Below are 72,089 nucleotides of genomic sequence, written 5' to 3' on the forward strand. Positions count from 1 at the left end.
AAGGGACAAGCCCAAAAGGCATCCTTTAAATCTATCACACTAAACCATCTGTAATCATGAGGGATCTTACTTAATAACGTGTAGGGGTTTGGCACCACTGGGTGCCTGATCTGTACTATTCGATTTAATGTTCTCAAATCCTGCACTAATCGATAAGTTCCATCAGATTTCCACACTGGTAGAATTGGGGTATTATAAGGAGACATACATGGCTCCAACAAACCATCTCTAATCAGTCCCTCAATTACTGGCTGCAGTCCCCGTTTACCTTCTATGGAAATAGGATATTGTCGTTCACAGACAACGTCCCCTTTCTGTTTTAAATTTATTGTAAGGGGAGGGATCTGTAGTTTTCCACGATTCCCTTCTCTAGCCCATACTATAGGGTCTATCTCTCTCTCTGCATCCTCTGTCAACATTGCCAGTTGTACAACTAATTCTTCTTCCTGAATTCCAATCTCCAGTCCTAAAAGGATAATTAAATCTCTCCCCAGTAAGTTACTTCCTATATCAGGGATATACAGCAGTTCCCCTGTGATCCTATCCTTAGGACCTTCTATCATCATAGGTTCAAATAGTGGAACAGTAAATCCTTCCCCTTTCACCCCCGAAACAGTAATTGACCGTGTAAACATTTCTACTTTCTTTGGTTTTAAAATTCAGCGATGACCGTGCTGCCCCGTATCTACTAGGGAGATTACCTCCTCCCTACACGGTCCCACCATCAAGTTTATCAAGGGTTCCTGGTGAGCCCCTGAGGGCAGGAACCCCTGACACCCCTATTCTTCAACAAAATTCATAAGTGGAATTGCCTTTTCTTCCCTTCGTAGATCAGGACACTCCCGCTTAAAATGCCCTATCTTTCCACAATAATAGCATCCTGCCTGTGGAGACTTCCATCTCTGCCCCTGTCGCTCAAACCCTCTATCAAATGTTCCCCCTTGTCCTCTCCCTCTTTACAAACACTTTCTGTGCCTCTCTCAACAATTCATCTAATGGTTTTTCACTCCATCCTTCTATCTTCTGTATCTTTCTCTGTATGTCTGGCCATGCTCTTGTCACAAAATGTACTTTCAAAAGACCCTGTGCCACTGGGTCCTCAGGGTTCATTCCAGAGTATTTCCGCATTGAGTCCCTTAATCTTTGCAAGAAAGCTGAGGGAGTCTCTAATTTCAAAGGCTTTAATCAAATTCTGTGACTTCGGAACTGCCTCCCTTATTCCTTTTAGAATCAGGTCTTTCAATTCCCTCATTTCTTCTCTATGCTCCGGGTTTTGGTTTTCCCACTGGGGGTCTCTGAGGGGAAACTTCATCTCTCCCTGTCCAGCATCCCCATCTCCAATCGGGTGTTCCCTGTCCCATATTTTAATGGCAGTTCCTCGTACAAGTCCCCTTTCCTCCCCAGTAAATAATATATTCAAAATAGACATTAATTCAGCCCAGGTATACAGACTGGGCCCCAAAAATTGAACAATTTGTTCAGACAACCCCACCGGATCCTCAACCAGGACCTCCATTTCCTTTTTAAATGTTCTGACCTCCCCACTGGTGAGGGGGGCACTTACAAACCCAATCTCTTTGTCCCCTATGGGTACCTCCCAAAGGGGATAAGTCGTTACGTTTTTCCCCTTTTTCTTTTTTTTAAAGAAATATTGCAATATTTCTAGCTCCCCATAACTTCAAACACCAATTCATCAATTCATGCTTGACTAACCTTCAAAGCCTGTTCCTCACGTATAAATATATTTATATATATTTACGTTCATTTCTTCAGTATTTAATAGTCAAAATGCAAAATGCATACAGTTCCCAATTTTGCAATTCACTGTAATTACCCAGTTTTAGTCCTTTAATTTAGATCCAGAATTAGTTTCCTTAAATAGTCCTGACCAATCATTGCTCAATTACAATACTATAAGTCGTAAAATAATCAGAACTTGCCTTAAAAGAATTTGTCTACTCAAGTTTTTTTAAAAAAAAAACTTCTAATGCATGAACAATGGCTGAATCCAAGGTCACAGATATTAACCATAGAATTTTGCTTTTACTACAATCTAATGTTGAACTGAAACTTCAACTGTCCTCCATAAATCGCTTTTATGTAAAGATAAAAGAGATTAGTTAGAAACTGATAGTAAGGCAGTCATGATCTGTAAAAAGAACAGGAGTTATCATTCCTTTTTTTTTTCTTCATAATCACAATAGAATCCTTAACCTTAAAAGAAATCATGTTAAATTTCCATAACAAAAATCAGATTCAAAACAGTCCTGGAACTCAAGCTCCAGGGAATAAAACACAAACATTCAATCACCAACAAACAAATGTTCACTCAAACCAAATCACAAAGGGTTAAACTTCCTACCAGCTGTACAGCTCTTTTCATTCTCTCTCTCTCTCTCGCACATTGACATATAAACTCAGATATTCACAAACCCAGTCTTCGTCCGATCTGTACTTTGGCCAGAAGACAGCGGGACGAAGAATGGAGTCCTTAGTCCATACAAAGCAACAATATTTAATCATCTTTCTCCCTTGCACAAGTATTATTTTGCCAATTTCCACAACATCCTGCCCAAAGGACTTTCCGGAGGAATGTTGTAAGGGACCCCGCCTCCATTTCCATTGTCTTTTCCTTACTTTGTTTCCCCGGAGGCTTTTTTCTTACCCAAAGCGCAAGCCATATTGAGTTCCTTCGTTAGTCCCTTATTAACTACTAAAACTCAATCCCGGCCACCAAGGCAATACTTAAAAGTCAATTTTCTTACCTTGGTCTGTGCACAGAGTTGCCTGGCCCCTTTTGTCACCGTATTTTCTATCGAGCTCCTATCACTGTCTGATTCAGATGTCTCTCTTATAGGATTCACATCAGTCACCCAAGGGAGCAGACCAAACCGGGACACGAGACCGCTCCTCAATGGGGAACGGGACGCGTCTTCCCAGTGTCCAAGGCCAGCCACTCCCCCCGGTGATGGAAGAAAATCCCGGACACGAGCCCCCAATTGTGAGAAACAAAAGCTCACTCACTTTAATAATTTCAGTCCGAGACAAATATCTGAATCCGCCATTTATTTATACACCTATAGGTGGGTGCCCTGTCTCATTACCAGGTAAGGTAATGACAAAATGCACACCAAATCCAACAAACTCTCGAAATTTATACAGTTTGAATCCCCATATTTTTCCTTATTCCATTGTTTGTTCCCTGCTTCGCTTACGTCACTCATTTCCTTAAGAATTATCCCACAACTTCTGTTTATCCTGTTTTGTCCGTGACAAACTCTTATCTCTGACTCCCATAAGGGTGTTTGACGTCAGTCTATTATAGATTATTGATTAGGCATATCTTTTCTTCTATCAGCATCTATTTCCATCCAGAGGCCACTTTGACCTCTTTGATTAGGGTTTGTTCCTGTGTCCCCGTGTAAGGGGGAAACAGATGCTTTCCTGTTTGCCCATATATCCACCATTGTTCTGTATTCACATCTCATGCTTTCTTTTTGCTGAATATGTATTTTCTCATTCCCATTCTGTATCAGAATTTATACTTGCAGAAATAACATTAATTCATTTATATCCCACACTGGGTGATATCCTCAGTGCTTGGGAGCCTCCTGTGAAGCGCTTCTGTGATCTTTCCTTCTGCATTTGTAGTGGTTCGAATCTGCTGCTTCCGGTGTCAGTTCCAGCTGTCCGTTGCAGTGGTTGGTATATTGGGTCCAAGTCGATGTGTTTATTAACTGACAACCGGAAGCGGCAGGTTCAAACCACTACAAATGCCAGAGGAAAGAACACAGAAGCGCTTCTCAGGAGGCTCCCAAGCACTGAGGATGTCACCTAGACAGGGGACGAAACGTCTGCAACACAAATTCCCAGCTCGGCGAACAGAACCACAACATTGGCAGGATTTACAACTTCATAATCTGACTCATGTAACTATTACAAATGCACTTTATGTAACCATCAAGTCCTAAAGCGGGACTTGAACCTTTCCACCCATAATCCAAAGATGTGCCGTGGGTTGGTACCTGGGACTTCGATGTTGTGGCTATTACGGATTGGCTGTTGCAGGTCCCAGGGTTTAAATGTTTTAGTACGGTCAGAGGTGGGGGTAAAAGAGGGGGAGGTGTGGCATTGCTTGTCAAAGATAGTATTACAGCTGTGGAAAGGACGATGGATGAAGACTCGCCATCTGAGGTAGTTTGGGCTGAGGTTAGGAATAGGAAAGGTGAGCTCACCCTGTTAGGAGTTTTTACAGGCCTCCTAATAGTCCTAGAAACGTAGAAGAAAGGATTGCGAGGATGATTCAAGAGAAGAGTGAAAGTAATAGGGTGGTTGTTATGGGGGACTTTAACTTTCCTGATATTGATTGGGAAAGCTATAGCTCAAGTTCGTTAGATGGGTCAGTGTTTGTCAATTGTGTGCAGGAGGGTTTCCTGACACAATATGTAGATAGGCCAACAAGAGGTGAGGCCATACTGGATTTGGTTCTGGGTAATGAACCAGGCCAGGTGTTAGAATTAGAGGTAGGTGAGCACTTTGGGGACAGTGACCACAATTCGGTGACTTTTACTCTCGTGATGGAGAGGGATAAGTGTGCACTACAGGACAAGAGTTATAGCTGGGGGCAGGGAAATTAAGATGCGGTGAGGCATGACTTAGGATGTGTGGCTTGGAAAAGTAAGCTTCAAGGCAAGGGCGTAATTGATATGTGGAGCTTGTTCAAGGAGCAACTATTGAGTGTCCTTGATAAGTATGTACCCGTCAGGCAGGGATGAAAGGGTCGTGTGAGGGAGCCGTGGTTTAATAAGGAATTGGAATCCCTTGTTAAATGGAAGAGGGCGGCCTATGTAAAGATGAGGCGTGAAGGTTCAATTGGGGCGATTGAGAGTTATAAGGTAGCCAGGAAGGACCTGAAGAGAGAGCTAAGAGCAGCAAGGAGGGGACATGAAAGGTCCTTAGTTGGTAGGATTAGGGAAAACCCTAAGGCTTTCTATAGGTATGTCAGGAATAAAAGAATGACTAGAGTAGGAATAGGTCCAGTCAAGGATAGTAGTGGGAAGTTGCGTGTGGAGGCTGAAGAGATTGGGGAGACACTGAATGAATACTTTTCGTCAGTATTCAATCAGGAACAGGACATTGTTGTCGATGTGAATACTGAGTCACAATTAAGTAGAATGGATGGCTTTGAGTTATGTAGAAAAGAGGTGTTGGAAATTCTGGAAAGGGTGAAAATAGATAAGCCCCCTGGGCCTGATGGCATTTATCCTAGGATTCTCTGGGAAGCAAGGGAGGAGATTGCAGAGCCATTAGTCTTGATTTTTATGTCCTCGTTGTCTACAGGAGTAGTGCCAGAAGATTGGAGGCTAGCAAATGTGGTTCCCTTGTTCAATAAGGGGAGTAGGGATAACCCTAGTAACTATAGGCCGGTGAGTCTCACTTCTGTTGTGGGCAAAATCTTAGAGAGAATTGTAAGGGATAGGATTTATGAACATCTGGATAGGAATAATGTGATCAAGGATAGTCAGCATGGTTTTGTGAAGGGCAGGTCGTGCCTCACAAACCTTATTGAATTCTTTGAGAAGGTGACTAAGGAGGTGGACGAGGGGAAAGCGGTAGATGTGGTGTATATGGATTTTAGTAAGGCGTTTGATAAGTAGACTACTGCAAAAAATACGGATGTATGGCATTGAGGGTGAGTTGGAGGTTTGGATTAGGAGTTGGCTGGCTGGAAGAAGACAGAGGGTAGTAGTTGATGGCAAAGGTTCATCTTGGAGTGCCGTCACTAGCGGTGTTCCGCAAGGATCTGTTTTGGGACCATTGCTGTTTGTCATTTTTATAAATGACCTGGAGGAGGGGTTAGAAGGTTGGGTGAGCAAGTTTGCGGATGATACGAAAGTCGGAGGAGTTGTAGACAGTGAGGAAGGATGTGGCAGGTTACAGCGGGATATAGATAAGCTGCAGAACTAGGCAGAAAGGTGGCAAATGGAGTTCAATATAGCTAAGTGTGAGGTGATTCACTTTGGTAAGAGTAACAAAAAGATGGGGTACTGGGCTAATGGTCGGATACTTGGTAGTGTGGCTGAGCAGAGGGATCTTGGTGTCCATGTACACAGATCTTTGAAAGTTGCCACCCAGGTAAATAGTGCGGTGAAGAAGGCATATGGCGTACTGGCTTTTATTGGTAGAGGAATTGAGTTCCGGATTACTGAGGTCATGTTGCAGTTGTATAAGACTCTGGTGCGGCCGCATCTGGAGTATTGTGTGCAGTTTTGGTCGCCATACTATAGGAAGGATGTGGAGGCACTGGAACGGGTGCAGAGGAGGTTTACCAGGATGTTGCCTGGTATGGTAGGAAGATCGTATGAGGAAAGGCTGAGGCACTTGGGGTTGTTTTCACTGGAGAAAAGAAGGTTTAGGGGTGACTTGATAGAGGTGTACAAGATCATTAGGGGTTTAGATAGGGTCGACAGTGAGAATCTTTTTCCACGTATGGAGTCAGCTATTACGAGGGGGCATAGCTTTAAATTAAGGGGGGGTAGGTATACGACAGATGTTAGGGGTAGGTTCTTTACTCAGCGAGTCGTGAGTTCATGGAATGCCCTGCCAGTAGCAGTGGTGGACTCTCCCTCATTATGGGCATTTAAACGGGCATTGGATAGGCATATGGATGATAGTGGGCTAGTGTAGGTTAGGTGGGCTTGGATCGGCGCAACATCGAGGGCCGAAGAGCCTGTACTGTGCTGTATTCTTCTACGTTCTATGTTCTATGTGCAGGTCAGGTGAATTGGCCACGCTAAATTGCCCATAGTGTTAGTTGCATTAGTCGGGTAAATATATGGTAGGGTAATAGGTCTGAGTGGGTTACTCGTCAGAGGGTCGGTGTGGACTTGTTGGGCCGAAGGGCCTGTTTCCATACCGTAGGGAATCTGATCTAATTTAAAACCGCTGAGCTAGAGACAAGGACACTTCTAATATTCTGCAAGACTTTCATGTTAACTTGTTTGAGCACCATTACTAAATTTGCAAATTAAAATGGTAGAGCTACAAGACAGCATTTTGCATTGTTAGTTACTTCTCTCATGGCTTTAGAAAGCCAATATTCTCATAAGCTAGTTTTGTATGACTGCATATCTAGTGTTGACAAATTGATTTGTTTCAAGAGGGTTCATCAGGATGCAAAATGAGAGTACTGACTACAGTTGCAAAGTCAGCACATCAACAAAATAGCTGTAAGCAAGTGATTAGCCCCTTGATATTTAAAATATTTGCTGGACTGCACGTTCTTGAAGAATAAATGGATTAACAAAATTACAAGATTAAACTGGTCCATTATTCGATATTTATTTGGGAATGGATCTATTTTTTTCCTGGTTGCTTGTAGTTATGTCTGGAACATTAATTTTACCTTCTGACAACTCCGGGACACGCTCAGAACCCCAAAAACCACTATCTTAGTGAATAATTGTAGATGATATATATAATCTTATATACTAATCTTGCTTTTGCTTTGTATAAAAATATGAACACAATATTAACAAATTAGACATTAGGAAATTGAAGGGAGACTTGATCAAAGTTTTCAAGATATTAACAGGAACAGGTTAGGTGGATTAGGAGAAACACTTTTCACAATTTGGGTAAGAGGAGGAATGAGCTAAAAATGTAGCCCAGACCTTTGGTGAAATTAGAAAAATGTATTCAAAGAATGTTAGAAGTTTTGAATTCTAAAATGGCAAATGATGTTCAAACATTTGTTAATTTTAATATTTAATTTGATTTTTGTATTCACCAAAGGTACTGTCCTAAGGAATATTGGACCAAGGAGGACCAAGTGGAGCTAGGATGTAGGTCAGCTGAGGGGCTAAAATGCCAACACATTTTCCTATGTTTCAATAACACAACATTGACTTACCTATATTTTTAAATTTAAACTTTGATTTAACCCCTCCTGTGTGAGCAATGTCTCTGTCTGTGCTGCTGCCATACAACACCTAGGTCCAATATTGGGTAGTGGTAGATTAGGTAACATCAAAATTATATAAGTCTGGGCCCTGCCACAAGTGTTATGTAGCTCCTGTCTTCACAAGCATGTCCACTACTAGACCAGTGTGACAGTTTCTCCTCTTCATCCACACAGGCTAACAGCAAGGCTTATCTTGCAAAATTTGAAAATTAGTAAGATGCAGAACATGTGGCCATATCTCGTATCCAGTGTGGCTGAGGGTTTTGCTTTTTGATGATCTTAAGAAGCCGGTGTTAGACTGGAATGGACAAAGTTAAAAATCACATAACACCAGGTTATAGTCCAACAGGTTTATTTGGAAGCACTCTCTTTCGAAGCGCTGCTTCTTCATCAATTGGTTGTGAAGCAGGACCATAAGACACAGAATTTTACAAAAGATTACAGTGATACAATGATACATTGAACAAACCTAGATTGTTAAGTCTTTCATCTTTTAGAATGGGTTTGCTGGTTTCGGTTCTTTAATATGTAAATCCCAGAACTTATTTTAAGCCATATTCTCAAGATAACTTAAGGCTTTATAAGAAAAGGTGACATCCTAGCTCAGACAATGCCTTAAAAGTGTGAGGTTAGAGTCTGTCTGTATTCCAATCTTGAGTCAGACTGGTTCTATTTCAAAAGTGGAATTTATAAATATTGCATGGATTGACTGCTTGCAGGTTCTGCATTTTTTGAGCAAAATAGAATGTATCAACAAATATAATTCTGCAAATACAAATTCACCCTACAAACCTATACGTGTGTGTACGTGCAGGAGAGAGAGAGACACACACACAGTGTGAGTGTGTGCGAAAGTATGAGTGCACGTGAGGGAGTGTGTGTTTGCGTGTGTTCAAGCTTGGTAGTGTGTGTGATTGTGGGGTTATAAGCCTGTGAGAGGGTGCATGCGTGGGTGTGTGTGGGGGGTATATGTGTGTGCATTTGTCTTGTAACTTGTGAATGAGAGAGGGTATGTGTGAGTATGTGAGAGTGTATAGTGCAGTGGGGTCACCTGTAGTGTGACATGAACCCAAAGTCCTGGTTGAGGCCATCCGCATGAGTATCGAACTTGGCCACCAGCCTCTGCTTGGCCACTTGCGTTGTTGCCTGTCCCGAAGTTTGCCTTGGAGGATGGTCACCCATAGGTCCGAGGCCAGATCTCCCGGAGCGCTGATGTGTTGCCCGACTGGGAGGGAACCCCTCTGCCTGGCGATTGTTGTGCAGTGTCCATTTATCCATTGTCGTAGTGTCTGCTTGGTCTCACCAATGTACCATGCCTCGGGGCATCCTTGCCTGCAGCATGAGATAGACAATGTAGGCTGAGTCACATGAGTACCTGCCACATACATGGTGGGTAGTGTCCCCAAGTGTAATGGTGGTATCCATGTTGACACACTGACACGTCTTGCAGTAGTTGCCATGAAAGGGTTGTACAGTGTTGTGGTCAATATTGTCCTGAAGGCTGGGCAGTTTGCTGCAAACAATAATCTGTTTAAGGTTGGGTGGTTGTTTAAAGGTAAGAAGTGGAGGTGTAGGGGCTCTCTTGGCGAAGTGCTCATCCTAATTGATAATGCGTTGTATGCTGCACACACAAACATACTCTTACATACACACTCACACAGACCCTCTCTCATACACAAGCTCTCTCTCATATGCACACATATACACCCCCAACATTCACACTCATGCATGCACCCTCTCACAGGCTTATATCCCAAAACACTCATATATACACTTTATCAAACTTGTACACATGCAAACACTCTCTCTCACATGCACTCACACCCACGTGCACCCACTCACATGCACACACTCACTCTGTGTGTCTCTCTCTCTCTCTCCTGCATGCACACATACATATAAGTTTATAGGGTGAATTTGTATTTGCAGAATTATATTTGCAGATACATTCTATTTTGCTCAAAAAATGCAGAACCTGCAAGCCAATGCATGCAGTCAATTCATGTAATACTTTGTAAATTCCACTTTGGAAATAGAACCAGTCTGACTTAAGATTGGGATACAGACAGATTCTAACCTGACACACACATTGTCTGAGCTGAGATGTCACTTTTTGTTATAAAACCTTAAGTTATCTTGAAAATATGACTTAAAAGAAGTTCTAAGATTTACATATTAAAGAACCGAAATGAGCAAACCCATTCTAAAAGATGAAAGACTTAACAATTTAGGTTTGTTCAATGTATTATTGTATCACTGTAATTTTTTACCATAAATTCTGTGTCTTATGATCCTACTACACAACCATCTGATGAAGAAGCAGCACTTTGAACACTAGTGCTTGCAAATAAACATGTTGAACCATAACCTGGTGTTGTGTAATTTTTAACTTTGCTTTTTGAGGTTTTAGTAACTCCTGCTATGGACTGTTTATTTTTCTTTGTGTTTGCTGTTCCATTGTGAAAGCTATCTACTAGAGAAATTGGCACACAAGTGGGGTAATCAAGAATAGACAGTTGTAATGTTTGTAAATAAAACAATAATGGTCATCAATAAAACATTCAATCTGAAACAAATGGCTAATGCCAGCAAGTGAAGCACATTTAAGAATGCATTTAATACTTAAACATAAATCATGCCCACAACTTATGTCCTAGACTGTGGCACAGTGAAGAACCTGTTGTCATGCAGGAAACAACATGGCAGTGTTGGGCATGCCTAACATATACTTTCCTGAAAGGTTTCCATGAAGAGAGGTATACCAGCTAGAAATTAGGTTGGAGTTATCCAAATTAGTTTTACTTGGAGTTCATTCAGTGCGCCAAGAGGAAGTTTTTCTGTCCAAAAGTATGGACTGGATTCAGGCATATAATCTAACAATGAAATTCCTAGCACCAGCAATTTTTCTGAAAACTCAGATCTGCAGCTGAAACTTAATTTTTAAATTTAATGAAATCGGTAGCAGGAAAATTCACTTGGATCTGACCAGGGATAAGTCAATAGAAACACAGTGGCAGCCGTATAAGTGTGTGACCGGGCAGGCCACTCAAAATGATAAATTTATGATGAATCTGACTAAAGTATGCTGGGAAATGAAGCCAGATTGACTGTGTCAATCAACATGCTGTAGGCTGTAGCTGCCCTCAGATAGTTTGCAAACAAACCTGTCAGTTGCAAACCCTACAATACACACCTGAATTTGGGTTTGAATGGGTCAATGGAATGTCGCCCTCAGGACAATCGCAAACATCGAGGTGTGTACCAGACACTGAGGCACCTCAGACCCTTATTTGAGGAAGCTACATGCACTCAGCACCTCCAGTAATGGATATTTAAGGACCACCCTGCCATCAGCATGCCAACACTTGATTGGGTCCGATTGATCAGGATGATCAAACCTGATCGATCCATTGGAAGATACTCAAGCCCCACCCAAAAGGGCATGAAGACTTTGGAGTATAAGAATCGCTGCAAAACCACCCTCAGGAGCAGTAACTTGAGCGGTAACACGAGAGCGGTAAATCGAGAATAACCACCAAATGAAAAGACACCTCCGAAACCATCGGAAGACCAGACAACACCACATGGAGCCTGTTCTAGTGTGGTGGTATATGATCAAAATTAAAACATAAGATAGATTTGTAGTGTTTATCGTTAGTTCATAGTGTATTTTTTGTTCTAATTATATCAAATAAATGAAACTTATTGTTTTACTGTTATTAAGAATCAACTCACAGTTCTTTTGCTATATATAAGAGTTCAAACACACTGTGTGGCAGGCGCAACAAGGGGTTATTTCAGGATACACAAGATATATTGCAACAGGAAAAGAAAATTCCAAGGACAGGACCCATTATCTGCAGTTAACATAAAAAGCAGAAGATAGTATCAAACTTAAAGAAATGCGTATAATTGGGAAAAGGTGGGTAGTATGTGAGAGGATGGAGAGAATATGAAAAGATTAATAAGGAAGGAAACATAAAACACAGGAGAAACTAGTTAGTAATATATAAACAGTTAGAATTTCTTTAGATATTTTAAAAGGACTGAACAAAACGACCTTTGCTTTAGGAAGTAAGTCTAGAAAATTAATAATGGAAAATGATGAGATGGTAATTGAATTGAATGGGTATTTTGCATCAGCATTCAATATAGAGGATAAATGTAACATCATTTAGGGGTGGCACGGTGGCAGAGTGGTTAGCATTGCTGCCTCACGGCACCAGGGACCTGGGTTCGATTCTAGTCTCTGTCTGTGTGGAGTTTGCACATTTTCCCTGTGTCTGTGTGGGTTTCCTCTGAGTACTCTGGTTTCCTCCCACAATCCAAAGATGTGCCAAATTGCCCAAATTGCCCATAGTGTTCAGAGATGTATACGTCAGGTGCATGAGTCAGGGATAAATGTAGGAGAATGGGTCTGAGTGGGATTCTCTTTGGAGGGTCGGTGTGGATTTGTTGGGCTGAAGGGCTTGTTTCCACACAGTAGGGATTCTAATCCTAGAAATAGCTATAAATCAGCAACCGGAAGTACGGGAGGAACTCTAGAAAATTATAATCAATAGAGAAATAGTACTGAACAAATCCATGGATTTTGATGGACCTCATTCTGATCTTGAAAGAGATAGCCAGTGAGATAGTTGAGCTGGTTTTAATTTACCAAATTCCCTCCAAGTTTCCATTAGATTTGATAACAGTAAATGTAACTCCTTGAAAAGGGATGGAGACCGAAAGCAGTGAACTACAGCCTAATTGCTAATATATATCACAGAAAAATGTAAGAAGCTATTATTAAAGTCATTATAGCTGGACAATTCAAGCAGTTCAAAGTAATCAGGCAGAATCAATATGGCTTTGTGAAAGTAAACTCAACTTATTAGAGTTCTTTTAGAAAGTAATAATCTATGGATAAAGGGAAACTGGTGAATCTATTATACTTAGATTTCCAGAAGACATTTAATAAGGTGTCACGTCAAAAGCTATTGTGAAATTTAAGGTCTCATGATTTAGGGAATAACATTCTGACGTGGAAAGAGTCAAAAATCACATGACACCAGGTTATGATCCAACAGGTTTATTTGAAACACAAACTTTTGGAGCCTTGCTCCTTCAGGTAGCTAGTGAGAGAGAATACATCGGACAGTGAATTTATAAGTATATGGATCAAAGAGTCAAACAACTGATGCAAATGTATTGAACAAACCTAGTTGGCTGTTAAGTCTTTAATTAATTAGAATGGAGATGCTGGTTTTGACTGATTATAATGTAAATCCCAGAATTTATTTCAAGTTACAGCCCTGCGATAACTTAAGACTTTATCTGTATAAAAGAGGTTACATATCAGGTCAGACAATGCATTTTAGGTGTGAGGCCTTGTTTAGAGTCTGTCTATGTCCTAACCTGGAGTCAGATTGGTTTATTTCCAAAGTAGGAATTTATAAAATGCCACATTGACTGACTTGAAAGAAATTCTGGGATTTACATTTTAATCAGTCAAAACCTACATCTCCATTCTAACTGATTAAAGACTTAACAGCCATCTAGGTTTGTTCAATACATTTGCATCAGTTGTATGACTCTTTGATCATATACTTATAAATTTACTGTCCGAAGTATTCTCTCTCACTAGCTACCTGAAGAAGCAGCAAGGCTCCAAAGCTTGTGGTTTCAAATAAACCTGTTGGATCATAACCCGGTGTCATGTGATTTTTGACTTTGTCCACCTCAGTCGAACACTGGCATCTCCGCATCATGACATGGAAAGAAAATAGGCCAGCTAATAGGAAACAGAAGGCATAAAAAGGTAATTTTCTATTTGGCACATCTTAATGGGTGATGTGTCACAGGAATCAGTGTTCAGACTTTAACGTCTTACACTTTATATGAATGATTTGAATGAAGAGATCAACGGATTGATTGTTAACTTTACTGATCACGCAAAGGTAGGTAGGAAAGTAAGTTCTGAAGAGGACAAAAGGATACAGATAGGTTAAGTGTATGAGTAAAGATCTGGCAAATGGAGTATAATGTAGGAAAATGTGAAATTGCACTCTTTAGCAGGGAGAATAAAAAAACAGTATTTAAATAAAGAGAAATTACAAAACTCAGAGAGATCTGGGTGTCATGGGATGTGAATCAGTATATGGGCATGCAGATACAGGCAAGTGATTGGGAAGACTAATAGAATGTTGTAGCAAGCAGAATTTAATACAAAAGTATGGAGATCATTCTTCAGTTATACTGGGCAATGGTGAGACCGCATCTGGAGTACTGTGTACTAAAGAAATGTAAACTCTGCTTTCTCTTCACAGATGCTACCAGACCTGCAGAGTTTCTCCTGAAATTCCTGTTTTTGTACTGTGTTGGTCTCTTTTATTTAAAGAATGACGTAAATTATTTGGAAGCAGTTTAGAGGGATTTGCTGGGCTAATGCGTGGATTGACTTACGTGGTAAGGTTGTATAGGTAAGGCTTGTATCCACTGTATTTTAAAAGAGTGAGAGGTGACTTGATTGAAACATATAAGCTCCAGACAGATGTTGACCAGGTAGATGTGGAAACAATGTTTCCTCCTGCATGAGAGAACCTAGAGCCAAGAGTCACTGTTAAAAATAAGGGGTCACCAATGACAGAGATAATGAGGAATTGCTTCTCACTGAGAGTCAATTGGCCTCAAAAAGTAGTGGAAACAAAGTAAATGGTGAAGGCAGAGTCATTGAACACTTTTAAGGCGGAACTAAATAGATTCTGGATAAGGGAATGAAAGGTTATTGAGAGTAGGTGGAATTATGGAGTAATCAGATCACCCATGATCTTATTGAATGGCAGAGCAAGTTTAAGCTGCCAATTGGAAATTCCTGTTCCTACTTCATACATTCATATGTTATGCTGGTTTGCAGGCACTCACACATGCAAGGAAAAGAAGTACTTTGAAACTGAAGCTGTAATTTTGCTTCAAGAATGAAAAAAAAAACAGATTTAGTGCAGCTCACAGTTATTGAAACAACCACAGAGAAAGTTAGAGAAACTTAACAGGTCTGGCAGCATCTGTGGAGAGCGAAAAAGAGTTAATGTTTTGGGACCAGTATGACTCTTCTTTATAACTAAACATCTGACAATTACCAGGATCATGTTATGATTTTCCTGTCCTGTGGGAATATATCACAGCTGCCTGGTTGGCTCAGTTTCAAATTGATAAAAGTAGCCTGGGGACAAACAATCAATATTCCTGTTGATTTAAAAAAAAAACTACAGTTCTGTTAAAGCAAAGACAGTAATTATTTTTATATACTATGGTTCAGTATGGACATGTTTTAAATATTGGAATACATACATGGTTTACACGAAGTAATGTATTGTTTTGCAATTTCAATTTCTTATTGTAGTAAATATATTGAATTGACACCATAAAATGTATGCTATTATCATTGTTTTTCAGTGGGATGATAAAGGAAAAGCAGTTCTAGTGAATGCAAAACTTTATGAAGAAGAAATTAAATTGTATGGGGAGCTTCTGCCTGAACTAAAGAACTATCAGAGTATATCAATGCTTCACAGCTTACTTTGCACATATGGATTTAAAAAGAAGATGGCAAAGTACGTTATTGTGAGGGACGAATTGTACCATTGTAAAATATGCTTACATGGAAAAGAAACTGAGTACTCAATGCAAAAAATGGTGTACAAATCTTTCAAAACTCTTATTCTAATCGATTTAAGGGAAAAGTATATAATGTTCACTTTAGGCTTCTTATCAGTTTTCTACAATGTGGCATTTACAACAGCAATACACTTCACTCCGAGAAGTTACATTTAATTAAGTAAAATTACTCAATCTAATAATAAGTTCAACTGAATTTGCTCAATTGTAACCTATTCTTTGACAATGATTTGATTGGACCTGATTTTCACAATGCTTTGGGACACATGGTATCCAATTAATTGAGATAAGAATGTGATATTAAACACACATTCAGCATGACAGAGAGCATCTCCATGTGATCCTCAGCATAATCTTGAACTAAATTTAGGTATCTGCTCTGAACTGAAAGAGAACATGTTAATATTTAAGTATGGAAGTTATGAGGATCAATCAGTATCCAACAAGCACATATGACATTCCTTGGTCCACTTTTTAAATAGGCATTAGCTCATTAAATCCAAATTAGAACGTCTCTACCAGAATAGCACAGAATGACCGGACAAATGGGAGTAATTGTTTGAATTAACAGTAGTTAATGTAACCACCAAATTGCATTCACAATAACATCACAAAGATGTCAAAATTAGAGATGTCAATCAAAGTAGATTAAAAGAGGTAACAAAAGCTCAGCAAAATAGATGAGTCTTATAAGAAGGGTTGCAAAGGAGGAGAGGGTGACAAATAACGTTTAAGAGTGAAGTCCAGAGTAAGCTTACAGCAGCTGAAGACATGGCCTCACAAATAATAGCTTAAATGGAGAGGGAATGCACAAGATGCTTAAACAGAAATGGAACCAATGAAACTGGAGGAGATTATAGAAATAGGAAGAGACAAACAAAGCTGTGGAGAGATTAAAAAACTTAAAAATGGTTGAATTTTCTTATTTGTGTTAAGTATTTTTTCGAGTAAGATTCAGTGTACCTAGTTTGCCATGACTTAGGGTGACTTTTCTCATGCAATCTTCTGTTCTTTTTGTTAATTATGCATTTGGGCTCTATGGACCCTCCATGCAACAAGGTGGAAGTGCTTGCAACTGTCAGGACCTCATGGCATTCATCAATTGGCACTACATTTAAAGCGAAGCTGTGCACCAAGGAACAAGCCAGGAACTGCCCTATACATTGTGATACTCATTATCACAGAGGACATGGCCAAGAAAGGAAGCTGGCACCTTGCCCCAACAGGGACCTGGAGGTGCTAGTGGACAGGGTGATGGAGAGGACAATGCTTTAGTGCTGTGCCTAGGGTAAAACGAAATGTACAACAGCATATAAAGATGATGATCTTCTGCACTCTGCCACCACTTTATTATGCTACTTCACACTCATCCATGCTACATCACAAGGCCACCACTCACTATTACTGCAATAGTACACGCCTCTTACTGCAATAGTACACGCCTCTTACCAAGGTCATAAACTACAACTCTCATTATTGCATGCAGCATGTCCACTCAATCTCTCATCCACATCATCCTTCCAAACTACTAGCCCTTCCTGTCCTCTGCATTTTCTACTCACTCTCCTACTCCTACATCATTGCTAACTGCTCTTCCATTTACTTCTATCATTCTCAATCTCTTCCTTTGTCTCATTGCAGGAAAAGGTGTCTCATAACTGGGCTAAGATGTCAAGACCAGCAGAAAAGGTGTGGCAAACATAAGGCTCCTCATACCACATGAGGAGAAAATTCTTGAGCTAGATGGAGAAAAGCACACTCCTCATGTAGGATGGATAGATGTGAAGATACAACCAACCCAGTAAGCTTCACAGTTCCGCGCTGCACTGCTCTCATATTACCACCAATACTAACTCATTTTTAGGAGGAAGTGAGTACTGCAGATGCTGGAGATCAGAGCTGAAAAATGTGTTGCTGGAAAAGCACAGTAGGTCAGGCAGCATCCAAGGAGCAGGAGAATCAACGTTTCAGGCGTAAGCCCTTCTTCAGGAATGAGGAGGGTGTGCCAAGCAAGCTAAGATAAAAGGTAGGGAGGAGGGATTAGGGGGAGGGGCGTTGGGAATGCGATTGGAAGGAGGTTAAGGTGAGGGTGATAGGCCGGAGAGGGGGTGGCGGTGGAGAGGTCGGGAAGAAGATTGCAGGTCAAGAAGGCGGTGCTGAGTCCGAGGGTTGGGACTGAGAAAAGGTGGGGGGGAGGGGAAATGAGGAAGCTGGAGAAATCTGCATTTATCCCTTGTGGTTGGAGGGTTCCTAGGCGGAAGATGAGCCGCTCTTCCTCCAGGAATTGTGTTGCCATGGTCTGGCGATGGAGGAGGCCAAGGACCTGCATGTCCTTGTCGGAGTGGGAGGGGGAGTTAAAGTGTTCAGCCACAGGGCGGTTTGGTTGGTTGGTGCGGGTGTCCCAGAGGTGTTCTCTGAAACGTTCCACAAGTAGGTGGCCTGAGTCCCCAATGTAGAGGAGGCCAAATCGGGTGCAGCGGATGCAGTAAATGATGTGTGTGGAGGTGCAGGTGAATTTGTGATGGATATGGAAGGATCCCTTGGGACCTTGGAGGGAAGTGATGGGGGATGTGTGGGTGCAAGTTTTACATTTCTTGCGGTTGCAGGGGAAGGTGCCCGGAGTGGAGGTTGGGTTGGTGGGTGGTGTGGACCTGATGAGGGAGTCGCGGAGGGAGTGGTCTTTTCGGAACGCTGATAGGGGAGGGGAGGGAAATATATCCTTGGTGGTGGGGTCTGTTTGGAGGTGGCAGAAATGACGAAGGATGATACGATGGATCTGGAGGTTGGTAGAGTGGTAGGTGAGGACCAGTGGGGTTCTGTCCTGGTGGCGATTGGAGGGGCGGGGTTCAAGGGCGGAGGAGCGGGAAGTGGAGGAGATGCCAAATTTTTATTCCTCTTCACAAAAACTTCTCTGGCTTTCTTTATGCAGACAGTAGCAGCACAATGTTAATCTCTGCCTCATAGAGACCAGTGGAGACTCTCAGCTCCACATCTACGTCATCTGAGAGTTCACAAATAATGATAAGTCTTTTACTAGCTGAGAGACATACAGGATCTCCCAAAAGGTTCTTCTCAGGACATTCCAGAAGTGTCTGGACCGTGCAGTTCCTGGACTGTGCAATGCTGCAGTAGTTTCAGCTGAGGACTGTCAACCTTCCTCTGGGCAGGATATACTGATCAGGCCTGGGCTCTGTAGGCCCAAATGCTCTGCTGGACAATTGCCCATGTCTTCTTGGCCTTCCGGCCCAACTACAGAACTGGCACTCTACAAGTCAGGATTGCATTTACACATAGTGGGAGGGAAAGGAAGGAAAAGCTTACTGAGGGCACATCATTTATAAAATATCTTGCACTCTTCAAAATATATATACACTTGCACTCTTAAAAATTCTGATCTAGTGTCTTTGTCACGTTTGGATCCGGTTAATTTGCACCTATGTGAGAGATGAGCAGATAATCCAGGGCTGAAATAATTTGGAAAGGCCAAGCCTTTCTCATCTCTCTCAAGAAACAAACTCTTTGGCTGCAGATCAAATATTATGAACTCTGACAATGATGACTGCAGCCAAGGCATTGCACTTTATTGTGAACATCACAGAGACTAAAAGCAACATATGGGGATTGTATTAGGACCTGGCCTGCAGACATTCTCCACCTTTGTGAGTGAGAATACAGAATCAGTGATGATTCCACACATTTTTGGTGCTAAAGCTTTATTTGATTAGTCAGCTTTTCAAGAGTGCACTGTAGGTAAAGATCGGAAAATGTACAATGGGAATTCACATGTCCACCGTCCCTCTCAAAGTGCCGTGGTCTGCCGAGAAAACTGCACCAAATTTAACCTCTTTCGGGTTAAATATTGTCAAAAAGGATGCTCAAGAAATTAGGGCAATTTAGTAGTCTACACGCACCCTGAAATATTAAAGGCTAACTGGTTGTGGAAGGCTCAAAGGAGATGCCTTAGGATTCCTTTCCACCTACTGCCTAGCATGAGAAACCTCACAGCACCACTCTGAGATTTCCTATGTTAACTAAAGTCATTGGAGCTACATAAGCTTAGCATAATGCGATGTTAGTGCTCTGCCTACCAGACTGCAGCTTTTTCCATAACAGTCAGTAGGATCTGTAATGTGCAGATACTTGAAAGTAGAAATGCCCGATGATATCGAGTGTACAATCAGATGGACAACAGAAAAAGGTCAAGGATTGCAAAAATAACCAGGCTGATATGTCCTTTGCACAAGGTGGAATTACTTGCTATAGAACATTCAAAAACTTTGACAGTTAAAGTGTTTTAATGTGGTTCAAAGTATCATTGCACTCAATGATACTTTGCTCTAGCATGCTGTCTTGGATATTCATACTCATCAGTGTCGTAATCCTCATCTTCACCCTGAGGATTACTGTCAGTTTCTCATTTCCTATGTATTTAGGACATACCACCTTTGTCAATCCAGTTGTGAAAGCCCCACCAGAGGTGCAGACAACAAAATCCTATCTTACAGAAGCCAATGGTCTGTTTCACAATAGCTCTGATAGTAGCATGGGCAGCATTATATCTGGTTGTAAATTTGCTCACTGAGCTGGTTGATTTGTTCTCAGATGTTTCATCACCATGCTAGGTAACAGTTCGCTAAACAAAGACATGCACAGGAATTTCTAGAAGCTTGGCATTTAAACTGGAACTCCATTAACAAACATATAGATTTGGCCCTCATTTACCAAATTCTCAGAAACAGGACCGGAAATGATATCACCCACCACACCAAGCGAGGCACACAAATAGCGAGTAGAACAGAACATGAACACTTCAGTGGAGGCTTCACTGATGATGTTATCTAACATGGTGATGAAACATCTGAGAACAAATCAACCAGCTCTGCGAGCAATTTTACAACCTGATCCACAACCTCTTCTCCAAAATCTCAGCATTATGTCTTCATTCTACATCAATTCTGAGGGTTTAATAAAGATGTCATCAGACATGTTTGAAGGGAGGAGCCTTTTTTCTTAGCAGCCACCTCTAAATGGCCTGAGAACCTTGGAAGAAGACATAAACCTATGAGTTCTCATGTATGTACATGTCATGAGAGCTCCCAGAATGTCTAGCGCACACCTTCAAAATCGAGCATTAGTGGTCACATATAATTTGAACATTGATAGTGGACACTTTCCTTTATATATTCTAGAGATTGGTGACTAGGTGCTCTCAAAGTAACCTGGGTACAGTCTGTAGCATCTTGCACTTGGGGGAATATGACAATGACGAACAATGTCACTGCCTAGGCTGACTGTCTCTCCTGATTATGGAGGAGGGGGGATATGAACAGCTGTGACCTGAATAAAGTGGCAACAGTGACATCTCAATTGTATATTTCGGGCGAAGAATGGGAGAATACACAGGTTTCCAGTTGCTCCTTGATATGAGCCATTGGCATAAGAATTCAGGGCAACTATATTGCTATCTGGTTCTTCAGAACAAAGTCATACTGCAGCAAATGACACAGTTTGATGTTGATGGCACAGGACATCCACATTCTGGTCCTGCACTGAGTTTCTGACATCTGTAGAGAATGAGCAAAGCTTGTAGATGTAGAGTCACAACATTTTCCTTCATCTCCTTGGGGGAGTCCTCTCCTACTCTTCTCCTTCTGGAGGCTGTGCAGCAACCAGAGATTGCTGTTCTTGCTGATAATATTGAAATTGCTCTTGCTTTCAATTTTGTGTTTGCATCTGAAGCAATGCCCAGAGGACTCCAGCCATGGTGATGTCCATTTCCAATGTGTGCCACATAATCTGTGCAGAATGTCTGAAGAAGAACACCATTTCACTAATGCTATTGCTGAACTCTTAACGTTAATCAAATGAAGCATCATGTTATGTCCTGATGCATAATGCAATGGAGGTTTTGCAAGAAATGTCATGCCTTAATGAGGTATTTTGAGGTATTTTGCATGTTCAATTTGTACATTGCATAACCAAAGTATTCATGCTACACTGGGGGACTGGAATTCTGGCAGGAAGTCATCTGTGATAGCCCCGTCCCCAAAAAAAAGGTATGCTTGCGCATCACAGACCATGTCCTCGCATACATACAGTTCATTGTGCAAATGAAGCAGCTCCAAAGTGTTGTCTTCCAGTGATACGTATGGAATATATTTCAGACATGTCAAACCCACATGTCACACTCATGTTAGTGTCTGATTACATTTGCTTAGCTGACACAATCAAGGAAGCAATTCGTGCTAACAATATGAATTGGGGGAGGTGATTGCCTAGTGATATTAGTGCTGGACTAATCATTAGTCCAGAGACCCAGGTAATGTTCTGGGTAGCTGGGTTCAAATCCCACCAAGGCAGATGGTGAAACTTGAATTCAATAAAAATCAGGAATTAAGAGTTTAATGATGACCCGAAATCCATTGTCAGTTGTCAGAAAAACACATCTGGTTCACAAACTTCCTTCACGAAGGAAACTGCCTTCCTTATCTGGACATGTGATTCCAGACGCACAGCAATATGGTTGACTCTTATTGCCCTCTGGGCAATTATTCATGGGCAATACATAACCAGTGATGCCCTCATCTGGTGAATAAATTTTAAAAACCCATAACTTATAATGTGCACTCTTGTACAATGCTGATTGGGTGGAATTCAATAGCAGATGAGTGGTGTTACTGAGTCAGTGGAGGCAGGATTACTTCTATTGCCCATACCTGGGCCTCAAATTCAAATAAGTTACCCCACCCCAAAGAGAAAACAATAACTTACTCTACTCACCCTGCAAGCAAATACAATCATCTTGAATCATTATTGTGCAGTTAACTTTGGATCGAAGATGGTAACGTTTCAACTTTGTGTCTCTTGTGAGTGACTTGCAGGGTCACCTGAGATGCAAGGTGATCTTAAATCCTTATTGTTTCCTTTCATGTTGCTGTCCTCAATGACCTTATAACTCCCCTGTTTTTGCTCAGTCCCTTTATATAACTGTCAATATCCCAATTTATCTCTAGAGCTCACGAAATTGCAAATTGCCATGTTCTTGTTAGCCACGCTCCTCCAATACAGTTCAGAATGATAGCAACTTGTGAAAACCTCTTTTCCCAAAGCTCTCTGTACCTGCCTATGCTCTGAGATCCCCCTTTTCTATCTTGAATTTCCCCTTTTAATGTAATCATTCTCTCAGTGACCCAAAAGCTAGTGTGCTTCCAATTAGACCTGTTGGACTGGTGTTGTGTGATTTTTAACTTTGTACACCCAGTCCAACACCGGTGTCTCCAAATCATCCTTATGTTACACATCAGAGGTTACATATTGGTTAGACATAGTCCAGGCATACACTGATATTCTAACACAAGACAAAACTCTGACCACACTGTTTAGTTGTTTCCCTTGACTATTCAGTGGTTCCCAACCATGACAAGTTGCCTCTTTCTCCCTCTGCACTAAAAAGCAAGGCAAGCCACAGAAGCTAAAAGCCTGTAACTTAGCACTGAAGTGCTAATAATATCAACCTAAGCCATAGAGACTGACTGTCTCTAAGTAACTTCACATTCCTGATGAAGAGCTTATGCTTGAAACGTCGACTCTCCTGCTCTTCAGATGCTGCCTGACTGGCTGTGGTTTTCCACACATCTTGACTCTGAATTCCAGCATCTGCCGTCCTGGCTTTCTCCCTGTCTCTAAATAATTGTAGAATGAATGAGTGCTAAGAAATTTAGAACCTTAAGATGCATCCTATGAAAATATGTGCAATGAGTGTGTGCATAACGTGAGAGCTAGACTGCAAGGAAGCATGATGATGTGATAAGGCGGGTGATTTGCTGATGTCAACAAAGAGAGTCTATGGTGTAAACAGGAACATTCTGATTATGACAGAGTTGGATGAAGTCATGCAGCTGCCAGTAACTGCCGACTTTCATAGTCATAGAGCATGGAAACAGACTCTTCAATCCAACTCATCTGCACTGATCAGACATCCTAATCTGACCTAGTCCCATTTGCCAGCATTTGGCCCATATCCCTCTAAACCCTTCTGGTTCATCCACGTGCCACTTAAGTGTCATAATTGTACCACTTCCACCACTTCTTCTGGCAGCTCATTCCATATACGCAACATCCTCTACATGAAAAAGTTACTCCTAAGACTTTTTAAAAATCTTTCCCCTCTCACTTTAAACCTACGTCCTGTAGTTTTGGATTTCCTCACCCCAGATAAAAGACCTTGGCTATTCATCTTATCCATACCCCTCACGATTTTATAAACCTCTAAGGTCACCCTTCAGTCTCCGATACTCTGGGGGAAAAGGCCCCATTCTATTAAGCTTCTCCCTCGAGCTCAAACCCTCCTGTCCTGGCAACATCCTTGTAAATCTTTTCTGCACCCTCTCATGTCCCGTTTTTGCTCCCCTGATTTCCTTCTTAAGTATACTCCGACTGTCCTTATACTCTTCTAGGGATTCACTCAATCCCAGCTGTCTATACCTGATATATCCCTCCTTTTTCTCAACCACATATCCAATTTCTCTAGTCATTCAGCATTTCCTACACTTACCCAGCTTTGTCCTTCACAGGAACATACTATCTTTGAATTCTCATTATTTCATTCTGAAAAGTCTCCCACTTCCCAACCATGCCTTTGCCTACAAATAAACTCTCCCAATCAACCTTTGAAAGTTCCTGTCTAATATCGTCAAAATTGGAGCCTTACTCCAATTTTGAACTTTAACTTTTTAATCAATTCTATCCTTTTCCACAACTATTTTAAAACTAATAGAATTGTGATCAGTTGTCCCAAAGTGTTTCCCCACATCTCAGGGACTTCCCCTGCCTTATTCCCCAACAGAATGTCTGGTATTGCTTAGTTTTTAGTAGGTACATTCACAAATTTAGATTATATTAGATTCCCTATAGTGTGGAAACAGACCCTTCGGCCCAACCAGTCCACATCGACCCTCTTAAGAGAAACCCACCTTGACCCACTTCCCTCTGACTAATGCACCTCTCACTATGGGCAATTTAGCATCCCCAATTCACCTGACCTACACATCTTTGGACTGTGGAAGGAAACCGGAGCACCCGGAGGAAACCCACGCAGACAGAGGGAGAATGTACAAACTCCACACAGACAATTGCCCGAGGCTGGAATTGAACCTGGGACCCTGGTGCTGTGAGGCAGTAGTGCTAACCACTGAGCCGCCATGCCGCCCCTTTTAAAGACTTTGGCTATTCACCCGATCCATGCCCCTCATGATTTTACAAACTTGTATGAGGTCACTCCTCAGCCTCTGACACTCCAGGGAAAATAGCCCCTGCCTATTCAGGCTCTCCCATAGCTCAAGCCCTCCAACCCTGGCAACATCTTTGTAAATCTTTTCTGAACCCTTTCAAATTTCACAACATCCTTCCTATAACATCTTTGGACTATGGGAAGAAACCAGAGCACTGAGAGGAAACACAAGCAGACATGGGGAGAATTTGCAAACTCCACACAGACAGTCGCTCAAGGCTAGAATCAAACCCGAGTCTCTGGCGCTTTGAGGCAGCAGTGCTAACCACTAAGCCTCTGTGCCTGCACCAAAAATTTTCTTGTACACATTTAACAAATTCAATGTTGAGAATTGACACTGTCTATCTTCTCAGGGCAGGACGTGAGAATTGGAAGTGGGATAGAGATGAAGCAAGTTGAGGTATAATGAGGTGCAAATACATTGAAATAAGGTAGCACTGTTTAATAATGAGATTCTTAAGTTGCCATTTAAAGCTTAAGGAGAAAATTGGGAAATGTTTCTTCAATATTAAGACTCCAATTATTTCCACCCACAATTTTCTTGCTGTTGCCCATGCTACTCCAGGGAACATAAAATTCCACCCCATATTTCTGACATGGAAATGGTATTAAAATATTCCTCAATTGCTAAGTTACACAGCACTTCTATTCATTTCCAAGATAATATAATTGAATCCCAAAAGAGATCTAAACATACAGCCACCATCAGAATGTCTTCTTAGCAATGGATAAATTATTATATAATAAAACTATTAGAGCCTTTGGCGGCTATTATGGTGTATTCACTAGAGCCACTGTACAACAATGTGGTATTTGAAATAAGGCCTGCAACTGTGCAAGTATTTTTATTACCAAAATTAAATAATATATACATACATTTAAATTTAATTAACTTTGACATTTCCTCAGCTGCATTGCGCTCTTTTGGCAATCTTCCAATGAAAGGTCCACAGAGGTCTATGTTCCTAATTGCATTATGGTTACACTTGGAAGAGAAAAGAACTTATGAATATAAATTGCCCTTTTTCATTTTATATGCAATTTCTGCAACAATAGATCAAATGCAAATGGTTTATGTTGCTTCAATTCTGTCATCATTCTTATCATTTACTAATTAAACCTAATGAAATGCTCAAATGTAAAATATGTTTAAAAAGAATTTAAGAAAATGTACAACACAGTACAATTTGTATTAGTCTCCAGAACTGGATGATTTTCTTGTAATGGATACAAGATTTCATATACTGCAATACGCATTAATAAAATCATGTAACTATAATATCTGTACACAAAATGTTCCCCTATAAACCATAAATAAAGCTCATAAAAACATTTTTAAAATTCATTCACAAAGTTGTGTAAATCATATACTGGTCAGTTTGTTGCTATATAGAAGGTACAAATGGTCATCTGAGCTTTTTTTTGGGTTTCTTTGTTCAATATAAATGGCTTGTGTAAAAGAATAATTACCTATGCTACCCTGTATGGCATCTTAGCAGCCAAGGCCTTAAATTCAGGAGGACTTTACTTCTGCCATGGTGTAATGCTGTGACACTACTTAATAAAAGTAAAAAAAAATAGTTTCATGGAAAGAAAATAAAACAAAGAACCGTGGATGATGAAGATCATCATCCAAAAATAGAAATTGCTGGAGAAACTCAGTAGATCTGGCAGCATCCTTGGAGAGAAAACAGAGTTTACGTCCAGTTATCTTTCTTCAAAAATAACAGCAGCTCGGAAACGGTAGCATTTACGCTGATGGCAGGTATGAGAAAAAAGATGAGCAGATAGGTGGAAATAGAGCCCAGAGAAAGAAAACAAAAGTAGGCAGATAAAGGAATTTTCGACAGTAAGCCAGGGAATGAGAAACTAATTAGATGATAAATGGACATAATGAAACAGTGAAAATGGGTTGGTTGTAATGAAAGAAACCAAATCATGACAGGACATGGAGTGTAGGGTGGATAATAGATAGTTCATGCTCTAAAGTTGTTAAACTCAATGTTGAGTCCTGAAAGTTGTAAGGTCCCCAAGTGGAAAATGAGCTGTTGTTCCTTCAGCTTATGTTGAACCTCACTGTTAAAGCACTGCAACTAGCCTGAGTCATGGTGGCATGGGAACACAGTAGTGTTTTGAAGCAGCAGGCAAATGAAACTTGGGATAATTTTTCCGGAAGAATGTAAATGTCCCACAAAGTGGTCATCCAGCCTACATTTCATCTCCCCATTGTAGAGTAGACCGTATTGTGAAAAGCAATCAAGTACTTTAGATTGAGTGAATTTCAGATAAATCACCGCTTCAGTTAGAAGTGTGTCTGCATCCTTGGAGAGTGAGGAGCGAATAGGGAAACAGATAGATTCTGTGGTTGCATAAGAAGTTGCCATGGGGGTGTGGGGAGGTGTTGGGAGTGGTGGAGAAGTGGATCAGGTTGTCCTGGAGGTTCCTGTAGAATAGGAGAAGAGGGGATAGATAATATGACTGGTAATGGCATCCTACTGGTGATGGCAAAAATGGCAGCTAATGATTCTTTGGATGAGGAGGCTAGTGGCATGGAACATGAGGACTAGGGGGACCATCTTGTTGTTGTGGGAGGCAAGAGAAGGGGTCAGGGTAGAATTGCAGGAAATGGATTAGACATGGCAACTGCCCTGTCAACCATGGAAGCAGGCAATCCTTCGTTGAGGAAAAAGGTGGAACATTTCTGAGGCACTGCTGTGGACATCATTAGAACAGATGAGATGGAAACAGCGAAACCAAGAGAATGGAATGGAGTCCTTATAGGAAACAAGGTGTGAGAATATAGTCAAGGTAACTGGGGGTTCAATGAGTTTGTAATTGTTATCAGTGGCCAGCCTATCCCCAGAAGTGGAAGAGAGATGTCAAGGGAGTGTAGGAGTCAGAGATGGGCCAGGTAAAGGTGAGAAAAGGATGGAAATTGGGAGACAAATTGATACATTGTTCCAATTACAGACAAGATAGAGAAGCAGCACCAATGATGTAATCAATATTCTGGTTAAAATGTGGGGAAGGACCCAAGTAGGACTGAAACAAGGAATGTTCCGTATACACCACAAAGAGGCAGGCATAACTGGGGCCCATGACGGTATCCATGGCTACATCTTTGACCTGAAGGAAGTAAGAGGTTTTAAAGGAGAAGTTGTTCAAAATGACAATGAGCTTGCAAGGCAGAGGAGGGTGGTGGTGGATGGGGACAATTCAGGCCTTCTTTCGAGGAAAAAGCAGAGAACCACAAAGAGCAGATAACTATAAGCCTATTAGGCTAACATCTATTGTTGGAAAAGTTTTGGAATCAAATTATAATGAAGCAGTGGCAGAATATTTAGAGTCATAGAGATGTGCAGCACAGAAACAGACCCTTTGGTCCAACTCATCCATGCTGACCAGATATCGCAACCCAATCTAGCCCCACTTGCCATATCCCTCCAAACCATTCCTATTCATATACCCATCCAGATGCCTTTTAAATGTTGCAATTGTACTAAGCTCCACCACTTCCTCTGGCAGCTCATTCCATACATGTATCACCCTCTGCATGAAAAGGTTGCCCCTTAGATCCCTTTTATATCTTTCCCCCCCTCACCCTAAACCTATGCCCTCTAGTTCTGTACACCCACCCCAGGGAAAAGACTTTGTCTATTAATCCTATCCATGGCCCTCATGATTTTATAAACCTCTATAAGGTCACCCCTCAATCTCCGACGCTCCAGGGAAAACAGCTCCAGTCTATTCAACGTCTCCCTATGGCTGAAATCCTCCAACCTTGGTAACATACTTGTAAATTTTTTCTGAACCCTTTCAAGTTTCACAACATCCTTCCGATAGGAAGGAGACCAGAATTGCAGGCAATATTCCAACAGTGGCCTAACCAATGTCCTATACAGCTATAATATGATCTCCCAACTCCTATACTCCATACTCCGACCAATAAAGGAAAGCATACCAAACGCCTTCTTCATTATCCTATCTACCTGCGACTCCACTTTCAAAGAGCTATGAACCTGCACTCCAAGGACTCTTTGTTCAGCAACACCCCCTAGGACCTTACCATTAAGTGTATAAGCCCTGCTAAGATTTGCTATCCCAAAACGCAGAACCTCACATTTATCTAAATTAAACTCCACCTGCCACTTCTCAGCCCATTGGCCCATCTGATCAAGATCCTGATATAATCTGAGGTAACCTTCTTTGCTGTCCACTACACTCCCAATTTTGGTGTCGCCTGCAAACTTACTAACTATACCTCTTATGCTCACATCCAAATTATTATATAAATGGCGAAAAGTAGAGGACCCAGCATCAATCCATGTGGCACTCCACTGGTCACAGGCCTCCAATGTGAAAAACAACCCTCCACTACCACCCTCTGTCTTCTCCCTTTGAGCCAGTTCTGTATCCAAATGATTAGTTCTTCCTGTATTCCATGAGATCCAACCTTGCTAATCAGTCTCCCATGGGGAACCTTGTTGAACACCTCACTGAAGTCAGTATAGATTATGTCCACTGCTCTGCCCTCATCAATCCTCTTTATTACTTGTTCAAGAAACTCAATCAAATTTGCGAGACATTAATTCCCACCCACAAAGCCATTTTGACTATCCCTAATCAGTCCTTGCCTTTCCAAGTATGTTTACATGGGAAGAAAGTTAGCAAATGTGAAGTTGTTCATTTTGAAAGTAAGAACAAAAGAACAGAGTGCAATGGAGAAAAGCTGCAGAAAGATGCGACAAAAAGGGACTTGTGGGTATTTGTTCATAAAAACTTAAAGCTAGCATATGGGTGCAGCAGGTAATCACAGAGGCTAATGGAACATTAGCCCTTATTTCAAGGGGATGAGTGTATAAGAGTAGGGAAGTCTTACAACAATTGTACAAGCTGCTGGTGAGACCACATCTGGAGTACGGTGAGCAATTTTGGTCCCCTTACTTCAGGAAAGGTATTACTTCATTGGAGGCAATTCAGAGAAGGCTCACTAAAATGATCCCCAGCATGGAGGGATTGTCTGATGAGCAAAGATTAAACAGATTCGGACTTCAATCATTGGAGTTTAGAAGAATGAGAGGTGATCTCATTAACACATACAGGATTGACAGGGTAAATGCTGAGAGGATGTTTCCTCTCATGGGAGAGTCTAGGACCAGGTGGTACAGTCTCAGAATTAAGGGGCATCAAATTAAGACTGAGGGAAGAAGAATTTTCCCATGGAGAATTAATGAAGTTCGAGAGAGAGAGAGAGAGAGAGAGGTGCCGGAATTTCATGCTATAGAGTCTGGACCATTGTATGTATGAAGGGCTTTTGCCTGAAATGTCGATTTTCCTGCTCCTCGGATGCTGTGCTTTTCCAGAACCACTGTAATCTAGACTCTGGTTTCCAGCATCTGCAGTCCTTGTTTTACCATTGTATGTATGACTGTCAATGCTAATTGATTTGGGGGTGGGGGAGTAGAAGGGTGGCAGTGGGCGGCACGGTGCCACAGCGGTTAGCACTGCTGCCTCACAGCGCCAGAGACCCGGGTTCAATTCCCGCCTCAGGCGACTAACTGTGTGGAGTTTGTACGTTCTCCCAGTGTCTGCGTGGGTTTCCTCCGGGTGCTCCGGTTTCCTCCCACAGTCCAAAGATGTGCAGGTCAGGTGAATTGGCCGTGCTAAATTGCCCGTAGTGTTAGGTAAGGGGTAAACGTAGGGGTATGGGTGGGTTGCGCTTCAACGGGGCGGTGTGGATTTGTTGGGCCGAAGGGCCTGTTTCCACACTGTAAGTAATCTAATCTAATCTAAAAAAACCCAGAGTTAAAGGAGCAGATATTTAGAGGACTGTGGTTGGTTTGGAGGGGCAAAGGAAGGTACTGACAAAGGGCAAGTGTAAGAAGGAATTTAATCATAAAGATGAGAATTGTAAACTCAGATGAACAATGATTTGAATGATTGTCAAATAAATAAATATCAAGTCTACAGTTGCCAGTGTGCAACACAAATGTGGATAGTTAGAAGTCTTTGGAGTTTGGAAGATGGGAGGATTACCCCCATAATCCTCTCCGAGGGTTGACTGTCTTTGGAAGTCCTTGCCACAGAGGGCAGGGGGACAGAGTCCTTGTGTATATTTAAGGAGGAGAAAGTGAGGACTGTAAATGCTGGAAATGACATTCCTTGTGCTCAAAACGTCAACTCTCCTGATCCTTGGATGCTGCCTGACTGCTGTGCTTTTCAGCACCACACTTTTTGATTTGTGTGTATTTAAAGCTAAGATAAATTCTTGATCAGTAGGCGAGTCAAGAGTTTTGGAGAAAGGGCAGGAAAATGGAAGTGAGGAGTATTGAATCAGCCATGATCCCTTGAATAGCAGAGCAGGCTTGAGGGACTGAATGGTCTACTCCTGTTCCTATTTCTTATGGAAGCTTGGTATAATTATCTTCCATGTTAATTTTAGCTCCAGATTATTTTTTGCATTTCAAATGTCAAAATTATTACTGATATTTAATTCTCACATATCAACGGTGTCTTTTGAAAAATCAAAAGGGAGTAAATCTTTTTCTACCAATGATGTGAATGGTTGAATGGATCTGTTAACAGATTTTTGTTACTCAGAAGTCTCATTATTCCAGTAAAGGTTTGAGCATAATTTTCCTAAAATCCTAAAGTTTGTAATTTCACATGGTTTCCAATTTGTGAATCATTGTAAACTATTGAGTCAAACATTTATTGAGTGCATTCTGACCCAATGGTTACTATAGGCTTGTATGCCAACAATGCAAAATTTCCAATATTTTGATTAATGGTTAAAACCTCCCAAAAACAATTACTATAGTTGTGAATTTGAACACACTCCATAACGTTTATTTAAAGTGCAGTTCTTGGAGCTATTAGTATATATGGATTGTTACTCTAATATTATGCAAGTAAATTTTCCAGAAATGTGATAACATTTCTGAACTGAAATTTACTTGACATAAAATGAGAAGATATAACAGCTTATTCTGTATTTACAACAGTGAAGTCAAATATTGTATTTTGCTCATTCTACACCATTCTTTAATTATATAGGGGAATATGGAACTTACCAGAGGTGTACATGGAATTTAGATAAAATTCTTGCTCATAGCACTCTTTATGTTTTACCACCATTCATAACATAGAATCTATATTTAATCATTTAAAACATATCTTCAATTTATTTGTAATGGAGTTCATAGGTATATTGTTTTTTATTTGCATTTCTAGGGCCAGCGCAGAAGTGCACATTTTTCAACATCCAGACTTTACAAAAGAACATTCATACAAAGACATTGAGAGTGATAGCAGTAAAACAGATCTTTCAGCAGCTGCTCTGCAGCAGAAGAAAGCCCTTAAGAAAAAGAGACGCAATGACGGGGTGGTAATGCCAAATAGCACAACAATCTCTCCAAAAATCTCAAACGTAACTCAGGAAAGCAGCACCAAAATACGTAAGACAAGTAAAAAACTATGCATTCCTAAACATCAGACAATTGCTACAGTGAGTTCTTAGATTCACTAAACAAGCGTTTTTTGTGAAAGAAGTTCCAATTTACCAACATGAATCTATCAGCAAACCAAATATTTGAGAGAAAAAGTATTGCAAATAATACACTATTGGTTCATTTCTGGTTAGAATCCAATCAAGAGCAATAGGATAAAAATCTTCTTTCTCTACCAGTCTAGATGTGAAATTATTTTGGACACTGGTCCCCAATTCTTACTGAGAACAAGGCTCAGTAAGAGGTTCAACTACACAAAAAGTTCAACAATTCAGAAAAAGAGCACACACACTTGAAGTTAGCTAATGTGCGAGGTTGACACATCTTCAAAAATTAGCTTGTAGTACACTGACACCATGTTATTATATCTTTTGTCATGATATATCTGACCTGGGATACCCAAAGGTGATACCGCTATCAGATTTAACATTCTTATAAATTCAGTTGTGTCAGTAACAGATTAATAGAAAATAGATCATGTTTAAATTAATTTTTACCTGATGTAAAATGTAAGTGAAAGTGTGAAAACTCAAGTATGAAGGACTGAAATATTTCTTCTTTAATTGTGTAAGGTATAAAACATTTCCCAAGATTCAGTGCTCCTCGAGAACTTTTCATTGCGAGGTGAAGGAAAGATGGAGATCGCATAACAAAATATTTCAGTAGTGTTTTTAATTTCAAGAAATGTCCCAAGGTGTTTCTGGTGAAATTAGTCTTAGAGTTACACAGCACAGAAACAAACTCTTCAGTCCAACTAGGTCCATGCTGAACATAATCCTGAACTAAACTAGTCCCACCTGCCTGCTTCTGGCCCATATCCCTCCAAACCTTTCCTATTCATGTATTTATCCAAATGTCTTTTAAATGTTGTAATTGTGTCGTCATCCACCTCTTCTTCAGGAAATTCATTCCACACACGCACCACCCTCTGTGTAAAAAATTTGCCCCTCATGTCTTTTTAAAATCTCTCTCCTCTCATCTTAAAAATGTGCCCCTAGTCTTTAAGGTCCCAATCCGAGGGAGAAGAGAACTACCATTTATTCTATCTATATCCCTTATTATTTTATAAACTTCTATAAGGTCACCTCTCAACCTCCTATGCTCCGCTGAATAAACGTCCCTGCCTAACAGCCTTTCATTATAACTCAGACCTTCCATACCCAGCAACATCCTGGTCAATCTCTTCCAAACTTTCTTCAGCTTAATAATACCTTTCCTATAACTGGACAACCAGAACTGGACACAGTATTCTAGAAGAGGCCTCACCAATGTCCAGTAAAGCCCCAATCCTATACTCAAAGGACTGAGCAATGAAGGCAAGCGTGCCAAACATCTTTTTAACCATCCAATCAATATGGAACGCAAACTTCAAAGAATTATGCACCTGAACCCCTAGCTCCCTCTGTTCTACAACACAACCCACAGCCCTACCATTAATTGTGCAAGTCCTACCCTTGTTCGTTGTACCAATATGCAATACCTTGCATTTATCCAGATTGAAAACCATCTGTCATTGTTCAGCCCGTTGACCCATTTCATCAAGATCCCTTTGTAATCTTCGAAAACCTTCTTCATTGTCTACTATGCCACGAATTTTGATATTGTCTGCAAACTTACTAACCACGCCTTCTATATTCTCATCCAAATCACTTATGTAAATGATAAACAAAAGAGGATACAGAACTGATCCCTGTGGAACACTGCTGGTGACAGGCCTCCAGTCTGAAAAGCAACCCTCCACCGCCACTCTCTGTCTCCAGGCTCACCCTGAATCCCATGTGACCTAACTTTACTAATTAAGTCCAAGTAAACAATGTCTACTGCTCTGCCCTCCTCAATCTTTTTGGTAACTTCCTCAAAAAACTCAAACAAGTTTGAGAGACATGATTTTCCTCACACAAAAACATGTTGACTGTCCCTAATAATTTTTTGCCTCTCTAAATTCCACAAATCCTGTCTTTTAAAATCACCTCAACAATTCACCTACAACTGAAATCAGACTGACAGGACTATATAATTCTCTCGTTTCTCCTTACAACCTTTCTTAAACAAAGGTACAACATTAGCTACCCTCCAGTCATCAGGCACCTCACCTGCAGTTATAGATGATGCAAATATTTCTGTAAGGGGTCTCACAATCTCCTCCCTTATTTCCCACAATATTATGGGGTACCTTAGGTCAGGTCCTGGAGATTTATCCACCCTTATATTCTCTAAGACCTCCTAATCTTCCTTTTCTGTAATGTGAACTGTTTTTAAAACATCAAAATTTATTTCTCTGCATTCTTTAGTCTCCATTTCTTTCTTCACAGTAAAAACTGATGCGAAATATTCATTTAGTATCTCTCCCATCTCCATCAGGTGGTGGAGTTCAACACAAAGACAGCCCCATTGATCTTTAAGGGGCCCTACCTTCTCTTTAGTTACCCTCTTGCCCTGAATGGATTTGTAGAATCTCTTTGGATTATCCTTAACATTATTTACCAATGCTATCTCATGTTCTCCCTTTGCCTTCCTGATTTCTTTCTTAAGAATGGCCCTACACTCTTTATTAGAGTGGTGCTGGAAAAGCACAGTGGGTCAGGCAGCATCCAAGGAGTATGAAAATCAACATTTCAGGCAAAAGCCCTTCATCGGGAATGCCTCTGAACTTGCATCATCACACTCTTGAATGTCTCCCACTTGTCGGATGTCCTCATTCCTGATGAAGGGCTTTTGCTCGAAACGTTGATTTTTCTCCTCCTTGGATGCTGCCTGATCTGCTGTGCCTTTCCAGCACACTCCAATCTTGACTCTAATCTCCAGCATCTGCAGTACCCACTTCTGCCTACGCTCTTTATATTGATTAAGAGATTCAATTGAACCAAGTTGTCTATATTTAAAATAAGACTCTCTTTAATTCTTGACTAGAACCTCGGTATCTTTATTCATCTATTCTTCCTTAATCTTACCAGCCTTACCTTTCACTCTAGCAGGAACACAATGCCTCCGAACTTGCATCATCACACTCTTGAAAGTCTCCCACTTGTCAGACGTCCTTTTGCCTGCAAACAGTCTACTCCAATCAACTTTTGAAAGTTCTTGTCTCCGACCATTAAAATTTGCCTTACTCCAATTAAAACCTTTAACTTTTATGGAAGGCTTATCCTTTTCTATAACTATTTTAAAACTAATGGAATTATGATTGCTTAACTGAAAGTGATCCCCCACTTTTACTTCAGTCAGCTGCCCTGTTTTATTTCCCAAAAGAAGGTTTACTTTTGCTCCTTCTCTAGTAGGAGCATCCATATACTGATAAAGAAAATTTTTTGCAAGGTTTGTGAAGGTTTGTAGCTCAGGTTGAGGTTTAGGGTGTAGGTTTGCTCGCTGAGCTGTAGGTTTGATATCCAGACGTTTCATTACCTGGCTAGGTAACATCATCAGTGGTGACCTCCAAGTGAAGCGAAGCTGTTGTCTCCTGCTTTCTATTTATGTTTTTCTCCTGGAAAAAAAACCTAAAAAAAAAACACCATTTCGACTGGGACAGGCTAAGCAAAGACATGCTAGAGAATTCCTAGAGGCCTGGCACTCCAACCACAATGCCATAAACAAACACACAGATCTAGATGCCATCTATCAACCCCTCAGAAAATGAACAGGAAATGACATCACCACAAACCCCAGGAACCCCATCCAGGAGAAAGATATAAATAGAAAGCAGGAGACAACAGCTTCGCTTCACTTGGAGGTCGTCACTGATGATGTTACCTAGCCAGGTAATGAAACGTCTGAATATCAAACCTACAACTCAGCGAGCAAACCTACACCCTAAAGAAAATTTTCTTGAACACATTTGACAAATTATCCACCATCCAAACCTTTAACACAATGGTAGCCTCAGACAATGTTTGGAGAATTAAAATGCCTCACTGTTACAACCTTATTATACTTCCATATATCTGAGATCACTCTGCATTTTTGTTTCTCAATTTCCCTCTTACTATTGGGAGGTCTACAGTACAATCCCATCAAGGTCATCTTCCCTTTCTTATTTCTAATTTCTAACCATAGATTTTCACTGGACGATTTTTCAGAAATATCTTCTCTAGTTACAGCTATAATGTATTCTTTATTCAAAAATGCCAATCCCATTATTTTCTTGCCTCCTTTTCTATCCTTCCTATAGCATCTAAAACCAAACATTGAGCTGCCGGTCTTGTCCATCTCACAGCCAAGTTTCTGTAATGACATCCCAATCCCATGTTCTTAAACATGCCTGAGTTCATTAGCCTTACCTGTAAGAACCCTTGCATTGAAATAAATGCAATTTAGTTCATCTTCTACCTAATCTCTTAAATTCGCTCTGTAGTGCTTTAATGTTTTCCCCAAAAATGCTATTCCTACCAATGTGTACAATAACTTCCGGCTTCTCAATCTCACCTTTGACAATATGCTTGAAACACTTAGACATGTCCTCAATGCTATCAGCCCATTTTGCCAAAATGTGAGGAATGTTGACCCAATATGAGTGAGTTATATTCTTAGTAAGGTCAAAAGAGAGCGAGGTTGAGAGAGAGGGAGGTGCTCGTATTTCATGCTATACGATCTGGACCATTGTATGTATGACTGTCAACGGTGATTGTTGAGAGGGGGGTGGTGGTGGGGGAATAGAATGGAAATGATCCAGAAATTTACAGGCCAGATCATTATTGACTCTTTTGTCTGTACAACTGTTCTTCTCTCTCTTCGGGCTCTATCCATACCTATTATTTACTCCTTGCCCCCTTCTCCCACCTCACCTTCTGCATTTAAACCAACATTATCCTAGCTACCATTTGTTCTGAGGAAGGGTCACCTGAGAGTATTTGTTTATCAGCATTTACAATGATAAAAGTTTAGCTATAAATACATTATCTGTTGTTATTCAACAACAAAGTTTTGAATGACCCAAGTCCTTAAAGTAAAATATTTAATGTTATATTTAACTTGATTTTGCTTTTTTTAGTTTATTACTTGTGCACTACTCTTTGTTTATAGCATCAACCGGGAAACAACGGAGAATGTTGTACCAGTACATTAATTTTGATAATCCCGAATTTAACATACTTACTACAACTGATGATGATAAGAAAGAAAAACCCATACAAGAAAACATTATTGAGAACAAAACAAAAGTGTCTGTTTCAAATCATCCAACAGCTCAAACAGCAGGTAATCCACATCTTGCAAATGCAGAGTTCATTTCACTTTAATGTTTCCATTCTTCTAAAAATGTTATGTTTGCTCTCTGGCATCCACATCCAAGTCTATCTGATCAACTTGGAGGATGGAATTGTTTAGCTGAGAGCAAAGTGACATTTCAATAATACTAATGCTTGATTTGGGATTAGAAGTAGTTCAGGTCTTGTGTCAGATGGAGAGGCATGAGCAGACATTCACGAGTAGATGGTGGAGATTATAATAAGAACCAGAGGAGGGAAAGGAGCAGAATTAAAGCAGGTTTGTCTGCATTAGTGGGGCAGGCGACAATAAATTTGATCTGAAACTTCTGTTTTTTCCTGGAGTTTCACAGAGGGTTTCTCTCCCTGAGGCATAGTAAGTCTTTTCTTTCTACTGCATCTTACTAAACTCACCTCATTAAGTACCTATCCATCCCTGTGGCACTCCTTTCAACAGATTCTAACCCCATTCTACCATACAACACATGGTATTGGAATGGAACCCCTTCTATTAATGAGTTCCACAATGATGCGATATGGCCCTCTCATTGCAACCTATGTACAATTGATGGCACCCTGCCCCGGCGGAAGCCACTTATGCTTCCAAATCATACTGCCTGGACTGTAGCACTGATCTTGTCATGGAGAAACAAAATTAATCAGTTGCATAGGTCACTGTTCTCATGCATTTGTGGGTGCACAACTGAGGGCTCCTGCACAGGTCAGCCAGCATTCCCTGGAAGGAGCCGATAACATAGAAGTTTGAAGTGGTTGTCAGCTTACACAACTGAGAGAGGCTGGCCTCCTGCTCCTGTAGCCCTCACGTCCCATTCCAGCAACAAACATAGTTCTGTGTTAGTGTCCTGCGACATTCAGAGCCTGCATCATCACTGCACCTTGCTCATTCTCAGAAAATGGATTAGGTGTATGAAAATTGCCTAGGCTGGGTGCCCTTCAGGCTTGCACTTTCTCTTGGGCTCGCCACCTTCATCTTCTTAACATGGCAGCCACAGCAACCAACATCCCACCAGCAGCTGGGTATGTCATTCTTGCTGGCAATGACCATGTTGGGAACAAGGAACAAACTATGTTCTAAACTTTGATAACAGGTGGCATACCCAATACTTGAAGCCTCGTACACAAGCACAACCAAACAGCGAGACATGCAGCATTCTGATAACGAGGATCATAAATCATCCAGCATCAGCCTTATCACATGCACAAACATCAGTAGAATCGTTGTACTACTTGCAAGGCAGAAGATGAAGTGATTGTGTCTGCTTTCCACAGCACCCTTATAGTTCACTTTTGACCAGTCTTCACTTCTTTTTAACTCATAGCTGCTAACTTCTGCACCATTATGATGCCATTGCTCAATTTGGAAAGACCAACGGCATGGTACAAATCGCCTTTGACCAGCATTTGAACCATAGACACATTCACTTTGTATGCAATGCACACAGATAGTGAAATGATTGTAGATTCAATGTAGCTAAATTTTGCAGTGCATGCTTCATTTATTTGCCTCTTCAATATTCCTAGCATCCATCAGTCATGGAGGTTGTGCTTTCGCCCATCAAACTGACATTGACTGTCCACCCTGGGCATTGTACCAACCATTTTCCAGTTGTGGTTAGCATCTAGTGAACAGTAAGTTATATCAGGGAATGCAGCTTGTGGTGGATATCATCAGTACCAGGCTCCATTTGGTCTCTTCTCACCTTGCACAAAGTCGATGGCTAATTCCATCTTATTCTCCCATGTAGAAACTCACCGCATTGATCAATTCCTCCAACTTGACCTTGCCCCTGAGCTCCAACATTACATTGTACTGCCATCAATTATGGCCCTGTATCTATCCCTGTAGAGGGCACAATGGTGGTCACTGCTAACATTCTCCACCTTCCTGTAGTATGCTTTACAACATACTCCCTTCATATTTTGACTCTCTCCCTTCAAACATTTAATAGGGATGGCAGAGCATGGATGCTGCAAGCATACAGACAGGTGCCAAGTGAGTGAGCACTGAAATGGCAAACAAGCAGACCTGAGATGCAGCCTGTTTCATAAGCTGGGTCTCTGTCCCTGGCACAAAGTATCCTTGCAGCAACCTTTCAATGTGAGTTGCCAGTTTGCTGTGAAATGCAGGTCTCAATTGCCTAAGCATCCTGCTTAGGCAATTGGTGGATGTGAAGAGGTTCCATGAGGATCCTGACGAGTTGGCAATTTTGGATGCCGTGGATGAGCAGTGCATGTGGCTGTTGCTCATGGATGTGCCTTGAGATGCTGTTTCATGGTGACCAACTTGGAGGCTCTTCACAGCCAGCAGCAAGCTGAAGTGGCCACATACCCATTCTGATTTCCATATCAAGAATTTGTAGCATCTAATTTGCTCACAGTGGGTGGTACTACAGAAAGTTGTATATTTATGAAGTGAGATTTGCAGTTAATAAGGTTGTTGACAACCAATAATCCCCCTTAATAGGCAATTTGCCAGTGCCTAGTGAAAATCTCGTCTTTACATTCGGAACTCACTTAAAAGATGCAGTCAGTTGTTTCCAATGCAAAATTGGTCTTGCCAGTCTTCATGTGCGATTCTGCCACCTTTCACATCATAGCCCATGTTGTTCAAGCTCCTATAAGATTCAACTCTATCTTTTAGATCAAACCTTGAAACATAACTTTACATCATAAATGTCATATGTTATAAATGTCTTACAGGATCAAGACACAAAATGCAGATAGTTGCTTCTACTTCAGATCATATGTGACTCCGAATTTCCTGGCATTTGTATTTTTCTTCCTTCTATTATGGACCTGTATGTTTGGCAAGTGATGTTTTCAGTATACTCCAGTGCTCTCACTGGTAGGAAATCTGAAACAAAGCACTGAGATCTATTAGCATAAACAACCAAAGATGTCTACCAATTGATAGTGATGTTATTTTACATTTCACACTTCTACACCTGATCCCTGAAAAACTGTGCTATGCTGTAAAGTAGGACAATAAAATAACTGATGCAGTTCTATGCCATTTTGATTAAAATGGCCTACATTAGCTTTAGTTGGTGAATACACCCACTCTTCTGTCCAAAAATCACCTCTTTAAAACTGCTAATGCAAGTTGTTTCATTCATACCTCTGACAGTAGCAACTTACATAAGTACATCTGGTGTTGCGTGAAATTGCTGGCCCATAGAAATTTGACAGGTGCAAATGCCAAAGAAAACCTTTTGCTGCTAGTCTCTAGTCCCATGTAGGGACCAAGCTAAAGTCAATACTATGATAATACTGAGGTGCTTTAGGTACTGATTGCATTTCACAATTTCTTTCACATTGCATTAGATCTTGCTATTGGTCTTCAGATTTCCAGCAATTTTTTTTCATTCAGGAGTAAGTCAAATTCTAATCCAAAACTCAACTTCATATTAGCCCACAGATCCATATTACTGGCTCTATGATTTGCTTATCAGAATTTTTACTTGATCACATGCAGTCAACATGTTTTGAATTTAATATGAAGAGTGAACATTTACATGTCCTCAAAATATCTCCATCCAGTCAATCTGTAAGACGTTCATTATTCTTGTGGATGCATTTGTATTCCACAGCCATTCCATTTTTGCAAATCCTAAATAGTTTTATACTGATGCCAAAATTCAAAGTGTGATTCGAATATCAAGGCATATCCTCACTTCAAAGGTAGTTTCACCATGTTTTGCTGAGAAACCTCTTTGCACCACCACCACCACCTCAAGTACAATGCAAGTGCACCAAGAAACTTCCAAGTTGGAGGCTTTTTCCCCCACTATGATGCTATATTGTATATATTACATATGTATATGAATTTTTAACATTTTTATTTTATATTTTGCACTAAGTTGCTTGTCAGTAGAAGTGAAAGCAACTTTTTAAAAAGATTTGTATAGAATATTGGGTTAGAATTCTAACCAGTGCTTAGTTTAGGTTTAAGCACTGAGCATCTTATAAAGATTACACATTAAAAACAGCATACAAACTAGAAAAAAAAATCTTTTTTGTGGGAGAAAGAGCAAAGCGTGAAGAATTTAAATACTGCCTTGCATATTTCAAGCATTAGCTATAAAACTTTGATCAGTTCTTTAACCATGCTGATTCCCAACCATTTGCCTTTGAAAATATTGTTTAAATTTTCAAGTAAATGAAACTGACTAAACTTCTAACTTAAAAAAAAATTATAATAAATTGAAGAGAATTGTTATAACAATATTAGTATACTTGTTATCCATGGTGAAAGTTAGAAAGGTTTCTGACTGATTGGACACTTGTCAATTTAACCTAACACTACGTTAGGCTCAAAACTGCACTGCTAGATTCCTATAATTCACCTCTTCCTCCGCTATTACACCGGCACCACTCCCCACCTCTTCCTCCGCTACATTGATGACTGCATTGGCGCCACCTCGTGCTCCCGCAAGGAGGTTGAGCAATTCATCAACTTCACCAACACATTCCACCCTGACCTTAAATTTACCTGGACCATCTCTGACACCTCCCCCCCCCCTCCTGGACCTCTCCATCTCCATTAATGACGACCGACTTGACACTGACATTTTTTACAAACCCGCCAACTCCCACAGCTACCTGGATTACACCTCTTCCCACCCTACCTCTTGCAAAAATGCCATCCTGTATTCCCAATTCCTCCGCCTCCGCCGGATCTGCTCCCAGGAGGACCAGTTCCACCACAGAACACACCAGATGGCCTCCTTCTTTAGAGACCGCAATTTCCCTTCCCACGTGGTTAAAGATGTCCTCCAACGTATCTCGTCTACATCCCACCCCTCCAACCGTAACAAGGACAGAACGCCCCTGGTGCTCACCTTCCACCCTACCAACCTTCGCATAAACCAAATCATCCGCCGACATTTCCGCCACCTCTAAATAGACCCCACCACCAGGGATATATTTCCCTCCCCACCCCTTTCCGCCTTCCGCAAAGACTGTTCCCTCCGTGACTACCTGGTCAGGTCCACGCCCCCCCCCCCTACAACCCACCCTCCCATCCTGGCACTTTCCCCTGCCACCGCAGGAACTGTAAAACCTGCGCCCACACCTCCTCCCTCACCTCTACCCAAGGCCCTAAAGGAGCCTTCCACATCCATCAAAGTTTTACTTGCACATCCACTAATATCATTTATTGTATTCGTTGCTCCCGATGCAGTCTCCTCTATATTGGGGAGTCTGGGCGCCTCCTAGCAGAGGGCTTTAGGGAACATTTCTGAGACACCCACACCAATCAACCACACTGCCCCGTGACCCAACATTTCAACTCCCCCTCCCACTCTGCCGAGGACATGGAGGTCCTGGGCCTCCTTCACTGCCGCTCCCTCACCACCAGACGCCTGGAGGAAGAACGCCTCATCTTCCGCCTCGGAACACTTCACCCCCAGGGCATCAATGTGGACTTCAACAGTTTCCTCATTTCCCCTTCCCCCACCTCATCCTAGTTCTAAACTTGCAGCTCAGCACTGTCCCCATGACTTGTCCAGACTTGTCCTACCTGCCTATCTCCTTTTCCACCTGTCTATTCCACCCTCTCCTCCCTGACCTATCACCTTCATCCCCTCCCCCACTCACCCATTGTACTCTATGCTACTTTCTCCCCACCCCCACCCTCCTCTAGCTTATCTCTCCACACTCCAGGCTCACTGCCTTTATTCCTGATGAACGGCTTTTGCCCGAAACGTCGATTTCGAAGCTCCTTGGATGCTGCCTGAACTGCTGTGCTCTTCCAGCACCACTAATCCAGAATCCTATAATCCTTATTAATACTGATACTTCTCATTGATAATGTGAAATTGACTCATTAAACAGTAGTATAACCAGAACAACTCCATTCAGTCATCTTTATATCTTCATTAAAACCGAGCAAATATTTGAAGTTTAGTTTATTTACATATTGTGTATTAGTCACCAAAAATTTAGAATCCTTGGATTAATTGACATTAATTTGTAAAACAATAATCACATTTTATATGTGCAGGTAATGAAAATAAGGAAGATTCTCTTTTGCGAACTTCACCAAGTTTGTCTTTAGGTACGCCAGAAAAATCGGAGCCCAACAAGTCAGCACAAGTCTCTCTGGATATAAACAAGATGCTTAGTATCTGTGCAGCTCCTTTGGTACCTCCTCTGTCTCCACAACCAAAATGTTAATTTGTGAGAAAAATTAAAACTGTTGGCTTGTGATCTCTTGAACTTTCAGTATGTAAATTGATTGTGCCATTTAATCAGACATTCGATCTAGTCTTTAAAATCTAGAACTTTGAGCAGCGATAACATAAGAGAGATTCATAAATAAAAGATGCAAAAATGGATGGAAAGCTTCAAAGCAAATTAAATCAGCTAAACATAGAGACGTGGATGTCATGTTAATAGATTTACTATTGTTGTACAAGGTCTAATTATCATTTTTACTATTCAAGTGCACTTTAGCGAAGCTAAATATATACTTTCATAGGAATTGAGTATTTAAACCCAACTCTCCCACACTCAATTAGATCACATTGACCTGGGCCTCAATTCCATTTTCTGTCTCAGATCCTTAACCCTTACCTAATAAAAACTGTTTAAAAGATATACATTTTTAAAAAAATAATGTGGTATCTTTAAAGGGGGTGGTATTGCTTCAGAGAGAGAAATATACAGGTGTGTAATTTTGGGACACTTATCAGAAAGCACTTCTATTGTATAGGTCCATTTACACTATACCATTTGCTAGTGGCTGATTTCTATTAATTTCTATTGGGGTTCTTCTCAGTGGTAGCATTTTTTAATATATTAAGAGAGCTCCAAGATGGCAATGGAGTAGGACTTAGCCAGATTTAGTCTGCTCCATCTGGTTTTTTTCTCCTCTTTTCGTTTTTTTTCTTCTATCTTCTTACTTCCCATCCTTGAGCCTTGAGGGAAGTCATTGTGGACTCCCAGCCTCAGTGAGTACTCCTGGCTTCGAGGTGAAACTAGCGCAGACTGCTGGTCTCAGCGTGGATTCCTGGCCTTGCGTTAAATCCAGAGTGGACTCCCAATCTTGAGAGCCTCAAGGTGAGCCCTGGCATGGTCTGGAGGCATGGGCTGGTGCAGACTACTGAAGGCTAGCGTGTTAGTGCAGACTAGTTTGAAAGGACTGTTATTCTGAAATTTTTGTATATTTCTCTAATTAATTCCTATGATTTTGTACTTCAGTATCTAAGATGGCGCAAAGGTCTGTAATGCTGGACCTTTTATTTCTTCATTTTTCTAATTGTTTTCTAAGAATTTGTACTTAAGAATCTGTACCTAGACAGAATTGTACCTAAGATGGTGCCGTAGGTGGCCGCTTGTAAACTTTTCAATGTACTCATGTTAGTACATGTGACAATAAACTAATTATAACTCTGATTCATTTGGACTGTACAATTGCACATAGTCCTGAACCAGTCGACATTCAAACATACTTATAAACTAGGAGCATGAGGAGACATATGGCCCCTCGTGCTTGCTAATCTAATTCTGGTCTCTACTCCACAATCCTGTCTACTCTCAATAACATTTGAATCTGCTGTTAGTCTGTTTCCTTTTAGCTAACCAATCTATCCATTCTAATATTAGTCCTACACCATAACCTCTTATTTTGTACAATTAGCTTTGGCTTTAATGTGACACCTTTTCAATTCTCTGTGGAAATCTAAGTACAGTATATCCACCACTTTCCTTTAGATACATTACTTGTTACTTCCTCAAAGAACTCCAATAAATTAGTCACGCATGATTCGCATTTCACAAAACCAAACTGACTCTCCCTGACGGCCTTCTGATTTTCTAAGAGCCCTGCCGTAATCTACTTCATCATAAGATTCCAGCATTTCCCCATGACAGATGCTAAGCTAAATGGCTTGCAATTTCCAGCTTTCTGTCTCCCTCCTTGTCACAGTCACATTCTCTACTTTGCGATCTGAAAGGGCCTTTTCAAGAATTTTGGAAAATTAAAACTAATGCATTTACTATCTCAGCAGATATTTCTTTTAAGCAGCACTTAAAAGTCTGATGATGACCATGAAGCTATGGTCGATTGTCAGGAAAAATCCACCTCGTTCATTCATGCCCTTTAAGGAAGGAACTGCCAACCATGCCTGGTCTGGCCTACATGTGACTCCATTTTCACAGCAATGTGGTTCACAGCAATTAGAGATGGGCAATGAATGCTGGTCTATCCAGTGACACTCATATTCTGAATAAAAACAAAATTGGAATGATTCCTAGATGCTCCAAGGATTGTATGGGAACTAAATGGAACCAGAAGCAACACTACTCTCCCAATCAAAGATAAGGGTAGTAGGGCAGTACAGATGGATGAAGAGCAGAAGGCAAGATAGGTGGAATACTTTTTGATGATGCCAAACCAGCCCAGTACTAGACCCACATTTGAGTTTGATGACTACTGCATCTCAGCAGCCAAATGTAAACTTGGAAAAAATTGCCAGATCAGAGATCCAAACAGCCATCTAGAAACTGAAGAACAATAAGACACCTGGGTGCAACAAGATACCAGCACAGCTGTTGAAACACAGGAAGAACACCATATTAATAGAGTTCACAGACATGTTCAACAGATCTGAATTGTGGAAGATATCTTGGATTTCTTTTATTATTTATTAATGGGATATGACGTCACTGGCTGGCCAACATGTATGCCCATTACCAGATGCCCTTCTAAAAGCGGTGGTGTGCTGTCGCCTAGGTGATATTCTGAGAATTTGAGTTCAAATTCCCACCACAGCAAGTAGTGGAATTTGAATTCAATAAAGATCTGGAATTAAGAGTCTAATGATGACCACAAATTGATTGTCAGAAAAAGCCCAATGTCCTTTTGGGAAGGAACTGCCATCCTTACCTGGTCTGGCCTACATGTGACTCCAGACCCACAGCAATATGGCTGATTCTTAACTGCCCTCTAGGAAATTACAGTTGGGCAATAAATGCTGGTCCAGCCAGTGATGACCTCATCCTATAAGTGAACACAAAGAATGGGATGGAGTTTCAGGATATTTATCTATTTGATAACTGGAGAGAAGGAATAATTGTCCAGCTGCAAAAAGAAAAGGAGACTCAGCAACCACAACAGTTAAAGGGGCATAAAAATCCAAGATAGAGGATGGGACTAATTGTTGCTGTAAGAGATGGTCCTTTTTTGAGGTATTTTAGGTGTTAGAGGTGATTTCCTCAAATTCCAGGAGCAGCAATTAGTGTTTTATATGCTGTTGCATTGTTTTGGAACTTCAGGGGGAAAAAAATCAAAACAACGGCACTTTAAAAAGGAGGAAGACAAACAAAGTCAGCAACCATGTAGTCAGAGAAAGAAACCTATACTGCTGTCTGACACAGCAGCGAATCTGCACAGTTACTGCCTTTGCTGTTTGAGTGCAAATATCTCCGGACATCAAACTGCGTCTAAGAATAGTTAACAACAGTGAAATTCACAGCTGATCTTGGAGGAATCTGTGTTGGAGAGCTCATTGCACAGGAACAGATAAGTGCATAGTTTTTGATAGTAACCTTGCTGTAAATCTACAATAGTGAACAGAGGGGGTTCTTTCTTAATGAGATCTGTCTCTTGATTAAATTTCAATAATATAAACCATAAGTACTATGTTAGCCTAGAGCAATTTTTTTTAAGAACAATAAGATGGTGCTATTTTGGGGTCTGTAGATTGTGAAGGGGCAAAGATAGCCTTTAGTAGAATGATGTGCTCCTCCTGTCAGATGTGGGAGTTTAGGAAGAGTTTCCATGTTACTGATGATTATGTCTGTAGGAAGTATCTTTGGTTGCAAATCCTATCATATCGCATGGATGGTTGGAGCAGCAGTTAGGAGCAATAAAAAATTTACAGGAGCTAAGGGATGTGATGGATAGTAGTTATATGAAGAGAGAAAAATTGCAGATAGTCAGGTGGATGGGGTAACTCTAAGAAAGGTAGGATGGGGGGGCAGGAGTTTCCTGTGGGTATCCCATCTCAAACAAGTATGCTGTTTGGGAAAATGTAGGGGGCGATGGACTCTCGGGGAATGCCAAGTTTCTGGTACTGAGAGTGACTCTAAAGTAGTGAGGGATAGGTCAGGTTTCAACCAATCAATTGTGATAGGGGATTCTTCAGTCAGAGGCACAAACAGACATTTCTGCAGCTGGCAGTGAGATATCAGAATGGTGTGTTGCCTCTCTAGTGCCAGGATCAAGGATATCTCAGAGAGGGTGCAGAATGTTCTCAAAAGGGGAGAGGGATCAGCAGGAGGTAATTGGAACTAACATACACATTGGGACTAATGACATAGGAAGGGAAAAGGATGAATGTTTGAGTGGAGAATATAGAAAATTAGGCAGGAATTTAAAAAGGAGGTCCTTGAGTGTAGTAATATCTGGATTACTCCTGGTACTACGAGCTAGTGAGGTAGGAATAGGAGGATAGAGCAGATTAATGCATGGCTAAGGAGCTGGAGCAAGGGAGAAGAGTTCATATTTTTGGATTCTCTTCTGGTGTAGAGATGACCTGTACAAGAAGAACAGATTACACCTGAATTGGAAATGCTCGAATATACTGGCAGGGGGATTTGCAAGATTGCTCTGGAGGATTTAAACTAGTAACGTGGGGGTTGGGACCCAGCGAGATAGTGAGGAATGACATCAATCTGAGACTGATACAGTTGGGAAAAGGAGCAAGGCAAACAGTCAGGGCAGGCAGGAAGAAAGCAAAAAGAACAAGGTAGGACTGATAAATTAAACTGCACTTATTTCAATACAAGAAGCCTGAAAGGGAAGGCAGATGAACTCATGGCATGGTTAGAAACATGGAACTCATGTTATGACATGCAGTAAACCCTCCTGCTTAATTTAAAACCAGCAATACAAAAAAGATCTATCCTGTGCAGTAATTTGTAAAAGATCGAGTGGCCAAGAGCTATGTAAAGTATAAGTTAACAACTTTATTTCTTAAAGTATAACAGAGAATAATTAACTAACAACTATTTACAATTCCTTCCTCTAACCCATCTTTTACCTTCCCTTCTATAATACTAGTCCGATAAAATTCCAAACTAAAATTTACAGAAAAATCCAAATTTTAAAACCAGCCAGCAGTCGAATCTTCTCTTTATCTCCGTCAGTAGATTGGCTCTCCAGGTCAGTGTTGAGGTTTTTTCTCTGTGCAATCTCCTTCTCTAGACAGGTATCTCTCAGAGAGTTCTGGCTAGCAGTCTACAGCTATTGGTCTGGTGGCAGTTCTCCCAACTGTTCAATTTTCCCCGGTCCTATACCCCAAAGCATTGGAATTGTGTCATTGGCTTTTAAGATTGTCAATATACTCAATTTAAACTTGATTGAAATTTGATATTTTTTGGGGTATAATTTAAACTGATTGACCTAATTCAAATCTGTTTTGTCGTTTCCAGGCCTACCCCAGTAGCTGCAGCACATGTTATATTGCATCTTATTGAGAACACTTAGTGTTGCCACTGCCAGCTTTTACTCTCTTGTACACCCACATATTCATAACACCTCCCCCTTAAGAAAAAAATGAACCATCATAATGAAAAGATGGCTTCATTTTTTTTCTCTACTTTTTAAACACATTACCCTAACTTACAGATAACTTTAATATAAGTTCACCTTAACTTCTTCCCATATACCTGTATATATAACATTAAATAAAGACAAACCTCATCTAAACGCGATCAGTTAAATCCGCGATAATGCATCTGCAATTACACTCTTCCAACCCGCAACATGTACGATTTTTAAATTAAAAGTCTGTAACAAAATAGTCTGATATTCTTGTCTTTAAAGCATTCTGAAAATGTAAGCAGATTGTGGTCAGTGTACACAACTGTCTCTGACACACTGTTTGTGACATAGAACATTTTAATGTGTAAGGCCAGTATCAAATTCAACAGTTCTTTTTCGATCGTGGAGTATTTCCTTTTATCTTCTTCAAAAAGTAACTGAGTGGCAGTTCAATTCCTTCCTGTAGGAGTACAGCTCCAACACTTATATCACTAGCATCGATGGTGACTTTAAAAGATTTTGAAAAGTTTGGTGTAGCTAAAACTGGCTTGGTGGTTAATATGGCTTTCAAATGGTTGAATGCCTCCTGGCATTGTTCTGTCCACCAAAACTTTGTGTTCTTCTTCAGCAAATTGGTCAACGGTGCCACTACATTGCTGATGTTTGGAACAAACTTCTGATAGAATCCGCTAAGTCCTAAGAACCGAAGCACATCTTTCTTCGAGGTTGATCGTGGAAATTTTGTGATGGCCTTCATCTTTGCGTTCCGTGGGGTGAACCTTACATGACCTAGGTTATGTCCCAAGGACATCACCTCTGCTTTCGCAAATTCCTTTTTATTTAAGTTTATCACCAGTTTTGCTTCTCGTAGTCGTTCAACAAACTCTGCCAACTATACCATGCAATCTTTCCAGGACTTATTAAAGATCACTACATCGTCCAAATAGACTGCACAGTCTGTTAACCCAGCCACAATTCTGTTCATGAGTCTTTGGAATGTGGTGGGTGCATCCTTCATTCCAGAGGGCATCTGATATAGCCCAATTGGGGTTACAAATGCGGAAATTCCTTTCGCCAACTCTGATAATGGGTGGTTACTGGCAGTTACCTTTAAGTCCAACTTGGTGATGTAATTGGCTTGTCAGACTTTCCGATACAGTCCTCCAATCTAGGAATTAGATAGGAGTCCGATTTTGTAATGGCATCGACCTTCTGATAATCCATGCAGAATCGTTGAGTCCCATCTGGTTTGGGAACTAAGACGATCGGCGAACTCCACTCACTCTGGCATGGTTCAATTAGGTCCTCATCAAGCATGGCCTCCACCTCCATCTGGACTTGTATGGCTTTGAAAGGATTAAGCCGACAGGGGTGTTGTTTTATCGGAGCAGTATTCCCTATGTCTACTTCATGTACAATAGCATTAGTCATCCCCATCAGATTCTTACATATGTCTTTATAGTGCAGTAATAAATCTTTCAACTGCATTCTATGCTCCTGAGATAGGTAACTTACTAACGTGGGCGAAAGTGAGGGCTGCAGTTGCTGGAGATAGATTTCTGAAGAAGGGCTTATGCCCGAAACGTCGATTCTCCTGTTCCTTGGATGCTGCCTGACCTGCTGCGCTTTTCCAGCAACACATTTTCAGCAACTTACTAATCCCATTAGTATCCCATTCCACAAGGACTTCTTCATTTTTAATCTATTTTGAGGCACCTCAAAATCCACATCATCTAGATTTGATTCCTCACTCTGCAGGGCAATAACTAACACCTCTTTCTCCAGTTCTTTCTCTCTAGTATAATACAGTTTCAACATGTTCGCATGACATACCTGATACCATTTTTTCCTATCTGGCATCTTTACTAAATAGTTCACCTGACTCAACTTTTTCTCAATTTGATAGGGACCACTAAACCTGGCTTTGATGGGATTGCCTATCACTAGTATCTGTACTAATGCTATCTCCTCAGGAAAATTTCCACGTTTCAGAGCTTTTATCTGCCACCTGCTTAATTCTACACTGTGCCCTCTTTACGTGCTACTTCGCTAACCCACCTACTTGATTTAGTCTCTCCCTGACCTCCAATGCATAATCTAAGTATGAGATCTCCGACTTTTGTCTTGTATACCTAAGGTTTCCATAACCCCCTTAAGCAGCCGAGCAGTAAAATTTAACCTTTTGTCCGACTGAATCTCTTTGGTAGCCCATACCACGTGAAGAAAGCTACCAACTCGTCTACTCACCTTTTTGCCTTGATACTCCATAATGGAATCGCCTCCAGAAATCTGGTAGATACATCCATTGCGGTTAACAAATACTGGTTTCCATTTTTAGTTCTCGGGAGGGGACCTACACAATCAATTATAACCTGCATGAAAGGTTCTTCAAATGCGGGAATTGGCAACAAAGGTGCTGGTTTTATTACTGCCTGTGGCTTACCTACCATTTGGCGTGTATGACACGTACGGCAAAAGTTAACCACATCCTTGTGCATTCCAGGCTAATAAAAAAGCCTGAGTCTTTCATACCCCTAGGGGACCTCCTATGTTCATATGCTACCCTTAACACCTCCTGTCTGTATGCTACCGGCAACACAATCTGGTGCACTTTGGCCCATTTCTCCTCTGCACTAACCTGCCATGGTCTCCATTTCCACCTTAGGATTCTATCTTTCAGATTATAACCCTCCGGAATATTCTCTGCCTCCTTTCCAGAGTACGCATCCACATATATTTCTTTTATCGTCTTGTCTTGCCGCTGCAAGTCTCTTAGCCTTTCAGGACTAAACACTTTTGTCTGACTCTTTGCCTGTTCAGGTTTTTCCTGCACCATTATGTCAAACAAGGTATCCACTAACTGAACCCCAGCTCCTTCATCTTTCTCTTTACTTTTTGCTTCATGCTATGACTTATGATAGTGGGATCTGGTTATCACACAGTCTAAGAAAATATCAGGATATTTCTGTTTTAACTCCACAGTTTCTTGGTCTTCCTTGGGCTTCTCCACAACAAGGGGCGTCACTCTCACCTTGGATCCTGCCAAATCATTCCCAAGAACAAACTGAATTCCTGGAACTGACACTCTGTCAATCACTCCCACTGTAACTTCCCCAGTGTTAAGTTGGCACACCAACCTGATCTTACTTAGGAGAACACATTTCTGTCCATCTATCCCACAAATTACCACACTCTTGGGTAATAGATCAGAAAGAGTGCATTTTCACTCATCATTTACTATCAGCAACTGGTTAGATCCTGTATCTCTCAAAATTATAACTTCTTGTCCTTCTCCCCCTGTTCTTTCTGAGTAAACATTAACCACAGCGGCAAATTCTCTGTAGAGATCATCTATTAACTCCATACCCAGCCCCTGCCTAGGCTGTGCACTCTCCTGCAGCTCCTCGGTTCTTCGTGGGGTCTCCTTTACTACCTTCACTACTGCCACTGGCTTAGCTTCTTTTACCACATCTTTTCCCACAGTGCCTTTCTTTAACGACCAGCATTATGATTTTACATGTCCCACTTTACCATAGCAGAAACACCTGAGGTCTTTCACCTCCTTTCCACCCTCTTGGGCTTCTTTTTTATCCTGTGGTAAATTCTTATCAGTGCTCTCTACTCTTTGTTGAGTTGTGTAGGACCTCCCCTTCTCCCAACTCCTATCCCTCACAGGATGAAATTTTGGCCAGAAGCTTGTCTTTGCAACATGTACTCATCTGCTAATTCTGCTGCCCTTCTCACTTCCTGAACTTTCTGTTCCTCCATGTGAATTCTTAGCATCTCTGGAAGTGAGTTTTTAAACTCTCTTCAAACCTCAAATGTCCAATCCATTTTCAAAGCATGCGCCCATCGATCAAAATGACTATGCTTAATTCTTTCAAACTCAACATAAGTCTGACCTGGTTCCTTCTTTGTGTTTCTGAATCGCTGTGTATAGGCTTCTGGTACCAACTCATAAGCACTTAAAATAGCCTGTTTAATTTCTTTGTAATCTCTTGACCCCTCATCTGACAGTGCAGCAAATACCTCACTAGCTCTGTCTGCCAGTTTAGTCTGAATTAGCATTACCCATAAATCCTCGGACCACTCTATCTGCCTAGCCAATTTTTCAAATGAAATAAAGAAGGCTTCAACATCTTTCTCATCAAAATGTGGCAGAGTTTTGACATACCAAATATATATCACTACCTTTTCTTTTAATCTCCATCCTGTTAACTTGACTTTGCTAAGTCGCAACTTCTCAAGTTCAAGTTCTCTCTATTTTTGCTCTGCAAAGAACTTTCTCTTTCTTTCTCCCTTTCTTCTGTCTCCTTTGCTCAGCCAAGAACCTTCTCTCTCTCTCTTCTTCCTCTCTTCTCTCTCTCATTCTTCTCTCTTTCCCTTTCTCTCTCCCTCTCTCTTTCTCCTTGTTTATCTTATAAATTACAATTGAGGAAAATGGAGTTAAGTTTTTCTACCTCTACTGCACTTGTCTGTTTCTCTGACAACTTAAATGTTTGAGAAATCATTTACAACTTCAGCTTTACTTTTTTTTTGTCCTTGGGTTAAACCCAAATCTAACTTATTTGCTAATTCTAAAAGTATGGCCTTTCTCTTTCCTTCTAAACTTTCTTGGCAAATTTGAGAAACATCTTCAAATCTTTACCAATTTTAAGATCCATTTCTCTCACTTTTAATTTCCTCAACCACAAGTCACCTTAAGTAAATAAATGGCCTCACCTACGTTTTATTTCAAGATCTAGGACACTAACCTGCAAGTGTGTAAATCTGCTGGAATTTTTCATACCCCAAAATCTATTCAAATCTGCCTAAACCAGCTCAAATTGAGCGCCCAGACTTTAAAACATGGGGTAAACCTTCCTGCTTAATTTACAACCAGCAACACAGAAAAGATTTATCCTGTGCAGTAATCTGTAAAAATGCGAGTGGCCAAGAGCTAAGTATAAATTAATAACTTTATTTCTTAAAGTATAACAGAGAATAATTAACTAATAACTATTTACAATTCCTTCCTCTAACCTATTTTTTTACCTTCCCTTCTATAATACTAGTCTGATAAAACTCTCAATTAAAATTTACAGAAAAATCCAAATTTTAAAACCAGCCAGTGGTCAAATCTTCCCTTTATCCTCGTCGGTAAATTGGCTCTCCAGGTCAGTGTTGAGGTTTTTTCTTTGTGCAATCTCTTTCTCTAGATAGTTACCTCTCAGAGAGTTCTGACTAGCAGTCTACAGCTACTGGTCTGGTGGCAGTTCTCCTCCTAACTGTTCAATTTCCCTGGTCTTATACCCTAAAGCATTGGATTGTGCCATTGGCTTTTAAGATGGTCAATATACTCAATTCAAACTTGATTGGAATTTGATATTTTTTGGGGTATAATTTAAACTGATTGGCCTAATTCAAATGTGTTTTGTTGTTTCCAGGCAACTAGCTACCCCCCTGGCTACAGCAATGTACATTGTGTCTTATTGAGAAAACTTGGTGCTGCCACTGCTAGCTTTTACTCTCAAAGGTAGAGTACATCTACATCTTCATAACACTTGGATATTATAGCAATAACAGAGACATGGCTCAGGGATGGACAAAACTGGCAGTTTAATGTTCCCGGATAAAAATGCTGTAGGAAGGATAGAAAAGGAGGCAAGAGAGGAGGGGGAGTGGTGTTTTTGATAAGGGATAGCAGTACAACTGTACTTAGGGAGGATATTCCTGGGAATACAACCAGGGAAGCTATTTGGGTGGAACTGAGAAATAAGAAAAGGATCACCCCTAACTGGAATTGTATTATAGAACCCCCAGTAGTCAGTGGGAAATTGAGAAACAAATTTGTTAGGAGATCTTAGCTATCTGTAAGAAAAATAGGGTGGTTATGGTCAGGGATTTTAACTTTCCAAACATAGACTGGGACTGCCAAAGTGTTAAGGGTTAGATGGAAAGGAATTTGTTAAGTGTGTACAAGAAAATTTTCTGATTCAGTATGTGGATGTACCTACTAGAGAAGGTGCAAAACTTGACCCACTCTTGGGAAATAAGGCAGGGCAGGTGACTGAGGTGTCAATGGGGAGCACTTTGGGGCCAGCGACCATAATTCCATTACTTTTAAAATAGTGATGGAAAAGGAGAGACCAGATCTAAAAGTTGAAATTTGAAATTGGAGGAAAGCCAATTTTGACGGTATTAGGCAAGAACTTTCAAAAGTTGATTGGGGACAGATGTCTGTAAGTAAAGGGACGACTGGAAAATGGGAAGCCTTCAAAAATTAGACAACAAGAGTCCAGAGACAGTATATTCCTTTTAGGCTGAAAGGCTGGCAGGTGCAGGGAATGCTGGATGACTAGAGAAATTGAGGTTTTGGGAAAGAAAAAGAAGGAAGCATATGTCAGGTACAGACAGCAGAGATCGAGTGAATCCTTAGAACAGTATAAAGGCAGTAGGAGTATATTTAAGAGGGAAATCAGGAGGGCAAAAGAGGAATGAGATAGCTTTGGCAAATAGGGTTATGGAGAATCCAAAGGAAATCTATAAATACATTAAGGACAAAATAGGGCCCCTCAAAAATCAGCAAGGCAGCCTATGTGTAGAGCCGCAGGAGATGGGGGAGTTACTAAACAAGTATTTTGCATCAGTGTTTCCTGTGGAGAAGGACATGGAAGATATAGAATGTAGGGAAATAGATGGTGACATCTTGAAAAATGTCCACATTACAGAGGAGGTGGTCCTGGATGTCTTAAAATGCATAAAGATGGATAAATTCCCAGGACCTGATCAGGTGTACCCTGGAACTCTTTGGGAAGCTAGGGAAGTGATGGCTCAGCCCTGAGCTGAGATATTTGTGTCATCGATAGCCACAGGTGAGGTGCAGGAAGACTGGAGGTTGGCTAACATGGTGCTACTATTTAACAAAGTTGGTAAGAAAAAGCCAGGGAACTATAGACCACTGAATATGACATTGGTGGTGGGCAGGTTATTGGAGGCAAACCTGAGAGACAGGATTTACATGCATTTGGAAAGGCAAGGACTGATTAGGGGTAGTCAGCATGACTGTGTGCATGGAAAATTATGTCTCATTAACTTGATTGTTACTTCTTCAAAAATCTCAAAGAGGATTGATGAGGGCAGAGTGATGAATATGCTATATAAGGACTTCAGTAAGGTTTGACAAAATTCCTTATGGTAGACTGGCTAGCAAAGTTAGATCTCATGGAGTACAGAGAGAGCTAGCCATTTAGATACAGAACTGGCTTGAAGATAGAAGACTGAGGGTGGTGGTGGAGGGTTGCTTGGCAGACTGGAGACCTGTGACCAATGGTGAGCCACAAAGATTGATGCTGGGTCCACTGCTTTTCATAATTTATATAAATGATTTGGATGTGAACATAGGAGGTACGGTTAGTAAGTTTGTAGATGACACCAAAATTGAAGGTATAGTGGATAGCAAAGAAGGTTACCTCAGAGTACAATGGGATCTTGATCAGATGGGCAAATGGGCTGAGGAGTAGCAGATACAGTTTAATTTAGATAAATGTGAGGTGCTACATTTTGGAATGGCAAATCAGAGCTGCACTTATACACTTAATGGTAAGGTCCTGGGGAGCGCTGCTAAACAAAGAGACCTTGGAGTGCAGGTTCATAGTTTCTTGAAAGTGGAGTCACAGTTAGATAGGATCATGAAGAAGGTGTTTGGTATGCTTTTTTTTTTGGTCAGAGCATTGAATATAGGAGTTGGGAGGTTATGTTGCAGCTGTACAGGACATTGGTTAGGCCACTTTTGGAATATTGTGTACAATTCTAGTCTCCTTCCTATTGGAAACATGTCGTGAAATTTGAAAGGGTTCAAAAGAGATTTACAATGATGTTGCTAGGCTGGGACTGTTTTTACTGGAGCATTGGAGACTGAGGGGTGACCTTATAGAGGTTTATAAAATCACGAAGAGCATAGACATGATAAATAGACAAGGTCTTTTCCCTAGGGTGGGAGAGAAGATCTGGATCCCCAGGAGGGACCTCTTGTCCAGAACTAGAGGGCATAGGTTTAGGGTGAGAGGGGAAAAAAATTAAAAGGTACCTAAGGGGCGACTTTTTCAGGCAGGGGCTGGTCCATATATGTAATGAGCTGCCAGAGGAAGTGGTGGAGGCTGGTACAATGTCAGCATTTAAAAGACATCTGGATGTGTATATGAATAGGAAGGGTTTATAGGGATAAACCGAGTGAGACTAGATTAAGTTAGGATATCTGGTCAGCATGGGCAAGTTGAACCGAAGAGTCTGTTTCTGTGCTACAGATCTCTATGACTGTCAATATTTGGTAAGCTCCTCAGCACAGTACTCAACAGATTGAAAGTAGAAGTGACAGTACACTGACAAACAGGAAGGTCTCTGGTTGGCAGATCATGCTGCAAGTAATCTTTATGTTTAGGAACATCAAAAAGCTGAATTTAAGCTATCAGAAACCTATTTATTATCAACTTAATTGATTTCAACAAAACTTTCAATAGTATCATCACATAGCAAGACAGTTTGGCATTCTAGAACAGTATTTGAACCTGCCTTGCCCAATAGCCAGAAGAAACAGTAACAATATTCAATGTCTGGGGAGAAGACATTATTCAGTGCAGAGTCTATATGTAAAGGGTGAATTATGCTCAGCTCTCAGAGCACCAGTTTCTTTGCAAATTGCATTCTGAGTGAACTAATCACCTCCTTTTGCTAGCTAAGATGGTAAGTTCAAATTGCAAGCATGGCCACCTTATTCCTGGTCTGATGAAGCTAGCTGTCACCTTGAACATTTAGGCATCTGAGTCATTCTAAGCACCAGCAGGAAGCCCTTTGTGGCATATTTCAAGCTTCACTTTACATTCCTTATGGTGGTCACAGATGCAATGTTTAGGAATTATCATAAGTCAGGCTAAGAGAGCCAGAAGCATCGCACGCATTGCCATATTCTTTAAAGTTCAATGTTTTGCATGCAAATGGCCATCAAAGCTCCATCAGGCCAGCTATGGGCATTTGTCAGTTATAAAGGATTTCTTTGCATCAATGTCTAACTTGTATGTGACCATCAAAGGATTATGCAGGTGTGAAGTAATCATGACTCTTACATCTTTAGGTTCTCCCACCTACCACAGATGTCCTATCCACCAGAGCCATTAGACAATTGGCTTTTCAGAGTCAAGGGATACCAAGTGAAGTACAGAGCTGAAATATGTTATGCTGAAAATTACATACCTATCAGACTTATCATTGAGGAGAAAATGAGGACTGCAGATGCTGGAGATCAGAGCTGAAAATGTGTTGCTGGAAAAGCGCAGCAGGTCAGGCAGCAGCCAAGGAGCACTTTCCTCATTCCTGAAGAAGGGTTCATGGCCGAAACATCGATTCTCCTGCTCCTTGGCTGCTGCCTGACCTGCTGCGCTTTTCCAGCAACACATTTTCAAACTTATCATTGAGCAAACCAAGAATGAGATGTCAATGTTTAGATCTTGCAGGCAATTCTGTATGATATTATCCGGCTTATGTGTCACTCATTATTGTGGTCTTCTATACCATACACAACCTGGCACTCCTGAGAGATGACCTAGTGGATTAAGCTATATCCTCTGACAATGAGTCTCTGATGTGTCAGAGAACAAACAGAACATCTGTAAGACCATAAGAAATAGGAACAGGAGTAGGCCATTTAACCCCTCAAGGTAATTCTGCCATTCAACAGGATCATAACTGATCCAATATTCCTCACATCCACTTTCCTGCTCTTTCCCTACTTTTCAAAAATCAATCTATCTCAGCCCTAAATATATACAAGGACTCTGCCCACTCAGCTCTCTGTGGCAATGAGTTCCAAATACACTCAGCCCTCTGACAGAAGAAATTCTCCCTCATCTCAGTCTTAAATTGATGCCCCTTAATTTTGAGACTGTTCCATTTGGTCCTAGACTCATGAGTGAATACAGCCTCCTGGCATTTACCCAAGCCCCTTAAAAGCTCTATGTCTTAATGAAATCACTTGTCATTTTTCTAAACTCCAGTGAGTAGAATCTCAACCTGTTAGGCTTATTTATAAGATGATTCCTCCCTATCAGGGATCATCCTAGTGAACCTTTTCTGAATTGCCTCCAGTGAAGTGGTATTTTTCCTTAAATAAAGAGACCAAAATTGCTCACAGTACTACAGATGTGATTACACCAGCAGCACCTTGTACAATTGCAGTAAGACTCTTCTACTGTTATACTCCAATCCCCTTTGAAACAAGGGCAACATTCCATTTGCCTGCCACATTAAATGCTGCAACCATGTGCGAGCTTTCTGTTTTCGTGCACAAGTACCCTCAAATCCATTTGTGTTGCAGCTTTCTGCAGTTTTTCTCCATTTAAATAATATTCTGTTTTGTGCTCTGCTATTAAATCTCTTATATTGGACTGTAGCATAATCCCCAACACTGACATCAGGCTAACTAGTCTTATAATTCCAGGTTTTCTCTCTACCTTCCTTTTTAAATAGAGGGCTACATTAGCTAGCCTCAAATCTGTAGGAACAATTCTAGAGTCTATAGAATCCTAGAAAATGACCACCAATGCATCCATTATTTCTAGGGCCACTTACCTTCATACTCGGAGATGTCGATTATCAGGGCCTGAGGATTTCCTGGCCTTGAATCCCATCGATTTCCAAAACTCCATTTCCATACAGATACTGATTCCCTTCAATTTCTTCCTTTCACTTACACCTGTGTTTCCACCACTTCTAATATGTTATTTGTGTCCTCATTTGTGAACATAAAACTAAAGTACTTATTTAGTTCATCAACCATTTTCTTGTTCCCCATTTAAAATTCCCATTTCTAACTGTAAGAGACTTTTATTTGTCTTCATCAATCATTTTCTCTGCACACACGTGAAGAAATTTCTACAGACAGTTTTTAGGTTTCCTGCAAGCTTACTGCTGTACTCTATTCTCTCTTTCTTAATCAATTCTTTTGTCCTCTTTTGCTGAATTCTAAACTGCTTCCATTTCTCAGGTATGTTACGTTTTCCTGGCCATTTTGTACGCCTCTTCTTTCAATCTAATACCATCTCTAATTTCACTTGTAAGCTATGATTTGGCCACTTTTTTCAAAGATTCATAGAATCATACAGCACAGAAACAGACCTTATGGTCCAACTTATCTCTGCTGACCAGCTTTCCCAAACTAAATTAGTCCCACTTGGCTCATTTCCCTCTAAACCTTTCCTATTCGTGTACCTGTCCAAATGTCTTTTAAATGTTGTAAATGTACCTGCATCTACCAATTCCTCTAGCATTTCAATGCACACTCGAATGACACTCTATATTGAAAAGATAACACTCCCTTTTAAATATTTCTCCTCTCACTTTAAAAATATGTCACCTTGTTTTGAACTCCCCCACCACCCCCAACCCTTCGGAAAAGACATTTGCTGTTTATCTTATCTACTTTATGATTTTATAAACTTCAATAAAGTCACTCCTCAACCTCCTACACGCCTGTGAAAAAAGTCACAGTCTACCCCTATAATTGAACCCTGCTGTCTTGACAACATCATGGTAAATTTTTACTGAACCCTCTCCAATTTAGTAACATCCTTCCTATAGCTGGACAACCCAAACTGTACACAGTACTCCAAACATGGCCTCACCAACATCCTGTACGACCTCAACATGACTTTCCAACTCATATACTCAATGGTTTGAACAATGAAGCCAAGCATGCTAAATGCCTTCTTAACCACCCTATCTACCTGTGATGCAACTTTCAAAGAATTATGTACCTGAACTTGTTTCTGTAAAAACTAAGATGTCCCAGTCCCACATTTCCACATTCCCATTCATGCCCTGAGTACATCTGCCTTCCCTGTAAGATCCCTTGCGCTGAAATAAATGCAGCTAATTCTTCAGTAACCTTGTTTCCTAACTTGCTCTTGCCTGCCTTTTCTAATTAACTTGCTCTCTTTAACTTCAGAATCATCTTTATCTGTCACTCTATTCTCTATTTAGGACTCCCCACCAACCCTCCCTACTAGTTTAAAAAGCTTCCAAATGGAACCAGCAAAACTCCTTACCAGGCTATTAGACCTCTCAGGTGAAACCCACCTGCCCCAGAAGAGATCCCAATCATCAAAAAATCTGAATTCCTGCCCCCATAACAGCTCCTCAGCGTCTGATTTATCTTGTCTCTGTTCTTATCCCCACTCTCACTAGCATGTCGCACATGGAGTAATCCAGAGATTACAACTTTTGAGATTCTGCTTTTAACCTTCTACCTAGCTTCTTAAACTCTGAAAACCCTCAACTTTTTTCCCTAACTATCTTACCAATGTGTACAACAACATCTGGCTTTTCACTTTCCCCTGTGACAATACGTTGCAACCACTTTGAGACATCCTTAACTGAAGCATCAGGGAGGCAACACACCATCCTCAATACTCGCTCACAGCCACAAAATCTACTGTTTGTGCCTCCAACAGGACAGTACCCAATAACAATAACTTTTTGAACCTTGACAAACCAAACTTAACGAAGATTCATTCTTGGTGCCCAAAATCTGGCTGCTACTTCTATTTTCCTCTGTGAGACAATCCCAGCTTCCACCACCTGCGCACCCCCCCCCCCCCACCCCCCCCCCCAAACTAGTACCCAACACAGTATATCTTTGAGGGATAGCCCCAGGAGACCCCTGCAGTACCTTCATATCTCTCTTGATAGTTATTCATCTATCTGACTGAAGTTGCTCGTTTTACTTCTGTACTAGATAGGAATGAACAGTTGTTGCAGTTCATCCATACACTCTTTGGATGTTTGCTCTTGGTTTTCCACTTTCATCCATTTATGAAATATTCCCCAATCTATCAAAGACACCTTGGGTCTCATATGTTCATGTTTCTTCTATTTAGATTCAAGACTGTAGTCTCAAAATAAACTATGTCACTCTCCAACTTGATGAGGAATGCTATCGTATTATGGTCACTCATCCAAGGGTCTTGCACAACAAGACTGCCAACTATTCCTTTCATTAAACAATACCCACTCGAGAATGGCCTGTTCTCTATTTGCTCCCTCAATATATTGGTCCAGAAATCCATCCAGTATACACTCCAGGAATTCCTCCTCTACAGTATTGATACTAATTAGATGTGCCCAATCTATATGCAGATAGAAGTCTTTGCATAATTTTAAATGTTCCTTCATTGCTTGCACCTCTAATTTCCTGTTTAATGCCATTCCCAACATCACCCCTACAATTTGGTGGTCAATATACTCCTCTACCTTTAGCTTATTAAAGGAACAGCTATTGTGGGTTCTTGATAAGTATATACCTATCAGGCAGGGAGGTAGTTGTCGAGAGAGGGTGCCTTGGTTTACTGAAGAAGTTGAAGCTCTTGTCAAGAGAAAGAAGAAGGCTTATGTGAAGATGAGGCTTGAAGGATCAGTTAGGGGGCTTGAGAGTTATAAGTTAGCCAGAAAAGATCTGAAGAGAAGGCTAAGAGCAGCCAGGAGGGGACATGAGAAGTTGTTGGCAGATAGGATCAAGGAAAACCCTCAGGCCTTCTATAAGTATATCAAGAATAAAAGAATGAGTAAGATTCTAGAGTAAGATATGGGCCAATCATAGACAGTAGTGAGAAGTTGTGTGTGGAATCTGAGGAAATCGGGGAAGCACTTAGCGAATACTTTTTACCAGTATTTACATTGGAAAAGGGCAATGTCAGTGAGAATACTGAGATACAGGCTAATAGATTAGATGGGATTGTGGTTGTCAAAGAGGAGGTTTTAGCAATTTTGGAAGATCTGAAAATAGATAAGACCCCTGTGCCAGATGGGATTTATCCTTGGATTCTCTAGGAAAACAGGGAGGAGATTGCAGAGACTTTAGCTTTGATCTTTATGTCATCATTGTAACAGGAGTAGGGCCAGAGGACTGGAGGATAGCAAATTTTGTGCTCTTGTTTAAGAGGGGAGTCAGGACAACCCTGGTAATTATAGGCCAGTTAGCTTTACTTTGGTTGTAGGTAAGGTGCTGGAAAAAGGTTATAAGAGATAGGATTTATAATCATCTGGAAAGGAATAATTTGATTATGTATAGTCAACACAGTTTTGTGAAGGGTTGGTCATGCCTAATTAACCTTATTGAGTTCTTCGACAAGATGACAATACAGCTGGATGAAGGTAAAGCGGTTGATGTGGTGTATATGAACTTCAGTAAGGCGTTTGATAAGGTTTCCATACGGTAGGCTATTGCACAAAATACGAAGTTTCGGGGTTGAAGGTGATTTAGCAATTTGGATCAAAGATTAGTTAGCTGAAAGAATACAGAGGGTGGTGGTTGATGGGAAATCTTCATCCTGGAGTTCGGTTACCAGTGGTGTGCTGCAAGGATCTGGTTTGGGGCCACTGCTGTTTGTCATTTTTATAAATGTGGGTGTAGAAGGATGGGTTAGTAAGTTTGCAGAAGACACTAAGATTAGCAGAGTTGTGGATAGTGCTGAAAAATGTGTTGCTGGAAAAGCGCAGCAGGTCAGGCAGCATCCAAGGAGCAGGAGAATCGACGTTTCGGGCATAAGCCCTTCTTCAGGACTTATGCCCGAAACATCGATTCTCCTGCTCCTTGGATGCTGCCTGACCTGCTGCGCTTTTCCAGCAACACATTTTTCAGCTCTGATCTCCAACATCTGCAGTCCTCACTTTCTCCAGAGATGTGGATAGTGCCAAAGGATGTCGTGGGTTATAGAGCGACATAGATAAGATGCAGAGTTGGACTGAGAATGGCAAATAGAGTTTAATGCAGAGAAATGTGAGGTAGTTCACTTCGGAAGACGTAACAGGAATGCAGAGTACTGGGCGAATGGTAAAATTCTTGGCAGTGTAGATGAACAGAGATATCTAGGTATCCAGGTGCATAAATCCCTGAAAGTTGCCACCCAGGTTGATAAGGCTGTTAAAAGGCATATGGTGTGTTGGTGTTTTTTGGTAGGAGGATTGGGTTTCGGAGCCAAAACATCATGCTTCAGCTGTACAATCACTGGTAAGCCTGCATCTGGAGTATTGTGTATAGTTCTGGTCACCGCATTATAGGAAGGATGTGGAAGTTTGGAAAAAGTCAGAGGAAATTTACTAGGATGTTGCCTAGGTTGGAAGGAAGGTCTTATGAGGAAAGGCTGAGGGAACTGAGGCTGTTTTTTGTTGGAGAGAAGGAGATTGAGAGGTGACTTGATCTAGATCTATAAGATAATCAGAGGGTTAGATAGGTGGACAGTGAGAGCCTTTTTCCTTGGATGGTGAAGGCTAACACAAGGGGACATAGCTTTAAATTGAGGGGTGATAGATTTAGGACAAATATCAGGGGTAGTTTCTTTACTCAGACATAGGGGCATGGAACAGACTGCCTGCAAAAGTAGTAGACTTGCTGACATTATGGGCATTTAAGTGGGCATTGGACATACATATGGATAATAATGGAACTGTGGAGGTTAGATGGGCATCAGATTAATTTCACAGGTCAGAGCAACATCGAGGACTGAAGGGCCTGTACTGTGCTGTAACGTTCTATGTTCTAACAGCAAAATAATAAACAGCTCAGCAAACCAAAACATTAACTCTCAGATATCAAGAGCATTAATTTTCACATATTCATACGTTCGTAGTTCCCCCTCTCTGGGTATTGGACTCAAAGCACAATTGTTACGGCTATATAAAAGCCATTATTGGTGTGGCAAACAAATCTGTGTCCAGGTAGTCCAAAAAGGGCTGCCATGTCTTACAGAAATTCCCAGTTTTGTGGTGTATTATACTTTAAGAAAATCCAAGGGGATATGCTCCATAACAATCTTATGCCAACCTGACAGGCCCAGGAGATTTTCAGACACCCAACCTAATAAAAATTCTTTCTTGCGCTAAAAGTGAAAAGACTTTTCATATGCACATCTATGGGAATACACTGGGCAGGCCAAGAGGAGGAGAGATTGGGTCCTTCTCCACCCTTACCCCCAAAATCCCCTCCATTGCACCTGCCACAACGTTCCAGTATGTTTGAAGCCTGCCACAAGACCAGACACAATGGGTAAGAGTGCCCGTAATAACTTTACATTAGGGGCATGTTGAAGATACTCCTGGCTTAAATTTTGACAAACGATCCGGAGCCAAGTGGACCCTTTGGAAAATCTTCAACTGTAAAGCGTGAATCCTATTGTAAATTGATATCTTTCTTGCGTTTTCCCAAATATCTTTCCATGCCTCTGAGGAGACTTCAATGCCTAGCTCTCTCTCCCACATCCTGCAAATCCAATCAAACTCATCTGAAGGGCTGCCCCCCACACCGAGTTGATGATATAGAGTGCTGACAGAAAGTGTACTCTTAGCGCTGAGCACCCTCTTCTCTATGTGAGATTTTGTAGGGATCGGTCAAAAAAAGTGTTGTCTTTTTTTAAATAAAATCCCTAACTTGAAAAAAACGAAAGAGGTCCCTGCTAGATAGCTTGCATTTCCATTCTAACTGATCAAAAGACATCATTGTCTCCCTCAAATAAATCACCCATGCAGGACACACCCCTAGCTGCCCAATGTTTGAATCCTGAAGTCATCCCTGGCTGAAAACCGGGCATACCAACTATAGGTGTAAGAAAAGATATTTTGCCAATACTGCCTTCCCTCTGCCGAATTGCCCTCTATGCTTTAACAGTGTTGATAACTATTGGGTTATGGCAATATTCCTTAACTGTCCTCATTTTGTTCAAATACAGCAAGCTAGTAAGGGGGCTCTTTGCCTGAGAGGTATTGATATCTAACCATATTGAAAGTGGGTCCCATAAGCCCAATCACTCACATAAGATAAAAGCGAGCTGAGTTGATAGCTTTTAATGTCCAGGAGATCCACTCCCCCAAGTCTGTGAGGAAATTGCAATTTAGCTAATTTAATAAAGAGCCACTTACCATGCCAAATAAAAGAGCCGAGCCACCGTTTAGTCTCCTGAACATTTGCTTATTGAAAATCAGGGGGAGCATTCGTATAGGGTACAACAAATGGGGGGAAAATATTCATCTTAATAAGAGCTATCCGACCTAACCATAAAACCGGAAGCACCTCCCATCTTTGAAGATCTTGTTTGATTTTGTTGAATAATTGAACAAAATTAACTTTAAACAACCGATCAAAAACTGGAGTGATGAATATGCCCAAACACATAAAACTCTTAAATGGGAATTGAGATTTGCCTTCAAAACCACACTTAGGCATAGCCTCTGATTTTTCAAAATTAATCTTATCCCCAAAAAGGTGCCAAACGAGCTGATGCATTGTATCCAAAATTGCTGGATTTGACAAAAAAAATGTGGACAACGAAATCTTATGTAAATTTGACCCCACTTCTGGGGCCAATATATTGGGATCCCTATGTATGGCCTCCGCCAACAGTTCAATCACCAATATAAAAAGAAATGGCAAAAGGGGACAGCCCTGCTGCCCTTAAAAATACTAAAATTGCTTGATCGTACCCCATTGGTGATGACCACAGCGAGAGAGTTACCATAAAGAACCTTTACCCATTTTATAAAGGCTGCGTCCAAGCCAAACTGCTCTAGAGTATAAAAAAGGTACAGCCACTCAACTCAGTCAAATGCCTTCTCTGCATCTAGAGAAATCACCAATCCCTGTATTGACAGTGCTGACATGCTTGAATTACATTAAGCAGCCTCCTGACATTATTGGAGGATCTGTGGCCCTTTGTGAAGCCTGTCTGGTCCTCTTTAACAATAGAAGGTAATAGTTTCCAGCCTTAACGCAAGAGTCAGAGAAGATTTTTAAAGTCAATATTTAAGAGTGAAATGGGCCTCTAAGCAGCATAGTCCTCCGGGATCTTTCTTTTTAAGAATAAGTGAAATATTGGTTTCTCTCAGATGGCGGGAGACGATTATGCCTGTATGAGTCATTGAACATGTTGAGCATCGGGCCTGACAATATGCTTTTAAATTCCTTATAAAATTCGCTGGGCAGTCCATCAGGACTGGATGTCTTTTCACTTTAAAGCTGCTTCTCAGCCTTCTGCACATCTTGCTCTGATAATAGTCATGATTTGGAGATGCCGGTGTTGGACTGGGGTGTACAAAGTTAAAAATCACACAACACCAGGTTATAATCCAACAGGTTTAATTGGAAGCACACTAGCTTTCGGAGCGATGCTCCTTCATTAGGTGATTGAGCCTGAATTAACATCTAGGAATGCCCTAAATTCCTTAGAGAAGTACTCCACAAATTTATTATCCTTAAGGATAAAGGGATCTATTCGCCAGTGCCTTGGGCCCACTAATGCGTCCTTAATCTTAACCAACAGGTACACTGGAGCGCGATTGGAGATGGTAATATTACCAATCATACAAGTTGCCACCAAGTCCAGGGTTGCCACGGGGGTCAGAAAAAAATCAATCCTGGTGTGACATCTGTGTGGATTTGGGAAAAAAAGTAAAATCTCTGCCTGCAGGGTGGAGACACCTCTAGACATCCACCAACCCTAACTCCACACACAGATCCACTAATTGTTTAGTTTATACAGAGGGTATCGGGGGGCTTTTGGGCAACCTGTCTACCGTAGGATCCATAAGACAATTAAATTCTCCACCTATGATAACATGCCAAGACTCGAGACTGATCAATTTAGAAAACACATATACCAGAAACTGGAGGGCAGTAAACATTTAAAACACCATATTCTTCCTAGTTTATCAGGGCTTTGAGGATTACAAGCCTCCCATGTGTCTTTAACACACTCTAGTAACTTAAATGGGAAATTCCTCCTAACCAATATAGGCACTCCCCTACTTCTGGTAATAAAAGATGGAAAGTAAACCCAATTAAAGCCATTCTGCTGTAGTTTCAAAGGCACCCTATCATCCAAGTGTGTCTCCCGTAGTAAAGCAATATCCACCTTTTCCTTTCGAAGAGTCAAAAGTACCTTTTTCCTCTTAATTGGTGAGTGACTCCCCTTGACGTTCCAGGCACACCATTTAATCAAATCATGAGCCATAACTTTTTCCAGTAACGTTTAGATTCCAGGGAGGAGGAACTCAAATTACAAATCACCGAGCCTTAGTGTCGCAAGATCCATCAAACATAAAAACGACATTAAAACCACTACAGTTAACAGACCTACAAAACCATCAAAAGACTATATTCAACAAGAACTAAAAAACAAACCAACATATAAAGCGTCAATTGTGCTGAATAGGGGAACTCATCCCCTGCCCTAAAGGGGCATCTACACATCCCAAAACCCAATTTCCCATCCCGCTGCGAATATAGCAGCCAGTACACAATTATCTGTACTGGGCATAAACTGCCCGTATATAGGCATCCAGCCATCCCAACCATTTTCTCTCCTCCTAGCTAGAGCTGCACCACAAACATTAGCGACAAAGGAAGAAAATACAACATGGAATAATAATGTGAACAAAGAAATTTTGAAAAAAAAAAGTAAGTACCCCACCCATCCTTTGGTATAACTTAACTTAGAAATTGAAATTGAAAGTAAACATTCCAGTCGCCCCAAGCAGTTTAAACCAGATTATTACCAATAAAAAATAGGAAAAGAAAGCCCAGAAAAGTACAGAAATACCCAAATAACACTATTTGTATATACTAAATTGTTCAGATTAAGTTAATTTGTCCACAAAACCTCTTGCCTTCTCCAACATGTCAAAGATGTACAGATCCATTTAAAAGTGATCCAAAGCTTCCTCAGTCTTTTCTTGGCACCACCATAGGATTTTCTTTTCCAGATCACCGCTGCTGAGAAGTCCTGAAAGAACATGATCTCAGAGCCCTTGTAAACTAGGGCCTTCGGATCCTTGGCCTGTATTCTGGAAGCTTCCACGATTCTCCCCTTATTTCTATAGTGATGGAACCGCACCAAAATAGGACGAGGATGTTGGTCCAAACCTGACCTCCGCGCCGTGACCCAGTGAGCCCTCTCAATCTTCAAGCTTCCTATTCCAGCCTCCAGTTAAGGTATTTCGGCAACCAGTCCTCAATAAATTCCACTGGTCGCTCACCTTCCTTACCCTTTGGCAGACCAATGATCTGAATATTTTTTCTCCTGCCCCTGTTTGAGGTCATCAACCTGATAAAGCAAATTACAGACCTGCGTCTCCAGGGCCTGGATCCTATCCTTGGAGGAATCGGTATCAGCTTCTACCACTGTGACTTTGCATTCTACCTCATCCGTCCTTTGCTCGACGTCTCCAAGCTGCTGTTCATTCTTCTGCATGATAGAGATCGGGGCCAAGTTCTCCTCTATCTTCTTACCCAACATCTCATGAGATTTTGTGAGCTCCTTTACCAGAACTTGGTATGAAATTGAGTCAGAGGATCCTGCAGGCTGGGCCGGGCCTTGGACATACCTATGCCTTTCTGCAGCATCCCTGGACAGCGAAAACCAAGGTAAGTTGTTCTTTAACAGTTTCCTGGGACTCCACGACTTTCCAGAATCCCAGGATATTGTAGTGATCCAGGTAGGGTGGGTTAGGACTTCTTCCCGGTTGCGATGTAGTGCGGAGCTCCACAACGCAATCTTTCTAGATCACCGTCATCTTGGATCCACAAGGTTTGTCTTTTAATCATTACTTGTTCTACTTCCATTATTTTTCACTGTGACTGTTTGATCCCAGCCCCTGATTTCTGTGCCTATCGCTTTTCTTATTCCCCTGTCTTTTGTTCTTGTCCTAGATTCCCCTTCCTCTGACTCCTTGCATAGGTTCCATTCCCCTGCTATTTTGATTTAAAGCCTCTCCAACCACTCTAGCAAATATTCTCCTTGGACATCAGTCCCTCAGTCCTGCCCAGGTGTAATCCATCCAGTTTGTACTGGTCCCAGATTCCCAAAAACTGGTCCCAATGCCCTAGGAATGTGAAACCCTCTCGCACCATCACTTTAGCCATGAATTCATTTGATTTTCATTCCATTTCTACTCTGAACAGCATGTTGTATTGGTAGTGATCGTGAGATTGCTACCTTTGAAGTCCTACTTTTCAAGTTATTTCCTAACTCCCTATACTTGTTTAGGGCCTTATCCCTTTTATTTAACTTATGTCACTTGTACCAATGTGTACCAAGAATGCTGGCTGTTCACCCACTCCTAGCACCAAGGAGGCAATATACTATTCTAGAATCTTGTATGTGGCTACAACACATTTATTTCTCTAATAATTGAATCCCCAGATCTATTGCATTCCCACACTATTTACTCCTTCTCTGTGCAGCATAGCTATTACAGAATTATGGCTGTACGAGGTGTATTTTGTCTTTTTTTTTAAATGAAGAAAGATTGAGACAGAAGTGCAAAGCACTCTGTTCAAAGTCACTAAACAGCTTGAGAGGCTTTGGGCATTTAAAGAAAATGTTGGAACTATAGAAGTAGCCTGAATGGGTGAGGCTAAATTCCCACAGAACCAGAAATTCTAGTTTGCAGCAGTTGCTGGGGTCTTGAAGCTGGATGTGGAAACTCTTATTCCTTTCTCTGGCACAGCTAAAAGCTGGAGTTCTTTTCCTGCTGCTGGAATTGCATGAGACACAATCTATTTTACTGAATTTGCCTTTGACAGGGGATGTTGCCACATTAGAACAGTTAATTAGTAGTTGTTAATATATTGTTTTGTTAAGCATTTTGACAGTTACAGTTAAGCCAATACTTTTATTTTAATTTTGTCTGAATTTTAACTGCAGTGCAAGAATAAAGTGTATTTTGCTTTAAGTAGAGTAGTTTGACCAAATTGCATCTGGAATATAACACTTACACTTGTCTTTAATATGAGAAAAGGTTGGACCTTGGCTATCTTCTTCAGATATATTTGGGGGGGTTTGGGCTGGTCCATAACAAACTGGGGAAATCGTGTCAGGATTAAAATCTAATTCCAGATTGTGTTTAGGATTATTGGACTCAAAAGGCAGTGAGTGGTGAGTGTTGGTGTTTTTTTTTCCTCTCCAGTTTACAACTAAGAGTTAGGGTTCTGTTCCTGCTGCAAGAATTGCATGTGAGATAATCTATCTTACAGAATTTGTGTTTGCCAAGGGTATGTTCATGGGATGTTACTATAAATTAGATTCTCTACAGTATGGAAACAGGCCCTTCAGCCCAACAAGTTCACACCGACCCTCCAAAGAGTAACCCACCCAGACCCATTCCCCTACCCTGTATTTACCCCTCACAAATGCACCGAACACTAGGGTAATTTAGCATGGCCAATTCACCTGACCCGCACATCTTTGGATTGTGGAGGAAACCGGAGCACCCGGAGAAAACCCACGCAGACACAGGGAGAATGTGTAAACTCCACACAGTCACTCAAGGTGGGAATTGAACCCAGATCCCTGGAGCTGTGAGGCAGCAATGCTAACCACTGAGCCACTGTGCTGCCCTCATATTGGAACAGTTGAATAATAATAGTTAAAATATGTTATTCTGTTAAGCATTTCAATAGAATTACAATTGTTTTATTTTTATTTTGCCTGTATTTTAACGGTGTACAAATAAAGTGTATGTTGCTTAAAGTCAAGTTTGACCAATCAAATTACACCTGGAACACAATACCTTTTATTTACCTTTCGAAGAAAAAAACTTAGCGTCTAGGCTATTTTCTTAATATATTTTGAGGTGATTTGGTCTGGTCCATAATGCAGCAAACTGCAGTGCAATTTTCTCTGTTGCTGCTTCTCCCGACTCTCTCCCTCCCCCAAGTGGCCATTTCTTTCCACAGTATCCGAAACTGTGTATGTGTTTGTAGGGGAATAGCCAGAGGAGACTCCCGTGCTGCCTGCCTAGTGGTCCCCCATTCCTTTACTGCCCATTGGGTCTTAGCCAGCATCTGACTACCTTTTGTCATGCAATCCATGACATCTCCACATCG

The 72,089-nt window shown here is 41.0% G+C and overlaps 1 protein-coding gene and 1 long non-coding RNA gene across 2 annotated transcripts in view; one reads left to right on the top strand and one right to left on the bottom strand.

Moving 5' to 3' along the window:
* Positions 1–3,475, bottom strand: part of LOC148147346 (uncharacterized) — a 6,276-nt gene extending 2,801 nt beyond the window's left edge. The window contains exon 1 of the long non-coding RNA XR_015759969.1: positions 2,766–3,475. This is a non-coding gene — a long non-coding RNA (uncharacterized LOC148147346). The remainder of the gene's footprint in view (positions 1–2,765) is intronic.
* Positions 3,476–13,842: 10,367 nt separating this feature from the next.
* Positions 13,843–43,812, top strand: LOC148147347 (uncharacterized). Its single transcript, XM_087996148.1, has 5 exons — positions 13,843–13,902; positions 15,398–15,555; positions 32,142–32,365; positions 37,433–37,606; positions 43,640–43,812. Exons 1-5 carry the CDS (start codon positions 13,843–13,845, stop codon positions 43,810–43,812), a joined length of 789 nt encoding a protein of 262 aa, XP_087852274.1.
* The last annotated feature ends 28,277 nt before the right edge of the window (positions 43,813–72,089 follow it).

Source organism: Chiloscyllium plagiosum, unplaced genomic scaffold (genome assembly GCF_037043375.1).
Source record: "Chiloscyllium plagiosum isolate Xiang-an unplaced genomic scaffold, Cpla_swu_hap1 HiC_scaffold_17, whole genome shotgun sequence".
NCBI classification, from domain to species: Eukaryota; Metazoa; Chordata; class Chondrichthyes; order Orectolobiformes; family Hemiscylliidae; genus Chiloscyllium; species Chiloscyllium plagiosum.

Bases quoted from the DNA above. Each gene is read 5' to 3' on its own strand.
- LOC148147347 (XM_087996148.1), top strand. From the start codon at position 13,843: ATGAATGATTTGAATGAAGAGATCAACGGATTGATTGTTAACTTTACT. The intron at 15,556-32,141 runs GTACGTTATTGT...TTGCATTTCTAG, and splicing joins TTTAAAAAGAAGATGGCAAA to GGCCAGCGCAGAAGTGCACA. The intron at 37,607-43,639 runs GTAATCCACATC...TTATATGTGCAG, and splicing joins TCCAACAGCTCAAACAGCAG to GTAATGAAAATAAGGAAGAT.